Source organism: Hemitrygon akajei, unplaced genomic scaffold (genome assembly GCF_048418815.1).
Source record: "Hemitrygon akajei unplaced genomic scaffold, sHemAka1.3 Scf000066, whole genome shotgun sequence".
Taxonomy (NCBI): domain Eukaryota; kingdom Metazoa; phylum Chordata; class Chondrichthyes; order Myliobatiformes; family Dasyatidae; genus Hemitrygon; species Hemitrygon akajei.
This window is the reverse complement of record NW_027331952.1, coordinates 3745266-3817354: the sequence shown is the minus strand read 5'-3', so window position 1 is coordinate 3817354 and position 72089 is coordinate 3745266. Positions and strand designations below refer to the sequence as shown.

Genomic DNA, 72089 nt, shown 5'->3' with positions numbered 1-72089 from the left:
TGATGCTTTTTGAAATCTCGTTAGCTTTAAATTGTATTTCTGTCTTTTTCAAATCCTCAGGCCTTTATTTAATTATTCACAAATTGTCTTTCCTCTTAAAGGTTGTACTCAGTTTATATTTGATAATATTCCAGTAAAAGACAAAGTCACATATTTGGGGATAACTACTATTAAAATGAGTACATAAGGTGTTTGGATAATTTTCAACCTCTTATAGACAAAACTAAAAAATGATTAAACCAGTGGCTTCAAAGGGACTTATATTTGAAAGGCCGGTGTTTGCTTTGTAAAGCAGAAATTCTTTCCAGGCTTTATATATATATATATAACTCCCCCCTTATACGTTGATTAAAAAATCTGTAAATTGATAGACGCCATATTGTTTAATTTTTTTATGAAAAAAACAAACTTCATTATATTAAAAAAAATCTGTTGACATTAATAGTTATGCAAATGTGGGGGGGTCCTACATTTTCTTGATTTTGATGGTTTTAATAATACTAAGATTAATTGGGTTAAACAATGTTTACGTAATCCTACTTCTATATGGAATTGTATTCCTTCTTTTGTCTTTTCCCAGGTTGGTGGATTGTTGTTTTTTTTTCTTTTATGTAATTACAAAATAGACAAAGTTCTCCGTTTATCTCAGTCTTTGATTTACAAACACAATTTTTCTTCTAATAGTTATTTTATCTGGAATAACCACAACATACCTTAGAAGTATATATATATTTTTTGTTTTATAAGGGTTGGTTTGATAATATTTTGTTAAACAGTTATTTAATTCAAGCTGTACTTTATTGAGTTATACTGAATCTTTATTTGAGTCCAAAAGAATTTGCTGTTGTTCTGTATGCAATTCCTTCTGGTGTAATTATGTTGTTCAGAAATACATCATATTCAGTAGTTGAATTAGTTGGATCCATCCAGTACAGCTGTTGGAAAGAGATATTTCCCTCCGTCTTTAAAACAAAATAACAGAGGTATTAGAAGTTTGTTTCAAAAAGATGTTACCTCTATTCCTATGGCTGTTAGTCTTTGTGATAGTTGCTTTGGGAATCTGAGGTGGAGGATTATTTCTCTGTGTGTGTACACATACACAGAAATGAAATACACACACACACACACACACACACACACACACACACACACACACACACACACACACACACACACACACACACACACACACACACACACACACACACACACACACACACACACACACACACACACACACACACACTCACACTCACGCTCACAATGATATCTGTCAAAGATGGAGTTGTCCTTCATGAATAAAAGCTTCTGGTTCCAGAGGAAGGAAGAAAACAGATGACCCGTTGTTACCAGAATGCATGGGGACCCCAGAAAAGATCAAGAAAGTGGGCTGGTGGCCTAAGAAGAAGGATGATGTTGATATTTTGTGAAAGCTTGCTTGATTTGTGCACAATTTAATCCTCACAGAAATGTAAGGAAAAGAGGCCTTCAACACATCAGACCGGTAGAAGGACCTTGGACTACTTCACAATTAAATTATTTTTCTTACCGCCCCCCAGGAGGATACAGATATACCGTGCTAATAATAGATAGCTTTATGACGTGAGTAAATAAATATTCACTTGCTGGGTCTAGCTCGGAGTATCCAAAGGGATTAAGGCACACATTTCATTGCCCAGGTAATGGAAGATGTCATGGCATTTTTAGGGATCAAATGGTGATTTCCTAATCTCCGTACACCGCAATCAGGAGGAAGTATGGAAAGGAAATGGTGCAACAACATGGGACAGCATTATGATTTGATGATAATATGGAATTCATTAAAATTTTCAACAGGTTACTCCCATTATAAATTAATCTCTGGAAGGGACATGAAAGGTTTAGAGGAGTTGTTTGGATGAAATTTGTCAGAACACAAAATCAAAGGGATTGTGTCAGAAATGTGGGTACAACAATGATACAGTCCATGAAAGAGGCCAGTTATGTGGCAGCCCACCAAAAGGGTAAGACGAAACAACAGAGGAAAACCTACTTTGACCTAGAGGTCAGTCTGGTTTCTGAATTGTTCAGGGCAAAGCGTGATGATTAGAATACAGAAACGTTCATTATTAAATTGAAGCTTTTGCAGGGCTGTTTGAAATTAGAGGCAAACCAGGACCATCAGTGTACAAACTACTGACTTCCACAGATAAAATGTGGGTGGTACTGTATTAACCATCTGAAATTGGTGGAGGAGAAACGGAAAGGTTATCACCATCTGTACCGGATGTACATGACTGCCCTGACTTGGATGACTGGAGAGTGGAACAACTGTTCCAACAAGATTGGGACAGGTTCTATCAATGGGGTGATTGTCAGTTCCCTTATCCTGATAAAAAGGGCAGTTTTGTTAAAACATCAAAAAGCAAGGAAAATATCCGTGTGCTTGTCCTCCACTTTTTCGAAACAAAATTGGGTGAGGAAAAATGGACGCCTTGAGTCCAAAGACAACTGAGAATCCGGACTGGACGGCCTAGAAAAAAAATAGAAAATATGGACTTAAAATAACAAGATTTTCACTGGAAATAAGAGCAGATATTCCCCCTTGTGTTACAGGTTTCATTCAACATGAAGAGAATATTGTATTTCGTTGCGATGACGTTAACCATGACTGAGACAGAGTAAGTTTGCTCCAGAGCCAGTACGGCGGACCAATGTGTCAACAGTGATATCACTGCTTAGAAAACACTCAGTGAAAGACAAAAAATATTAAGTATTTTCTCAACGGGCACGGGTGATACGATCTGACAAAGGAGAAGTAGAGGACTGAAATTTATATTATGCACAGTAATGAGGGAGAATTTCCAGATCCAATGCACCGGTACAGATGAATATCTGTGGGAATATGATGTTACTCAGTTGCCCTCAATCCCTCACTTGACTGCAGCCTGGACATGTGTTGTGTAGGAAGCAAGGGAGATAATCCATCACTGGACAGAACACACTGAACCAATTAACACACACGCCGGTAAGGCAAATGAACTATTCAGCTACCCAGGCTTTTGGAGTAAGTTTTGAATTGGGGGATAAACGTTCAAATATATCCGTGGATAAGAATAGTAACACATGCTGCTGTAATACCAATTTAATATACCCTCATAATTGATTGCTCAGTGTATATCAACCGCGATGATGGAAAAAAAATCGGGGATAATTCTTTCATGAAATAGCAGAGAGTGCGGTCAGCATAAATTCGGCAAACTTAGTTAGTGAGCGTTAGTATTTTATATAGAATGCAATTGTTCAATGTGGCTCCATAGGAGTCCTCTGGGCAGCCAACTGAATGAGAAGCAACCTGTAATCTCGTTAGATTCTGTCTGGTGTCGTCTCCTAACTGGCCTGGACCAGTCAGAGTTAAAACAAGCACAAGTAAGCAAGGTAGGGGGAGGCAGAGCCATGATATTATGTTGTTGTATTCCTGTACAATGACTAGTGAGAAGGTGACCCAGATAGCTCAGGTGACGGAGAGCCAATGGGATGGAGATCCAAAAGTTCAAATAATGAGAAACACTGTAAGTATCAGGAGCTCCCAATACGCCGGGATGATAGCACTTCAGCAACGAGAGACCAGCCATAGCAGATAAGGAGGAGCCCACAGATACGTGGTGATCGGGAGTGCGAGGAATGTCAGGCCAGCGTAGAGTGCATTTTCCTGTAGGGAAAACTGTTGGGGACTCGGTCAGATCGCTGTGTAACCCCACCGGTCACCACTTTCAACATCGAAAACAGCCCATTTATTACGTTTCTCTGCCTTTAACCTGCTGATTTTTTTTTTGAGTCCACAGAAGTACATTAACCGCAATCCCAAGAGTTTATCAGAAACATTCTCACATTCCACCCACACCACATTATTCAGTCCACAATTTTCCATCTCTTTATCATTTTCTAAACACACGCTGACTCTGCCAACGCTATTGTTGCTGTCCATCCAACCCCGTGGGTGGGGATGTGGGTACTGGGTCAGTGTGTCCCTGCCTGTAGGACACTGTGTACAGAATACAATAGAAAGATTGACTGTATGTGGTTCACTTTAACAGTTGCATTGGAAACGTGTGTACGAATCTTAGGCTTATTGTGGGACTGAATATCTCTACTGTCTGAGACTGTGGAACTGATGAGCTGCCGGTCTCTCGGTCCTCTGTAACACACCATATGTGAGAGAGAGGTGCGTCTGTTCCGTACCTTGTCCCCGGACAGGAGGTAACATCTGATTCGAATGAAGTCTTTCCCTGTGGGTAGGAGAAGGAAACTGTCAGTGAAGGAGAGCTAGAAGTCAGACGGCTGTGTGGAGCGGCCCGTGGAGACAATGCAGTATGAATCTGTCAATCTGTCTGTCAGTCCCTCTCTCTCTCTCTCTCTCTCTCTCTCTCTCTCTCTCTCTCTCTCTCTCTCTCTCTCTCTCTCTCTCTCTCTCTCTCTCTCTCTCTCTCTCTCTCTCTCTCTCTCTCACTCTCACTCTCCTCCCTCCCCCCCTCCTTCCCTCCAATAGGTCGACGATCTCCCATCGGCACAGTACAGTACCACAATAGTCACAGAATATGTTCTGCGCAGACTCAGATTGGTGAGGAAAATGAGAAGACACTGGGGATATTGAAAACAAGACAGTCATGAACTGATAGATTATATCAGAGAAATAGTTTCTTCCGCCCATCCAGACCATCCCGCTGTGACCTTGCACCTCGTCCCATTTATCTGCACCCTCTGTCTGTCTCTCATCCTCGTACCTACGAAACCTTCACTGAAATGATATCTTTGAATCTGCAACCACCACATTCGCTCACAGTTCCTTCCACACACGCTCGACCCTCTCAGTGAATAGGATTTACCACAATCCCCTATTGCATATTTCACCTTTCATCCCATACCTATGAACTCCAGTTGTAGATTCATTCAGAGGATGGGGAAGATCTCCGGGCATTCACCCAGTCTGTAACTCTCACAATTTTATATACTTCTGTAAGAACTCCATTCATTTTCCTGCTCTCAGTTAAATAAATTCTTACCCTATTCAGCCTATCCCTCTAACTCTTGTCCTCAGTCTCTTCCTTTCAATTTATCGCTGCACACTTTGAAACTTATTGACCTTTCAAAACTGCAGGTAGCGGATCGGAACAAACCTGAATATTCTATCTACAAACTCGCCAACGTGTTGTACAGCTACAACATAACGTCTCAACTCCTGTGCTCAGTGATCTGATTGAGAAGGCCACCGTGATTGGAGTTCAATTACAGCACAGTGAGCTGCCCGTGACGCCGCTGTCCTGGAATTATCGCTCTGTAGCCCCGCGTCTCTTTTGAAATACCGCACACTAAATCCACCTATTCAATACCTGCTTGTTAACCTGTTGTATCTTTCCTCAGAGACCACCCCATACATGTCTGTATTAAATTCCATCTGCCATTTGTCAACCCATTTTTCAGCCAGTCAACATCAAGCTGCTCGCTTGGATAGAGTTCCTGCCTGTAAAACGCTCCCAATCTAGGGTTCATCTTTAATTCTACTGATAGTGTTTTCTATATCGACATCTAAATCATTAAAATACATGATAACTACCAATGGACCCAGCATGAATCCTATAGTACCCTTGTCACAGTCAATCAATCATCCACTCTCTGCTAATCCAGAAACGAACGTTCACCTATCTGTCCACAAACCGCAGTTAAAGTAGTGTGGGCGCGAAAACTTTTATTATCAAAGGTCCCAGGAATATTGTAGTCAATCTCTTTTATATGCTTAGAAGAACGTACATGTAGCGTGTTTTATTTTGATACATGTCATCAGTTGTTATTTGTGCCTTTCGAAATGACTAGAACAAGCGAAGGAAATAAATGATGCTATCTCCCCGTTCAATAAGGTGTACTCCATTTCACCTGCCGAGCTAAAGTCCCGCCCCCAATGTCACAGGTGAATGTGCTCGGCTGAATGTGAAAAAATAAATCTGTTTGAAGTTGATTGTCGATGGTAATTATTCATTTGGTAGCCTATGTTAAAAATAAAACTGATCAGAAAATGTTGCATTTCAGAAGCTGAACCCACGTGCCTTGGAAATCAAATGGGCAATGGTGATATTAATTTCAGCTTTAACTTGAAGCATCCCTTGAGGAGACAAATTCATGGCACAGTGACAGTGTGAGGAAAAAAAAACATTAATGTCAGGTTCTGTGTGGTAGGACGTCCCTGATGTGACTGACGTGGTAACCACACTAATTGCCTCAGTGAAATTGCTCTCAATTGCATATAAATGCGTCACACCGATTAACGATCCATACGAGCAGTTAGCGTACATCTGAACGCTGCTTCTGCCGTAATATGGAATATCCAGCAATTTACTACATCGCGGCCGTTTTCTATCCTGTAATTGTAGCGATAGGTGTCCCTGGTAAGATATTGGATCTGGTCACTCTCTGTGTAGGCATCGTCTTGCTTTTGTTTCGTTGCACAGCTAGGACATTCTGCCAGCCCAAATTCTTCCCTCGTCTGATTTTTTTCTCTCTCTAGATTGGAGGGTTCAAGCAACTAATAGCTTTGTTTTCATCTTCCATATTTTTTCCGTGTGATTTTTTTCCTGTCAATAACGTTGGTGCCGATATTGGAACAGTATCATAATTTCACCTTGCTCGGACTTCTGAATCGATACTGTTCCATGGTTCTCTACATCTATGTCTTTGTCAATACGGATACATTGACCTTACAAAAACAATACGATAGCTTTTTCAAATGATGCACCAATCTATTTTCGACACGCAGGTCTGTTCTTCAATCTGTCAGGTAAAGAGAACGTGTGCTTTCTATCTGATTGATTCCACTTTGTTCCCACTACATATAATCCCTTCAGATGCTTCACCTCAAGTAATGGGAATGCTGTTGTTTATGGAGCGGTTGATCGTTCACGTGTGTTGTGGAAATCAGACGCCGCTCTGAACTGTCGGAAGGTCGCCAGCCCACTGTCTCTCCAGTCCATTATAGTCAACTCGCTGTAGTGCACCGACGAAGCCCAGACAGACTGGATTCCTGCTCCCCACTTCCTACAAAATGTATACCCTGCAGAGCATCGAAAAAATATTGGGAATTCAAACAGTTGCACCTAACGATGTTTCTGCTTTTTTTTTTCACCCCTCCCTCCAAATTTCTTGTAGTTAATTTAGCCGCTATTGTGATCCTATCCCGGGGAAAATGCGGACTTTCCAAATGCATCACCCGTTACCTGGTTGGAATGGCAACAGCGGATCTGATGGTGGTTATACTTGTTGCTTTAGTGCAACACACCAACAACATCTACATGTATTCCAGATTCCTGCTCAGCACTCCTGTATGCGCTCTGATATATGTCTTTGTTGTTGCAACAATAGACTGTTCTGTTTGGTTTACAGTCAGTTTTACCTTCGATCGTTTCATCGCAATATGTTCTCGAAAGCTGCTGGAAAGATATTGCACTGAGAGAACAGCAACGGTGGTGATCTTGATGATGGTTATAGTGATCTGCGGGAAATGTGTTCCCTTGTACTTTGCCATAGAGCCTTACATGATTATTGACAACATACCGTGGCGTTGCGCCTTCACACACGAATACGCTACTTCACCCCTGTGGAAAACATACGAAACACTGGATAGCATTTTTAGACCCTTGTTACCGATCGGTTTAATTCTAGTGTTCAATGGGTTAACAGTAAGACATATCAATAGAATTCGCAGAGGGCTTCGGAATATCAATGATAATCTGAACGATAACGAGGTGGAAAAACGCAGAAAATCGATGATTTTTTGTTTGCTATATCAGCTAATTTCATATTATTGTGGATACCCTTTGTAGTTCGTTCCCTGAAATGGCAACCACAAAACTATTTTTATCAGGACAAATATTTGAGTTCTCCTGTATATATACTACAGCAATCTGGGTTCATGTTACAATCACTCAGTGTGTGCACCAATACTTGTATCTATACACTGGCACTGAAGAAATTCAGAAACGAGCTAAAGAATGGAGTGAAGTATGTATTTACATTAAATGGCCATCTGTACAGATAACGTCCATCTCCAATTGCAATTCAGCACAGTCTCCGAATAAAACTGGTTTAGCAAATATGTCAAAAATTCAATCAACCGTGTGCCTGGCCATTCTTCAATCGCAAAATCCACGGAAGATTGCACCCGTCAAACATTTAAGGGAGGCCACTGAGCATTGATTGTTACATTGGTTGATTTACTCTGCACTATCGCAGAGTCTTGACAATCACAAGGGGAGGAATGGCTTGTGGACAATCCCGGGTTCAGATGTTTCAAAATGGACAGAGTCGAGTAAAAGAGAGTAAAGGTAGTGCCATTGAAAACGAGAGAGAGCACGATAATAACACAGCAGCAGAAAGCGAAGAACCCGTGGAGAGTTCGTCTATCGATGGACTGTGAGTAGAACTCAGAGCAGAAAGGGAGCAATCAGTAGTTTGAGAGAGTTCTGGACAGACCTCAGACCCCACACCCCTATCATCAAAAAAATACTTAGACCTCGAGGAATTGTTCTGGAGATAAATTTTGGACAGGTGCCATATGAAGACGGTATTCTCGTGGGCAACTTAAACATCACTAAAATACATTGACATTTCCTCGCGTTAAAAGTTTTAGATATTCAAACTGTCACTCGGTGTCGCCGGTCAGTTAATTGTGTGTGACTGTGAGTGAGTTGGGTGCACTTTATTTATTCCCGCTCGTTATCAGCTCACAAGGTTCCACACGGTAGGCTTATTCAGAAAGTCAGAAGGCAGGAGATCCAGCGAAGTTTGGCCAGGTATATACTGAATTGGCTCGCCTGCAGAAAGCAGAAGGTCGTATTGGAGGGAGTACATTTGCATTGGAGGGTTGTGACTAGTGGTGCCCCACAAGGATCGTTTCTGTGATTTCTGCTTTTCGTGATTTTTTATTAACGACCTGAATGTGGGGGCAGAAGGGTAACAGCAGCATAGATGGATATACTCCCACATACGAATCACTGATGTAGACCATGAACAGCTTCGGTCTCGGAGCAAACCCTGTGTCACGCTACTGATCACAACTTCCCAGTTTGAGCATGATCTATTAATTCATTCTCTGCCTTCGAACTGCTGACTAATTCTCGGTCCACACGAGTACATTATCCACAATCCCAGATCCTTATCAGTACCTTTCTGAAATTCCACTATCATCACATTCTTTATTTGCCAAATGTCCGGTCTGTTTACCGTTTCCCTGCTGTTGCTGTCCTCTCAGTCCCGTGCGGTAGGACTTGGGGTCTGAGTGTGTACCTCTACCTGGAGGACAGCGGTACAGCATACAATGGAAATATTGACCATCTGTAATTCAGTGTAGCAGCTCTATAGGAAATGTATACCTGGGACTTGGTCTCAGCGCGAACCGAATGTTTCAGCTGTCTGAAATTGTGGAACTGACGGGCTGTCAGTGTCTCTGTGCTCCGCAATACACCTTGTATGCGAGAGAGGAAAGGCTGCCCTGTTGCTTGTGTCTCGACAGGCAGCGATATCGGATTTGAATGAAGTCTTTCCCTGTGAGTAGGAGAAGGAAACTGGGTCAGTGAGGTAGAGGTAAAAGTCAGCTGGTTGTGTGAAGAGGCCTGAGCACCCAGAGCCTCTGTCAATCTGACTATCTGACTTCCTCTCTCTCTCTCTCTCTCTCTCTCCTCTCTCTCTCTCTCTCTCTCTCTCTCTCCCTCTCTCTCTCTCCCTCTCTCTCTCTCCCCTCTCTCTCTCTCTCTCTCTCTCTCTCTCTCTCTCTCTCTCTCTCTCTCTCTCTCTCTCATCTCTCTCTCTCTCTCTCTCTCCCTCTCTCTCTCTCTCGCTCGCTCGCTCGCGCTCTCTTACATATCTAACGTTGTATCTGACGCTTCTCATTCTTTTATTCACAAAGAGTCATGCTAAATCTATTCAACTGCCAATTTAAGTGTAGATTTTATTATTTGCCTGGTCTCCCCATTCATTTGGAGAGTGAACATTTCTTCTCAAATTTCGTTTGCGCTCCAGCAAATTAGAGAAGTTCATAAAAGTCTATTACATTCTTACACTTATGACTGAATGGTTTATGTTCAAGAGTCTCAAAGATTTGTAAACCTCAAGTTAGGGTGCATCTGGACTGTTGCATTCAGTTTCAGTCAACCTATTATAGGAAGGGTGCCGAAGATTTGGACAATGTATAGAAGACATTTGAAAGAGGAGTTTGAAGAGGAGATATAGAAACGGGAATTGCACAAACTGGTTGTTTTTTCCCAGAGTGCCAGAAGCCAAAGAGCAGACAGCCAGTATCTATCTCAGAGCATCAAAATACCGAAAACCAGAGGGCATGTGGATAGGGTGAGAGGGGAAAACTTTCAGAGGACATGGTCGGGAAGAAATTAAAAGAAAAAAAACAAAGACTGGTGGGTGTTTGAATGCATATCTGGGGTGGTGTCGCTGGCATTTCTGAGGCTCTTACACAGGCAACCAAACGCACAGAAAATGGAGTGATGCAGACAACGTGTAGACAAGTGGATTAGTTTAATTAGCCATCACTGGCTCAAAGAGGCACATGAGAACATCGGCCAAAGTCAGCATCAGAAATATCCTGCCAGACTATCCTTCTGCAATGTTCTGAGGGAATTACAAGCAGGGTAGACAAGGAAGATGCAGCAGGTGTGGTGTACTTGGATTTTCAGAAGGCATTTAACATGACGCAGCTTAGCAAAGTAAGAGCCCATGGAATTAAAGGAGAGGTACTAGCATGGGTGTAGCATTGGCTGATATGCAGACAACAAAGAGTGGGAATAAAGGAATGCTATTCTGGCTGTCTGCCGGTTACCAGTGCAGTTCCACAGGGTTCTGTGTTGGAACCGCTGCTTTTTATGATGTATGCCAATGATTTGGACTATGGGATCAATTGGATTGGATTTACGTTTATTGTCATTTAGAAATGCATGCATTTAGAAATGATACAATGTTCCCTCCTGAGTGATATCACAAAATAAAAAAAGGACAAACCAAGACTCACACTGACAAAACCATCATTAATAACATATAGTTACAGCAGTGCAAACAATACGTAAAGTCGATAGACTCAGACATGGGCGTGGTTAAGTCTCAAGTCCCGATCGACTCCAATCGTCCCGATATCAGGAGCAAACGGGAGAAAATCTCCCTGCCATAAACTTCCAGGCACTGACAATTAGATTTATAGCTAAATTCGCCGATGGTACCGAGATAGGTGGAGGAGCAGGCAGTGTTGAGGAATAAGACAGCCTGCAGAGAGACTTAGATAGTTTAGGGGAATGGGCAAAGAAGTGGAGTTCCACGGGGCTCGGTGTTTTTTCCGATGATTTGGACTATGGGATTAATAGATTTGTAGCTCAATATGCCGATGATACAACGAAAGGTGAAGGGGCAGGTACTGTTGGGAAACATCAAACATGGGATGATCCATTATTTGGAATGTTTATACAAGATGCCTCTCCCCTTCAGTGAGATTCCCCCCCCCCCCAACCCTTTCTCCTGAACTCCAGAGAATTCAGCCCAAGAGCTGCCAGACTTTCCTCAAACGGTAACCCTCCCCATTACTGGAATCATTTTCCTGAATCTTCTCCGAACCCTCTCCAATGTCAGTATTTCGAGAGCCTGCCAGAGAAACTTAGATAGTTTAGGGGAATGGGTAAATAAGTCGCAATGAAATAAAATATTGGAAAGTGAATGGTATTGCACTGTGGTGAAAAGAAATAACTGGGCAGGACTATTATTTAGATGGGGAGAGAATTCCAAATGCAGAAATACACAACCACTTGGGAGTCCTAGTGCAGGATACCCTAAGGGTTAAAATCCAGGTGAAGTCAGTGGTGAGAAGGCGAATGCAATGTTGACATTCATTTATAGAGGTGTAGAATAAAAGAGCAGGGATGTGATGTTGAGCGCGATAAGGCACTTGTGAGACCACACTTGCAGTGATTTGTGCAGTACTCCTTATCTTAGAAGGGACACACTGACATTGCAGAAGGTTCAGAGAGGATTCAGGAGAATGATTACACGAATGAGAGGGTTACCGTATGCGGAACGTCAGGCAGCTCTTGGGCTGTATATCTGGAATTCAGGAGGAAGTGTGGAAGTGTGGGGTGGGGGGTGGAATCTCATATAACATTCCAAATAATATTGGATCAGCCTATGTTTCATTGGCGAATGGCCTACTTCTGCTCCTATATCTTATCGCCTTATGGTCAATTATGTCAGCAAAACCGCACAGAGCAGAGGGACTCTTATTGTTCTGCACTGGCAGATGTTCTACCTCGACAAATAATCACTGACTAAGGAAATTTATTTGACTCTCATCCTGAATAGCTGTTCCTTCTTTCTGTGGCTGTGATCCATAATAATAGAATTCTTATTCATTGAAGACACATATATGTCAAACTCAAGGCCCGCGGGCCAAATCCGGCCCGCGGTGGAATTATCTTTGGCTCGCGAGATAATATCTAATTACTATTAAAGCTGGCCCCAGTAATCGAAGCGCCTATGGCGTATGATATGGCTAATGCTGAGTTTATTCAGGTACCAGGTTTTCAGGGTTTTTAGTGTTTATTCGGCCAGTCTGCTCGGCAGTCCTTCTTCATAAGAAATGGAATTTGTAAAGTGAAACACTTTGTAGTTATAGCAGAGACTGAGACACATGAGAGCAGGCTGAAAAAACGGAGGCAACGAAAGCTGCGTTCGCACGCGTCCGACTGATCCGGCCCGCATGAAGCTGCATTTTGCTCAATCCGCCCCGTGACCTAAAATGCGTTTGACACCCCTGGTTGAAGACATCCCTGCAATTGTTCTGAATACGCTGAAATAATCCATCAGTTCTCCTCTAAATTCCACCCAATGCATTCATTCTCCCACACACAGGGAGCCTGCCATCGCTGGAACCAGTCCAGTCAGTGTGAGGATTGTTTCTGCGCTCCCACTGCTGGTGGGATAACATGCCTGAGGAAGTGTGACGAGGCCTGTAAGTAAGATTCAATCTGCATTCTCATCTGAGCTCATAACACATTTCCCAGTACGACACCTCTATACCTCTTCTCCAATCCTCCTGCATCACGGCACAGAATTCTCTTTATTCCCTTTATTACATGATGTATCTTCACGGTAACGCTCAGAGATTTGTTCACCAGCTCCTCAGGTCCCTCTGGACAGTCATGTCTGTCGCCATGTAAAAATGTCTTTTTCCAGGTTGTCTCTCTCGGAATGGATGGCGCCACATTTCCCCACACTCTGACCATCTGCCACATCCTCACTCATCCACTTCAGTCTGCATCCCAAAACACTCTCTGCAAAGTTCCAACTACTGGTTTTGCGAGCTGAGCTCTACAATAGTGAGGAGCGGCTGGTCTGAACCTTCTGCCTTGACAGGAGTTGATGGACGTGTGGGTGGAAGGAAACTCCATGGTCACTGAAGGGGAGGGATCTGCCTGCCTGATTCGCTCCTTCTCTCTCTTTCACACTTTTCAACACTCTAGCTGACGCTTGTTATTCATTTCCAGACAACCTGTATCTATTCCTCTCACATTTTAGACTATTGTTTTCTATTATTTAACTGGTCTGCCCATTCCTTTGCAGATTGACATAATTCCTCGCAATGTCTACATTTCTCTCTGTGTGTGAGTGTATAGTGTCAAGGGGCTGAGGGACTGAAGGACAGTTCAGAATGGGAACCACACTGACAGAAGTTAGGGGTCGGACGCTATTGATGAACTCTGTTTACAGATGAACAATTAGCCAATAGTAACGTTAGTAAATCATTAGTGTGACTAATCAGTGACAAAGTTCAGTCTTTGTCATTAGAGCTCTAGCATTATTTCCACCAGATGAGTCACTGTTGAGGTATTGACTCAAGAATTTTGATGTGTTTATCTTTAATCAGCCCAATATTTACATCAGAGTCGATGGTGTATAACTGAACTGTTTGTTCAATCTACTGTAAGTAAGAACGTTAGTCAGGGGTACAACCGTATCTCCAGCGACGGATCCTCTGTATAAATCATGGCTGTTTGGAATGCATGAACTCAGTGTCTGCCAGAACTGTGAACACAGGGTCGACAAAAGTCACAGATCTTCTGACATGGAGAATCCTGCCTTCTCGCAGCTAGAAAAAGTGTTCTATCCTCTTATTTCAGCCTTTGGAATTCCCGGTAAGCCCCAATGTCAGCTGCCGTCGGTGGGATACGAAGCTTAATTCCAGTACTGTCATTTGTTTATCGCTGGTCTGCACTGCCACATGTCCGTTTCCAGAATTCCGATCTTCAGGAACGGAATGGAAATTCAGGTACGGAGGATTTTGGGAACTGGATCTGAAGACAGAACGTGCAGAATTGCAGGGATTTAAACAACACTATGGAATTCAAAACGTTAGGCAGCGCTTTTGCAGTCGTTTGCGTTCAATAAACTGATGTTCGGGGTCTCTGTGCTTTTGGTTTGCAGCAGCTGTTCTGCATTTGCAAATATTATGTGAATACAACCCGCGGAGGTTATACCATTGGTCGTCTGCATTTGTATGTGAGCGATTGTCTGAGGTAGGTGTAACAATCAAACCACCACACTTTAACAAATGTGAGGAGTTCCATGTGTAGCTTGAAACGTGAGGTTTTTTTAATAACTGTGTGCGCTGTGACTGAACGTGAAGCCGTTGATGGACAACACAATGAAGCCGTTGCTGCGCCAAATATCACAGCAGACGTGTTGTTTCATAGTTGTGCGAAATTGTGTTGTATTACATCAACATCTGACACGGTTACAGACATGTAACTACGGTAACGAGCTTGCTGCTGGCCGGAGAATTCCTCTTCTCTGCTTCCATGTAATGCACTCAGCGGGAGGCGTCATGTCTGTCTATGGGGTTGTTACTGATTGCGCAGTATCTGTTGGAATCAGACTATGTCTGTTGTTAAGTCAGTGAGGTGGCAACTGCAGGATTAGGAACCATACACGGCGAATGCCATATCCCAAGAAACTTGAACAGAAGCACAACAGTTCTGAGACGAGACTCGTTATATGCTTTTCCAGTTATTCTGTATTCCAGCATTTCCTGTTTCTGTTCCGTGTTCCGGTGTTCTATCGCTGGCGGGGAGCGCCACGGAAGCTGATGACTGTAGCACCCCGCGGGTAGAAAATGACGTATTGAATCCGAGGAGGCAGCTATCCGGTTTTAGATTTCCGCCCCCACTTCACGTTTCAGTCATCAGGATATTAATCTGTATTCAGACCACATGGACAAGTTTAGGGGATACTTTGTTTTTTTTTCTCTCTACGACGTCGGTGCACCTTCTCTCGACTCTTCCACCGCTAAATGCAACAATAATGTGCAAGTATTGCAGGATCTCCAGCAACAACTGTATTGAATTGTGCTCTGTATTTTCTCAGCTTGCTGTTCCCTGTCCTCTCTTCCAGCGAACTTGGTGGCGATTGTGATCCTGTCCCGGGGGAAATGCGGTCTCTCCAAATGTGTTACTCGCTACATGGTGGGAATGGCCGCGGCTGATCTCCTGGTCGTTACCTTCGATCCGCTGCTGACGTGGACTGCTAGGTTTTATTTTCTCCAATCATTCCTTTTCCTTACTCCCTTGTGCATACTCTGTCGATGGTTAACTTTTGCAAGCACTGCGACCTCTGTCTGGGCTGACTGTCAAAGCGATCGATTTATGGCTATTTGCTGTGAGAAGCTGAAAACAAAATATTGCACCGAGAGAACGGCGGCTGTGGTCATCGGGACAGTGAGTGTGCTGGCCTGTTTGGAGAGTGTCCCCTGGGGGCTTTATATACGAGCCCAAAGTAATAACTGATGGTGTTCCCTGGGATTGTGCCCTTACACAGAGCTTCCTAAACTCATCATCATGGGCGGCATTCGAGATTTTTCACCGCATTTTAACCCCTTGTGTCCCGTTCTTTCTGATTTTGCTATTCAATATTCTGACTGTCCGGCGGATTCTAGAGGCCAGTCGAGCCCGCAGGGGGCTCCGGGGACAAAAGAATGGAGAGAATGACAAGGACCGGGAAATGGAGAACCGACGCAAATCCATCGTTTTGCTCTTCAGCATAACGGGTAGTTTCATATTGTGTTGGGTAACACAGGTGGTATTTTATATCTATGAACGGATTTCAATGAGGTTTGTTTATTCTGTCACGGATCCTGGTTACATCGCGTTACTGACATCGTCTATGCTGCAGGTTGTCAGTTCCTGCACCAACACGTGTATTTACGCCCTGACTCAGAGCAAATTCCGGGAGGAACTCAAGGATATGATCAAGTATCCAGTGAAGCAGATTTGGAAACTCATTAAAAGTTAGAAATAAATGTTGTTTGTATTACAATTCAGCTGCCGTCATGCTCCCTACTCCGTGGCCTCACTTGTCAGTAAATGGGAGCAATGTGATGAATAGAGTTACAAATCAAACACGTTAAAATCTGAAGTTGCTACAAAACAACTCACAGTAATTCAGAGTCCAATGAACGGGGTCGGAACCATAATTCGCAAGTTTACTCTTTTTCACAGAAATGTGCTTTGTACCTCACCACACCTAAAAGTGAAGTTTCAGGCGGACGTGTTACCCCAAGCTTCCCGGTATTGTCTACGCTGCGTGATCCGGGAGTATATATTTGTTTGTATCAAACACTCCTACTCCCATCAAAATCGGTCTTTTCGTTCCCGCGTTTATTCTCATCCTTGTCTACCTGTGGGTTCTCCTTATCTGTACCACCGTCAACTATCTTCCAGCAGGAGGATTGTAACTGATATTTAGCCCAGCTGGCACCGTACTGTAAGAATGTCCATCTTTGCTGCAGCCGCTGTCACACGGGAAGGTGCAGGGTTTGACAACATCTCGGATGATACCGTAAGGGTACAGATCTTTATAACTATCGCCAGTCTGCTATAAGGAGACAGACCTTTACAGCAGATTAAAACGCAATTCTAGAATTTTAAACTGTGCTACAAATTAACAAAAACACAATTATTTTGAGCGAGCGAGAGAGAGTAAATGACACATCGGGGATTGATGGCGAGGGAGGGAACATGAGCGAGAGTGGAATCTCGAGGGGATATGTTGACACCAAGGACGAGATGAATTTAGTTCAAAGAGCATTAAGGTGGTTGAATCCTTCAGGGGGAGGACACCGATGCATGCAGGGAAACATACAGTTAAAAGTTTCATTATGGTCAACGCACATATCGTGAGCTGGGGGGACTTTCTCTGTGTTGTGCGTTCACAGTTTATTGGTCAATGACTTGAAGCCCAGTGGGCAAAGGACCAAAAGGGCACATGTGATGAAATTCTTAGTTCTACGCTGCATGCGGTTCTGATCTGGAAAACTGCCTATACGTGTGGTGGGAACAAACAATCAGGGTGTTCAAAGTGGAACACGACAGTTCATTCGGGAGAATTCAACTGCTGAGCTGTTTGAAGAGTGTGGAGAACAGGGCAATTGGAACGTTGTACCAAGAGCTAGTATAGACTTTCTGGGTTGAATGGTGTGCCATCCCACAATGATACCTTGTTCACTAATGATATCAAAATCTCAGTATGGTCTCCTGGAGACAACACATCTACCGGGGTGTAGAAGGCAAGTTTGTGTAATAAGGTCACTCTGCTGTCAAAATGCTGGCATTGTATTCCACGCACACTGAGCTGCCAGAGCGCAACACTGGCCAGGAAAGACTCTAATACAAGGAGGGACATCTAACTAAACATTACACTGTTGACTTAGACCAAGAGAATCCCAGTGTGTATATATATATATTTTTTTTTAATTTTTTGCTGTAGCTCTGACCTTTATAACAACCAGTTATAACTGATTCTTACAGCCGTTTGCTCAATACTCTAAGGATAAAGATCTTTGCTATAACGGCTGTCATACTGGAAGGTTGCATGCATTGACAACAGCTAGCACTGTACGGTAAGGGCACAGACCTTTGCAAATATCGTTCGCATTCTTAATGGGGTCAGGTGTACAATCAAACAGATGCACAACCATGAACCGGTACTGGAACGGCTGAGAATCTTACTATATACCAACATTTAACTGTCTTTATCCGGTGTCATAGAAGACTGGTAGCATCCCTGTAATGACCACAAATTTCACAATAATACAACCCTCACTCTGTTCTGCAGTCTATGACAACCCTGAGGCTCTCAAAAATAGAACCAAAATGATGTATCACAGGTCCCAGCAAACCCATCTCTGCTCTTTGGGACCACAGATTGTCAGCACCATTTATATTCTGTACAGAAAAAGGCGTGAGGAATACCTCATTATACACAACCCAACAGAGATCCCGCTGAGTACACGAGCCACCAACACTGGCAGAACAAAGACCTGCAAACAGCTCCGGACTGCATGGACACTGCCAGGTACAGCTACACAACTGCCCAGTGCTGCACATCAGGGAAGCGGACAAGCAGAAACCAAACACAGTCCTGCAGGGTCAAACCCTGATGCAACTCAACATGTTGAGGAAGAGGAGGGTGTAACTATGGTACAAACATTACCTGATTACGAACCTGTACAAGAATAGTCAGCAGTTAATTTACCAAGACAGTGAACTTTACAACACCTAGACCTTCACTTCTCGGGCACAGTCGTATAGAACTCTGAATCCTGTGTAGTGATCGCACTGACATTTGTACACCCAGCACGGTACTCCACCGGGAAACACTGGTGCAACCCAAGAACTTCAAGAACAGAGGTCTGTTCAACCCTGACACTGGACTGCAATTCATGGCATCACAGGCACAGCTCTTCCCACCACTGAGAACCTCTACAAGGAGAGGGGTCGCAGGAACACAGCATTTACCATCAAGGACCCCCATTTTCCGGTTGATGCCCCATCTCGACAGCGCCAGCAAGAACAAATTACAGGAGCGCCCGGTCTCCCGGCAACGGGTTATGGAATAGCTACTCCTCCTGAATGATCAGGCTCTCGAGGCAAAGGGGATAAGTCCAGTTGGTTTATAAAGAACCTACATCAAGTGTTCTACCACTGCAGTTATGGACATCTATTTCATATTTACTGTCATGTATGCTTTTTATTTGTACAATTCATTGCCATTGTCGTGTTTTGTGCTTTGACGTTTTGTCCGCCTTTGTTGTGAAGTTTTTCATTGATTCCATTGTGTTTCTTTGTATTTACTGTGTATGCCTGCAAGACAACAAATATGAGGTTGGTAAATGTTGGCACATATGAACTTCGACAACAAATTTACTTTAAACATGTCCAGTGAGGGTAATTTGAATAACATAGGGATCTTCTCTTTGCAGGGAAGCAGGATGAGAAGTGCCTGAAAGAGGTATACAACATTATAGCAGATAAATCGAGTGAACAGCCAGAGTTATTTCCCAGGGAGGGAGGTGGCTGAAGCAAGGGAGATAATTTCAAAGTGGTTGGAAGAAAGTATTGAATTCAAGTTATATGTCGCGAAACATGTGGAATTTTATCTTGGGGTTGAGGTAGAAGCAGATGAATTCGGGACACTTAAGAGACCTTGCACTGGGGCACAAGCCTTATAATTGATGAATTTCGGTGGGAGAACAGTTTTGATCACAGTCATCCCCAAAGAAGGACGTAATCTTAGGGGATTCTGCTAAAATCAGGACAAACTAATGAACATCTTGCGCCTTGTACTCCTTCCTCACGTCCCTGCACCCTATTTGCTCCAGTGCCGATAGCATCTTCTCAGCCCGAAACTAGGACTGTTGACTCTTTTCAAACGATGCTTGCTGAGTTCCTTCAGACTGGTGTCTGCGTTGCAGGCTAGTGAGCCTTACTTTAGGCAGTATCTGGGGAGAGTACAAATCGGGTGCAAACTGTGACGGGGTAAGCACACAACATATCTCTGAGAGTTATTTGAAGCCAATTGGTTTTGAATTCAAACTGTCTCTGGGGGGAGTGAAAACAAGGTTGCAAGATCTGGGAACATTGGGTAATGAGAGATGTGCACCTGTAGACGGCAATGAAAAAGAATGCATAAGGAACTTTTGATGTCGTTGACTGCTATCCAGTCGAGATCGACATGACAAACCGATGGATAGTGCAGATGTCCATGGGGTTTCCGTAGCAAGATAGGGAGTAGATTATCAGGCTTTTCTTCCACGCAAATATTGCTGCATCCCAGGTGGGGGCACTGGGACGAATTCGAAGACTGGAGCATCCGCCAAAATATATTCAGTCACTAATCCCTTGTTCACATTATTCAGTATTACAACCAGGGAGTCTGATCAATTTAACTCAGAGTTTTTATTCGTGAATTTTATGGTCGTTTGTTTGTTTTTTACATAGTGGACACCCCCTCCCTGCCCCCGGAAAACAAACAGGGAAAATTGTAAAGCATGATAAACTGAAAATTCAAAACCGGAAATGTTAGCAGTTCAAAAGTGTCCATGGCCCCTTACTCATACCTAGTTGAATCATCTCTCACAGCCGGTGTACTTTTTGGAAAAGTCTGTTTCAGCTTTACACAACTCCTTGCAACATTGCCGAGGATGTGCCAGGTGAGCTGCGCAGCGCAAGTGGACAGCAATCCTCAGTTCTTGCCAGAGATTTTGGATTGGGGGAAGGTCGGGACTCTGGCTGAGGCACTCAATGACAGGCTAACACCTACCATTTCCTTTCTTATGCCTCCCTCCTATCGGAGGGCCATTTATCATTCTCAGTCTACTCGAACAAAGCCAGATTATTTTTTTGGTTATTGTTATCTCTTCAGCAGTTTGAATGGGGTACGACTGCACAAGCGTGTGGAGGTCGGCCAGTGAGAACAGCGGGAGGAGTTTAAAAGCGAGACAAAGCAGGCGTCGGAGGAGCAGGCGACAGAGTAGGGCGGCTTTGGCTCAATGGGGCTTAGGGCGGCTTTGGCTCAATGGGGCTTCGGTGACAAAGGGTCGAGGTCAAACCGGTTATCTGCTTGAAATAAACTCAAGAGAGTATGTGTGTGAGGCCGGTTTTCTGTGCTCGGTGTCGGATGTGGGAGGTCCTACAGTCTCCCAGCCTCCCGGACGGCCACATCTGCACCCGGCGCGTCGAGCTGCAGCTCCTTAGACACCGCCTTAGGGAACCGGACCCGCAGCTCGATGACCTTCGTCTGGTCAGGTGATGATGGAGAGGAGCTCTCGACAGGTAGTCACCCCGGGACCACAGGGGAGAAAAAATTGGGTAACAGTCAGGAGAGGGAAAAGAAAGAACCAGGTTCAAGAGAGTAACACGGTGGCTGTCCCCTTGACGATAATTATTGCTGCTGGAGTACTGTTGGTGGGGGTGGGGACAGCCTACCTAGGGGAAGCAACAGTGGCCGTACCTCTGGCACAGAGTCAGGCCCTGTGGCTCAGATAGGCAGGGAAAGGAAGAGGATGGCAGCAGTGATAGGGGACGCTATAGTTAGCAGTCGGATAGGCTATTCTGTGGACCCAGGAAAGAAACGCGGATGGTAATTTGCCTCCCAGGTGCCAAGGTCCGGGATGTTTCTGATCGTGTCCACGATACCTTGAAGTGGGAAGGAGAACAGCCAGATGTCGTGGTACATATTGGTACCAACGACATAGGCAGAAAAAGGGGGAAGGGTGTCCTGAAAGAAAACTACAGGGAGTTAGAAAAGAAATTGAGAAGCAGGACCTTAAAGGTAGTAATCTCGGGATTACTGCCTGAGCCACGCTACAGTGAGTATAGGAATAGAATTAGGTGGATAAATGCGTGGCAGGTTTCGAGCAGGGGGTAGGGTTTCAGATTTCTTGATCATTGGAACCTCTTCTGGCGCAGGTGTGACATGTATAAAACGGACGGGTTGCACGGGGATCAAAAGGGGACCAATATCCTGGCAGGAAGGTTTGCTAAAGCTATTGAGGAGACTTTAAACTAGAATTGCTGGGGGGGGGGGGGGAACCGAACTGAACTGACAGAGAAAAAGGAAGTTGGCTCACAAATGGAGCAAGTTTGGAGATAATGCGAAATTGGAGATAGGAAGGTGATAGAGAAGTGATGCGCAAAGTCTGATGGTTTGAGATGCGTCTATTTTAATGCGAGGAGTATCATGAATAAAGCGGGTGAGCTTAGAGTGTGGATCAGCACTTAGAGTATGATGTGGCCATTACAGACAATTGGATGGTGGAGGGGCAGGAATGGCGTATTAAAGTGCATAGCTTTAGATGTTTCAGAAAGGATAGGGAGGGAGGCAAACGAGGTAGGGGCGTGGCACTGTTGATCACAGATAGAGGCACGGCTGCAGAAAAGGAGGAAGACATGGAGAGGTTGTCTACAGAGTCTCTGTGGGTGAATGTTACGAACAGAAAGGGGTCAATAACTCTACTGGGTGTTTTTATAGACCACCCAATAGTAACAGGGACATATAGGGAGGCAGATTCTGGAAAGGATTAATAATAACAAGGTTGTTCTGGTGGGAGATTTAAATTTCCCAAATATTGATTAGCATCTCCTAGAGTGAGGGGTTTTAGATGGGGTGGAGTCCGTTAGGTATGTTCAGGAACGTTTCTTGACACAGTATGTAGACAAGACTACAAGACGAGAGACTATACTTGATCTGGTATTGGGAAATGAACCTGGTCAAGTGTCGGGTCTTTGAGTGGGAGAGCAGTTTGGAAATAGTGATCACAATTCTATCTCCTTTACCATGGCATTGGTGAGGGATAAGAACAGACACGTTAGGAAAACGTTTAGTTGGAGCGAGGAGAACTATGAGGACATCCGGCAGCAACTTTTTTCTCAGGGAAAAGTACGGAAGAAGTGAGGCATATGTTACAACCATATAGCAATGAAAGCACGGAAACAGACCATCTCGGCCCTTCTAGACCGTGCAGAATGCTTACGCTCACCTATTCCACCGACCTGCACTCAGCCCATAACCCTGATACCTTTCCTGTCCATATACCTAACCAAATTTACTTTAAATGACAAAGTTGAACCTGCCTATACCACTTTTACTGGAAGCTCGTTCCACACAGCTACCACTCTCTGAGTAAAGAAGTTCCCCCTCATGTTACCCCTAAACTTCTGCTCCTTAACTCTCAACTCACCTCCTCTTGTTTAATCCTCCCTTACTCTCAATGGAAAATAGCCTATCTACGTCAACCCTATCTATCCCCCTTAAAATTTTAAATACCTCTATCAAGTCCCCTGTCATCCTTCTACTCTCCGAAGAATAACGACATAACTTGTTCAACATTTCTCTGTAACTTAGGTGCTGAAACACAGGTAACATTCTAGTAAATCTTTGATTTGTTGACATCGTTCCTATAATTCTGTGATTAGAACTGTACATAATACTACAAATTTGGCCTTACCAATGCCTTGTACAGTTTTAACATGACATCCCACCTCCTAAACTCAATGTTCTGATTTATAAAGGCCAGCATACCAGAAGCTTTCTTCACCACCCTATCCACATGAGATTCCACCTTCAGGGAACTATGCACCATTATTCCTTGATCACTCTGTTCTACTGCATTCTTCAATGCCGTACCATTTACCATGCATGTCCTATATTAGTCCTCCAAAATGAGGCACCTCACACTTATCAGCATTAAACTCCATCTGCCATCTTTCAGCCCACTCTTCTAACTGGCCTAAATCTCTCTGCAAGCTTTGAAAACCTACTTCATTATCCACATCGCCACATATCTTGGTATCATCTGCATACTTACTAATCCGATTTACCACCCCATCATCCAGATCATTAATGTATATGACAAACAACATTGGACCCTGTACAGATCCCTGAGGCACACCACTAGTCACCGGCCTCCAACCTGACAAACAGTTATCCACCACTACTCTCTGGCATCTCCCATCCAGCCACTGTTCAATGCATTTTATTACTTCAATATTAATACATTACGAGTAAACATTACTAACTACGCTTCTGTGTGGAACCTTGTCAAAGGCCTTACTGAAGTCCATATAGACACATCCACTGTTTTACCCTCGTCAACTTTCCTCGTAACCTCTTCAAAAAATTCAATAAGTTTTGTAAAACATGAACCTCCACGCACAAATCCATGTTGGCTGTTACTAATCAGACCCTGTCTATCCAGATAATTATATATACCATCTCTAAAAAAATACTTTCCATTAATTTACCCACCACTGACGATAATTGCAAGGTTTACTCTTCGAACCCTTTTTAAACAATGGAGGAACATAAACAGTTCACCAATCCTCTGACACCCCGTCATAGACCGAGTGCAGAGGAGATTTACAAGAATGTTGTCTGAATTGGGGAGCACCCTCTATGAGAATAGGTTGAGTGAATTCGGCTTTTCTTCTTGGAACAACGGAGGATGAGAGGAGACTTGATAGAGGTGTACAAGATAGTGAGAGGATAGTCAGAGATTTTTCTCCAGGGCTGAAATGGCTAGCATGAGAGGGGGTAGTTTTAAGGTGTTTGGAAGTAGGTACAGTGGAAATTTCAGGGGTAAGTATTTTTTTATATATTAACGCAGAGAGTGGTGAGTGGAGTGGAGGCGGCCACGATTGGATCTTTAAAGAGACTGGATGGCTGCATGGAGCTTGGAAAAATAGAGGGTTATGAGTAAATTCAAGATAGTTGTAAGGTAGGGACATGTTTGGCACAGCTTTGTGGGCTGAAAGGCCTATATTGTGCTGTATGTTTTCTATGAAATTTCCATTCTATGGAATTTAATTTTATGATTGTTGAGCGATCATTACTAATGCCTCCAGAATCGCCTCAGCTACCTCCTTCAGAGTTCTGGTGAGTAATCCATCTTGAGCGGATGACTTATCTACCCTGAAAACATTCCGTATCCCAAGCACCTTCTCATTAGTAATCGCAATTACACACAATTATACCTCTTGACTCTCAACTCTTAAACATACTGTTGCTGTCTTTCAAAGGGAACATAGACGCAAATAGTCACTGAGTTGGTCTGCCATTTCTTTGACCGGCATTATTCCTCCAGAAGCACCATTGTAAGGCGGTCTGCTATCCGTTCTTGCCTCTCCTATACTGGATATTTTATAAGTTTAGTTTCGTGTTTTATGTTTCTGGCTAGCTTACCCTGATATTTCCTATTTTCTATCCTAACTGAGTTTTCCTTTGTTACATTGTGGATTCAGATGGCTGAGATCAAAGCGGCAGGGTCCAGGACCGAAGGTGAGAATTGACCGGGGAGTTGGACAATTTATGTGCCATGCCAGGGTTAAATGTTCATGTCATCGGAGCTGAAGGCGAGGGACAGACTGTTTCTGCACAGGGCTCCATGAGGTTGACCGTCTTTGCGCTGGTCTGAAGCTAGTGGACTGGTGAATCTGCTGCAGTGATAAGGGACTTAGTGGCTGTCGACTCACTTTCAGGAACTTCAATTCTGAATTTTATTTGCTTACTTTCTTTGTCAGCACAATATCCTTGTTTTCGCGGTTGACGATTTGCTTTGTTAATGGGTTATATGGAGTTTCTTTGCATTGTTGCTGCCTGTGAGGAGACAAATCACAAGGTTATTTATAGGAAAAAATGTTTTAATAATAAATGTAATTTGAACCTTTGAAGTTTTCTTCTGTCGGTTTTTTAACAGCTTCCCAATCCTCTCACCACCCAGTATTTTTTGCAAAATTAAATGCCCCTCCTATGTTTTGCCTCATCCCTCTGTTAAATACTTCTACTTTGAGATGTATCCATCCTGTGCCTGTTGAATATCTTCCAGAAGTTCAAGCATTGATGTAGGGGCACAGATATCCCAGAAGGTGGAGGAACAGGTACATGCAATGAGGACTCTCAATAGGATATCTACCTTTGTTTAGCCGGGCACGGAACAGAATTTTTTGAAGGACTTAATAAAATATTACTAGTGCCACCTGGTAAGAAGATTCACAAGGATGTTGTCGAAAGGCCTGGACTACAAGGACAGACTTCATTGGCTGGAACATTTCCTCCATCTGAAGCAAACAAAATTAAAGGGTAAAAAACATTAAAGGGATAGCTCAGGAAATTATAGGCCAGTGAGTCTTACTTCAGTGGTTGGTAAGTTGATGTAGAAAATCCCAAGGGGCAGGATTTATGAACATTTGAAGAAGCATAATATGATTAGGAATAGTCAATATGGCTTTGGCAAAGACCCATCTTGCCTTACGAGCCTGATTGAATATTTTGAGGTTGTGACTAAGCACGTTAATGAAGGTAGAACCATAGATGTAGTGTATATGGATTTCAGCAAGGCCTTTCATATGGTACCCCATGCAAGGCTTATTGAGAAAGTATGGATTACGGATTAAAAGGATTACAGGTTTCCTTGCTGCATAAACATCTGAATATGCTGTGGATACCTGGAAACCAATTTTCAGGTCACACTGACAAGAAACATCAGAACCAGAAGAATAGATTTCTCTTGAGCAATGCTATTAGCTGTAAAATTATGAAATATCTCCCTCCCTTTTAGATAGGAAATTGGTGAACCATGGTGGGTGATATTAGGAGAAAGGGCTGACAGTTTGCCCATTGGAAGAGACCAAGAGTTGTACAGCATAGAAACAGGCCTTTCGTCCCCTCACATCTATGAGCACCGTAATGCCCGTGTACAGTGATCCTGCTTTCCTGCATTAGTTACAAATATCTTTCGCAAGAAATATCAGAAAGTACCTGAAATGCGATAGAGTCATAGAATATATAAACATATAAACAGGCATTGCAGACAACCTAGATTTTCTTATTCTGCCAAGCCCTATCAACTGGTGCTGCATTAGCGCCCTCCATAACCCTCTCACCCATGAATGTATCCAAATTGCCCTTAAATGTTGAAATCATGCCTGAATTCACCTATTCCACTGACAGTTTTCTTCACAATTTCACCACCTTCTGATTGAAGAAGAACTCCCTCATGCTCCCTTTACACATTGCAACTTTCACTCTTAATTTCCAGTTCTATCACACCCAACCTCAGTGGAAAAGTCTGCTTGCATTTACTCGAAGTCTGTGCTTCACAATATTGTGCACCTCAATCAATCTGCCATTTTTCCCCTATGCTCTGGGGAATACCGTACTAATTCATTCAATTTTCCCTATAGATCAGGTCCTCAGATTCTGGCATTCTACTTATAATTCTGTCTGCATTCTTGTAAACTCATTGATATCTCTCCTGTAGTAATGTATTGCGAACTGAACACAATACCTAAAATTAAGCCTCAACAATTTCTTGGGCAACCTACAGACTCCTGCATTCAATACTTTAATTCATGAATGCTTATGTGTCAAAAGATCTCTTAAAATCCTTTTGTATCTCTGATGGTATTATGGATCTGTATTCCCAGATCTGTCTGTTTTCCCACAATTCTTGTGCCTTACCGCACTCTCTACGAGTTCTACTAAAGTTTCTCTTCCCAAGCAGCTCACAATCATCAGCATTAAATTCCATCTGCCATGATTACCACCAGGACAACTCCCTTTGCGAGCTTTGATAACATTTCCCGCTGTCCACTATGTACCGAATCTTGGTGTGATCCACAAATTTGTTTTGACTATCTTAACACATTATCATCCAGATTATTTGTACAGATCAGAAACAACAGCAGACCCAGCTCCAAATACCATACTACATTAAAAGCCACAAGCCTCCAGTGAGAGGAGCAAAATCTACCCCAGTGTCTGGCTTTTCCAGCAAAGCCAATCTCTAAACCAATTTACTACCTCATCCTGAATGCTAAGTGATTCAACATTTTTGATCAACCTACCATACGGAACGCTGTCAAAGAACTTACTAAAGTGCACATAGACACTATCAACTGCCTTTCCTTCATCATGCTTCCTAGTAAAGTCATTGAAGAAATTTATAATCAGGTGGCCCCTCTACTTCCATGAGCAGAAAATTCCACAACTTCACATTTCTCTGGGAGAGGTAGATCCTCCTCTTCGCCACCCAAAATCAATTCCTCTGAATCTTGATTCTATGGCCCCAAGTAGTAATCCTACATACCAGTACAACAACATTCCTGTCTCTATCTCATCTACCCATTTCACAATTTTGTATGCTTCCATAACACACCCTCTCATTCTTCCTGGTTTTAGCATGTATCAAATAGCACAGTAGGCCAGGAATACATCTACAGTGTGATGTCCTGCATCTATACATTGCGCTATTATGGACCAGGGTTGCTTATAAGGAGTGCAGTAGAAACATAGAAACAATGAAAACCTACAGCACAATGCAGGCCCTTCAGACCATAATGCTGTGCCGAACATTACCTATTTAGAAATTACCTGGGGTTACATATAGCCCCCTAGTTTTTGAAGCTCCAGGTACCTATCCAGGAGTCTCTTAAAAGACCCTATCACAACTGTTGCTGGTAGCCCATTCCGTGCACTCAGCACTCTCTGCGTTAAAAAAAAAACCTTTACATCTCCTCTGTACCTACTTCCATGCACCTTAAAACTGCGCCATATCAGCCCTAAGAAAAAGCCTCTGACTATCTACATGATCAATGCCTATCATCATCTTATACACCTCTATCAGGTCACCTCTCATCCTCTGCCGCTTTAAGGCTGAATTCACTCAACCTGTTCCCATAAGGCATGCTCCCCAATCCAGGCATCATCCTTGTAAATTTCTTCTCCACATTTTCAATAGTTTCCACATCCTTCCTGCAGTGAGGTGACCAGAACTGAGTATAATACTCCGTGGGGTCTTACCAGTGCCCTATATAACTGTAACACTACCTCTCTCCCATTGAACTGAATCAGATGGCTGATTAATGGTAATGCACCCTATGCCTTCAACAGAGTCAACCTTTCAATGGACTAAGATTGGAACCACAAGATCCATCTGATACTCCACACTGTCTAGATTCTTATCATTACTATATTCTGCTGTCAGATTAGACCTACGAAATTGAACCACCTTACATTTATCTGTGTTAAAATCCGTCTGCCACTTCTCAGCCCAGTTTGTACCCCATCGATATTCGTTTTAACAACCCTCCACACTATCCACAACATTCTCAACCATTGTTTCATCAGCAATTTACTAAGCTATCCCATCAGTTCTTCATTCAGGTCATTTATAAAAATCACGAAGAGAAGGTGTCCCTGGTTACCGAACTCCATGCATGATTGACATCCAGGTAAACAGTTTAGATGTAAATCGAGTTGCAAAGGGGAATGCATATTCTGCAAATGTTTGGAAGGTACAAAATTAGAAGGTACAGTGATATGGATCACCTGGTAAATTAGGTAAGTAAACGCCAGGTAGCATTTAATTCTGTGTGAGGTGATGAATTATGAAAAGTTGAAACGATAATAGACAGTGAGGAAAGCCTATGCAAAATTTGCCCTTCTTAACTGTGGCACAGAACACAAACTTGGAGGAACTTTTAGGAACATTAGATAGACCCTAGCTAGCATTGTGGGCACACTTCTGATGGTACACTTCATTATGGGTATGATTACATTGGAGACAGTCGCAAGGGTGATGCAGGGATCGATGGCTAGAACTTTCCCATTAACATTGAACATTCAGGCATGACATTTAAGATTAATGTAAAATACTGAGAGATGTAGGTACAGCCACGGCCTTCTATTAGCCACAGAGTAGGGGTCAGAGGTTTTAAGAAGAGAGAGGAAGTGACATGTGAGGGACACTTCTTTCACCCAAATATAGGTGAAAAGGGCTGCCAAGGAAGTAGTGGAAATTTGGACAAATAGAAAATATATCGTTCCTCTGGATGAAGAACAAATTCTTGCTCACACCCGTTCATAAACTCTTGCTGCTCTCCTGAGAACTCTCCCCTCTTTTTCGGCACATTTCTATATACCGTTATGTGTGATGAGAAAACCAGATGGATATGGGGTCCAGTGTAGACCGCCCCCCCCCACCCTGGGAACTATGGAGAGAGGGAGAGAGAGAGGGAGAGGGGGGGAGAGGGAGGGGGAGAGGGAGGGGGAGAGGGAGGGGGAGAGGGAGGGGGAGAGGGAGGGGGAGAGGGAGGGGGAGAGGGAGGGGGGAGAGGGAGGGGGAGAGGGAGGGGGAGAGGGAGGGGGAGAGGGAGGGGGAGAGGGAGGGGGAGAGGGAGGGGGAGAGGGAGAGGGAGAGGGAGAGGGAGAGGGAGAGGGAGAGGGAGAGGGAGAGGGAGAGGGAGAGGGAGAGGGAGAGGGAGAGGGAGAGGGAGAGGGAGAGGGAGAGGGAGAGGGAGAGGGAGAGGGAGAGGGAGAGGGAGAGGGAGAGGGAGAGGGAGAGGGAGAGGGAGAGGGAGAGGGAGAGGGAGAGGGAGAGGGAGAGGGAGAGGGAGAGGGAGAGGGAGAGGGAGAGAGAGAGAGAGAGAGAGAGAGACATGATTTATGTATTATGGTTTCTTCACTGATTATTTACCTTTTGCTGCAAGGACACTTCTTTGCTAGTTAACATTGCTGCTGAGACAGCAGGGATTGGCCAGTTTGATGGATGGCTGATACCCCGTCAGGGGAGATAAAAGACGGGTCTGATGAGACACCGGGAGACACGCCACGAGACACTGTAAGAGCGTTGTGCACCCACAGGAAGGTGGGGGCTTGGAGGACTGAATCAGGAGATCGGTCACAAAGCTCGCAGTGTGATGGCAGGACCGGTGGGGGCTTGTGTGTGTGTCCACTCATGCCAGAGTGATGAGTCCACCACAGAAGAACGGTTTAGCTGAGAACAGAGGGGTCATAACCGAATGACCACGTCAGTGCAACGGAACAAGAAGACAACGGAAGGTTTGCCTGCTGCAGCTGTCTCTCTCTCTCTCTCTCTCACGTCACAACAGCAGCTACCTCGACTTAAACTGAACTGAACTGAACTCTGCATTATCTTAAAACTGTTCATTTACCCCTAGACTTTGATAGAGCTTGGTTTTGATTCTTCTTTTTACACTTCTGTATTTATTTCTGCTAACCTGTTTTATATGTATATTTGTATTACTTAGTTTACTAATAAACACCTTTAGTTACAGTACCACCAGACTCCAACATATCATTCCATTTCTGCTGGTTTGGTAACCCGGTTATTCTGGCATTACAGCATTTTGAGGTTCGCATTTGTCTGGCACAGAAGCCATTGATAGTTTATACTGATCACAACCCATTGGTATTTTTGACTAACATGAAGAATAAAAATAGGTGGTTATTAAGTTGCAGTCTGTTGTTAGAAGAATTCAATATTAAAATACAACATGTAAAGGGGACTGACAATGTAATTGCTGATTGTTTATCCAGGAGTTAGATTTGAAAGTATATCTGTGTTACTCTTACCTTGACCAGCATCCAGAGCCCCAAACTCTGCATTGTGCAGACCCGCCTCTGGTTTCTGACCCTGTTCTGTTGAACATCCAACTAATGGTTTCCCATTCTGCTTTCAGTCTTTAGAGGACAGTGGTGTTTTCCAGCAACCCTTTAGAAGCAGGCAAAATGACTCATAATGTGGAAATGAGCCATGAATAAGGAGGTTAAATCCCAATGCCATTCTTCCACAGTGCAGAGATTTGAGGGCTAAAGAACACCTCAGACAGAACTGCAGCCAGCTCGACTGCTTCAGTCTGCAGAAAATTCAAGGGAATCCTCTTCACCCACAGAGTGGTGACTGTTTGAAAAACTTCTCACAGGAAGAGCAAGCAGTGAACAACAGGGGAGGAATTAAAAGGCCTGTTGAGGAACTGAATCACTTACAGGATCCAGCCAGCCTGAGTAGACTGTCTACTGTACACTAGTTGTGTTATAAATTTACTAAGTACCAGAGACAGAGTTTAAAATACATCTGATTTATTTGTCTCAGATCCAGAATATTAAACACCAGTCCCATTAAAGGTGAATGTACAGCAGAAGGAACTCCTCCCATGCCCAGTGACAAGGGTGCAGAACTGGGTGTGGTGAGCAGCAGCAATAATTGCAGAGTTCAGCACCGACAGTCACTCTCGAAATTGCATTCAGCAACGGTGATGGACAAATATCCAGCATGCAGCTTATTGAAACTTTCTCCCCAGTGTGAACCTAGTAGTGTGTCACAAGGTTAGATTACTGAGTGAATCCCTTCCCACATTCACAGCAGGTGAACGGCCTCTCCACAGTGTGAACTCAATGATGCACATTTGGTTGAATTGGCTGAGAGAATCTCTTCCTGAAGTCTGAGCAGGAAATCGGTCTCTACCTAGTGTGAACTCGCTGGTGTTTCAGTAGATAGGATGATCGAGCGAATCCCTTTCCACACACTGAGCAAGTGAATGGCCTCTCCCCAGTATGAACTGACTGGTGTGCAAGTAGTTCGGATGACCGAGTGAATCCTTTCCCACACTCTGAGCAGGTGAACGGCTTCTCCCCAGTGTGAAGTCGCTGGTGTCTCCGTAGGTGGGATGACTGAGTGAATCCTTTCCCACAGTCTGAGCAGGTGAATGGCCTCTCCCTGGTGTGAACTGGCTGATGTGCCTTCAGTTGAGATGAGTGAGTGAATCCCTTCCCACAGTCTGAGCAGGTGAACGGCCATTTCCCTGTGTGGGTTGACTGGTGTGTCTGTAGGTGAGATGACCGACTGAATCTCTTTCCACAGTCTGAGCAGGTAAACCGCTTCTCCCCAGTGTGAACTTGATGGTGTCTCTGTAGTTGGGATGATCCAGTGAATCCTTTGCCACACTGTGAGCAGGTGAACGGCCTTTCCCCAGTGTGAACTCTCTGATGTACCTTCAGATGGGATAAGCAAGTGAATCGCTTCCCACAGTCCGAGCAGGTGAATGGCCTCTCTCCAGTGTGAATTCGCTGATGTACCTTCAGTTGGGATGAGCAAGTGAATCCCTTCCCACAGTCCGAGCAGGTGAATGGTCTCTCCCCAGTGTGAACTCGCTGATGTACCTTCAGTTGGGATGAGCAAGTGAATCCCTTCCCACAGTCCGAGCAGGAGAACGGCCGCTTCCCAGTGTGAACTCGCTGGTGTGCCTTATGTGTGGATGACTGCGTGAATCCTTTCCCACAGTCTGAGCAGGTGAATGGCCACTCCCCAGTATGAACTGACTGGTGTGCAATTAGGTCAGATGACCGACTGAATGCCTTCCCGCAGTCTGAGCAGATAAATGGCCTCTCGTCAGTGTGAATTTTCTGATGTACCTTCAGTTGTGATGACCGAGTGAATCCCTTCCCACAGTCGGAGCATGTGAACGGCCTCTCTCCGGTGTGAACTGACTGGTGTGCCTTCAGTTCAGATGAGCGAGTGAATCCCTTCCCACAGTCTGAGCAAGTGAACGGACTCTCTCCAGTGTGAACTGACTGGTGTGCAAGTAGGTCGGATGACCGAATGAATCCCTTCCCACAGTCTGAGCAGGTGAACAGCCTCTCCCCAGTGTGAACTCGCTGATGTACCTTTAGGGTCGATGACCGAATGAATCCCTTCCCACACTCTGAGCAGGTGAATGTCCTCTCCCTGGTGTGAACTTGCTGATGTGCCTTTAAGGTGGATGACCAAATGAATCCCTTCCCACAGTCTGAGCAGGTGAACGGCCATTTCCCTGTGTGGGCTGACTGGTGTCTCAGTAGGTGAGATGACCGATTGAATCCCTTCCCACAGTCTGAGCAGGTGAACGGCCATTTCCCTGTGTGGGCTGACTGGTGTGCCTGAAGGTGAGATGACCGATTGAATCCCTTCCCACAGTCTGAACAGCTGAACCGCCACTTCCCAGTGTGAACTGACTGGTGTCTCTGGAGGGAGGATGATTCAATGAATCCCTTCCCACAGTCTGAGCAGATAAATGGCCTCTCTCTGGTGTGAACTGATTGGTGTCTCAGTAGCTGAGATGACAAAGTGAATCCCTTCCCACAGACTGAGCAGGTGAATGGCCTCACCCCCGAGTGAAATTTCTGATGTAGCTTCAGTTCAGATGAACAAGTGAATCCCTTCCCACAGTCTGAGCAGGTGAACGGCCTCTCCCCAGTGTGAACTGACTGGTGTCTCTGCAGGTGAAATGACTGAGTGAATCGCTTCCCACACTCTGAGCAGGTAAATGGCCTCTCTCCAGTGTGAACTCGCTGATGTAACTTCAGTTTAGATGAGCAAGTGAATCCCTTCCCACAGTTTGAGCAGGTGAACGGCCACTCCCCGGTGCAAACTCGCTGGTGAGCCATTTGGTCAGATGATCGGGTGCATCCTCCCCCACAAAATCAGCAGATGATCAGCCTGTGCCCAGTGTGAATTGACTGGTGTGTCCACAAGTGGGAAGATCAACTGAATCCCTTCTCACAAACAGAACAGGTGAATGGCCTTGTCCAGTGTGAACTCGCTGATGTACCTTCAGTTGAAATGACCAACTGAATCCAGTCCCACTGTCTAAGCAGATGAAGGGGTTCCCCCTTTGTAAAATGATGGGCGTGCCAGTCAGTCAGATGATTGAGTGAACCAGTTGAATGGCCTCTCGTCAGTGTGAATTCTCTGATGTACCTTCAGTTGTGATGACTGAGTGAATCCCTTGCTCCACTTCTTAAGTATCTGGGCAGAGACAGCAAAACTGGTGTGTCGTGTTTGAGATTCCCATAGACAAATTTCTTGTCATTTTTAACCTGTAAAAAGATTTACAAAATCCATCAGTGGGTGAAGGTCAACATTTCAGATGAGATCACTTGAGTTGCCAAGGTGTGATCTGGCATCACACTGTGACAGTGATGTTCAACACATGTTGGAGAAGTCATCTTCTAACTGGGCACAGTGCTGGTATCTGGAATGACCATCAAATTCTCTGATGCTCCTCCTGTCTCTATAAGAATGGGGCTTTTCTGCCATCTCCAATCTGTGACCTGGCTCAGTTTGACTCTCTAACTTGGTATTATTCCCAATTCCCACTGAGCTGCATGGGTGCCTGGCCCCACAGTAACTGAAACACTCTCATGCAAATAGCCGGCAGTGCATTCCACGCACCCACCACTCTCTGTGTAAAAAACCAACCCCTGACATCCTCTTGGTATCTATTTCCAAGCAGCTTAAAACTACGCCCTCTCGTTTTAGCTGTTTCAACACTGGGAAAAACCTCTGGCTATCCACACGCTTAATGCCCCTCATCATCTTATACTTCTAAAACATGCTCTAAACATTAACAAGGAAATTATGCATTGCTTTGAGGATTTGCTGGAATTATATGGGTATAGATAGGGTAAAGGCAAGCAGCTTTTTCCACTGAGATTATGTGGGTTGGTCATGGGTAAGTAGGGAAGGTGAAAATTTAATGGAAACATTTGGAAAAGCTCTTTACTGAAATGGTCGTGAGTGTGTGGAATGAGATGCCAGCACAAGTGGTGAACATGAGCACGGTTTCACCATTTCAAAGAAGTTTGGATGGGAGCCTGGATGGTAGGGGTATGGAGGGTAATAGTCACAGTGGCAGGCAGTTGCATTAGACAGCTTAAATGTTTTTTCAGCAAATAGCCAAATAGCCTGTTTCCATACTGAACTTCTCCATGCTTCTATGACAGAGAAGCTAGACAAACTTGTTTGGAAGTGAAAAGGTAGGAGTGAGAATGGAGCAGCAATTGACTGGAGTTTCTGGGAGCAATTCGGGAGCTGAGTGATAGATACATCCCAAAGAAGTGGAAGCATTTGAAAGGCAGAAGGACACAATTGTGGCTAAAATGAGAAGCCAAAGCCTACATAAAAGCCAAAGAGAGGGCAAACAAAAGAGCAAAAACTATTGAGAAGCATTTAGAAACCAACAGAAGATGACTAAATAACAAGTCAGATGAGCTCAGTGCGTGGAATCATGATATTGTAGTCATTAATGACTCTTGGTAGCATCCAACAGTCTGAGGCATTCAGAGGAACAAAATATCCGGGGCCTCAGTATATCTTGAAAACCAAGGTTCCCTGCACCAGTCACCTTTCAGCTTTTATTTTGGCAGGCACATACAAACTCCACACCCTCAAAATTTCACTTCTGATGGCCTCCCACTTACCAAGTACTCCTTTGCCAGAAAACAGCCTGTCCCAAACCACACTTGTCAGATCCTTTTTGATATCATCAAAATTGACCTTTCTCCAATTTAGAATCTCAACCCGTGGTCCAGACTTCTCTTTTTCCATCTTTATTTTCAATTTCATGGCAATATGATCACTAATTTCTGTCACCAGCCCTGGATCATTTCCTAATAGCTTGTTGCACACTTCTAATTTGGGAATTCTATGTATTGATTAAGGGCACATTTGACAAACTCTATCCCATCTGGTCCTTTTACAGTATGGGAGTCCCAGTCAATATACGGAAGTTAAAATTTACTGGATCAACCTTTGTCTCTTGGCATGGTCATATTTCATAATCATAATTTCAATATCATAATTTTCTGTCCTGAGCACATCTGGCTTTCCTACCATGCTTCTTGCATTGTGATATACACAGCTCAGCACATTCATTGCACCATGCTCAACCATTTGATTGCTGACTCTATCTGTGGTCTGAACAACATCTGACTGGTGTCAAGAAAACAACCTCTCCCTCATTGTCACAAAAAAAAGGGAACTGATTGTGAGGACAGGAGGAATGGATACAGGCTAACCCCTTTTGACATCAATGGATCTGGGGTTAAGAGGGTGAACAGCTTTAAATTCCTCGGCATAAACATCACCAAGGATCTCACATGGTCTGTACATACCAGATGTGTTGTGAAAACAGCGCAGCAGCATTTCTTTCACCTCAGACAGTTGAAGAAGTTTGGGATGGAGCCCCAAATCCTCAGAACTTTCTACAGAAACACAATTGAGAGCATCCTGACTGGCTGCATCACTGCCGGGTATGGGAACTGTACTTCCCTTAATCACAGGAACCTGCAGAGAGTGCTGCGGACACCCCAGCACATCTGTAGATGTGAACTTCCCACTTTTCAGGACATTTACAGAGACAGGTGTGTAAAAAGGGCCCAAAGGATATTGGGGACCCAATTCACCACAACTACAAACTGCCCTGCTGCTCCCATCCAGGGAACAGTACCATAGCAAAATGACCAGCTGACTCTGGGACATCATCTTCCACCAGGCCATCAGACTGATTAATTCATGCTGATACAATGCATTTTTATGTTATATTGACTGTCCTATGTACAAACTATTTATTTTAAATTCCTATAAATTACACAATGCACATTTATTTAATCCCCTCTTGTCCTGTTCCCCTAAGTAATGAATCCCCGATCATCCCTTTGACTGTCCTCTGAAAGGTAATCCTACCAACAGTTTCTAAGGTGGTCCACCTGCTGTTGTGCGAGATAGCAACAAGAGTACTCTGCAATGTTTATTTAACCTCATTTCCCTTACTGACTCTCAGCCAGTTTCCTGTGTCCTGCACCTTGGGTGTAACTCACCCTTCTTCATGTCATATCTATCACCACCTCCAACTCCTGGATGATCTGGAATTCATCCATTTCCAGTTCCAACACCTTAAAGTGCAGGTTTACAAACTGCAGCAGGATGCACATCTTGTAGACGAGGGCACCAGGGACACTGGAGGTCTCCCCACCTTCCCACCAATGTACCTTCTAATTTGCAATGACCAGTGTGCACATAAATCTTGTACAGTGCTTTTTTTTTTAACCCAGTGACAACATGTGCACGGTGAATTTTATATAGAGAGGTATTCATTTTAACAGCTAGCAAATCACTGTTGATAAGAACTTCGATCTCCAAATGGTTCGATCCAGTTCATCTGCACTCTGACACAACCTCTGTAGCAGGCCTGTAATGGGCAATAAAGGATTTTATCACCAGAGCTTTTGGACATTGTCCATCTGTGGTTTCCTTGCTAAATTACACTTTAAAAGTCAGATTTCCAAATATCAGTCCACTTCTTCCCACTTGTAAATTCTCCAGCAATATTTGCATTGCCACAATATACGCAGGTAACACCAGTTTCTGTATTGGACATAAATGTTTCTGCTGAGCCCTCATGAGGAATTGAGAATATAAAGAAAAAGAAAATCATTTTGAACCTATGTAACCTCTGGCTAAGAGAATAATTGAGACTGAAAAGGAATTTTTGAACTGTCTTCAACAGTTAGCTAAGACAGGCTCATTATCGGTTCTCTGCAACTTGCAGAGAGACTCACTGAGAGCTGATAACATTATACATTGTACCCTCATTAGTTGATAACATTATACATTGTACCCTCATTTGAGTAAAGGGAGGAGGGCTTGACGATAAGGACAGGGATCAACATCTGTCTGTAATTAAGTCAGGGCCTTGCAAAGGGAATAACTGATGACTGGACAGTACATCCATCTGTAATTAAAACCTTAATTTAGAGAACGCTCTTATCTGCGTAATAAAGTTTTGCACCAACAGACTTAGTGGGCGTACCAGTTCAAATAACATCCTGCAATAGTAATGTCTGGGGTTTACTATGTATAAATACATGGCTGTAACCTGACTGAGTCAGTCCACTTGTCAGAAGGTGGCAGTGCTTACGTGCCTTCCCTTTGACAACTGGGTCTCAAACTCCTACAGGAGAATGCACAATAAACTGTGGTGATGATAGCTGGTCTCTCGGTGACGATAAGAAGCTGGTCTCCCAAGTTTTATTCAGATTCAACTTTAACATTTAGCGTCACCAACAGGATCCCAATATAGGGAGTGCCAAGCAGACGGGCTGAGTAAGCAGCTGGACCACTTTGGGGACTGCGGAGACTGACTGGGCGCCCAATAGATATTTTATCTTTTGTCGTTTTCCGTTAGTTCCTTTGGAGGTACGGTCCCTCGCCCAAGGCTGTTCGCATACCTTGATGAGATCGAGAAAGAATCTGTCGGGAGACTTGTATAAGGTAGGCAAAATTTTACTAAGTGGGCTGGAGGCAGATGTGCTGGGTAAATTTATTATGTGGGCAGGGGGTACCAGCAGGGTATATTACTTGGAGAACATGGGTCAATTGCCGTCGATTGCTTTGAATGGGCCAGGAGCAGCCCTACACAATATGAGTGAGAGTTTTCCAGACAAGGAAAAAGATTTGTGAATGTTGAGTGCAGCGCTGAATAAGAAATTGGGGAACAAAATGTGGCCACTGGGGAGGAACCAGGGATATTACCTCATGAAAACAAGCAGTAAATTTGATATGGAGAAAGAAATGTGGAAAGAAGTGGAAATTGTTGAAAAGGGATTTGAAGAAAAAGGCAGAAGTAAAGTGGAACAATATATTATTAGCAAGTTGGAGGAATAATGCATGTGAGAAAGGGATACAATTATGTACCGCAGAAGGAACGCCAAAGGTTGGGAGACGCTAACAGTGGAACGTGAATGGCTGGATGGGAGCCACAAACGAGAGCAGGGAAAACAACGTAATCAAACCAAGGCCGGCCTAGATAGGAGAGAAGGGCAGGAACTTCACTCTGAAGTTCGAACTGATAGGGAAACAAGGGATCCCAAACCTATGTCTGGCATACCAACCCTGTTTGAGGACAGTAACCGTGATGAGGAATGGGCACCCACCGTATCCCCCCCCCCACCCACCTCAGAGACAGAGACGGCTCGCGTAAGACAGCGGTGGCAGGGAATGGGAGGTCCCTATACCCTGAGATCCAGAAAGGGAATACCGAGAATTATTCTGAGACAGGGAGGGAAGAATCCAATAAAACCCCAGTTAATGGCTCCACAAAGACAATTGCCCACCCGAATGCTGCCCAATCCATGAGCAGGAGGAGGGACAGCCCTCAGTGATTCCTGTGTATGCACCCTGGAAGCCTCCAGAACTGATAATGATCATGAATCAGGTCCCAGATAGAAAAGAAAAACCAGCACAGTTTGCTCAGTGTGTCCGCAGTACTATACAAATGTTTAATGTCACCCCACAAGATTTATTCGGTCTCTGCTGCACAATTCTCTCAGCTGCTGAGGAGTGGAAATGGAAAGCAGAATTGAGATACCAAACCTGTCAGGAGTTACAGGCGGGAAACCATAATGAGAATGAACAGACAGACCAGATTATTCAAGCCTTGGAAAGGGCTCTCCAGCAACCTGTAAACATCACTAAAGTACTTGAATGCAAACCAAAGCCTGGGAAATTGAGACCAGACTATTGGGAGAGATTTGAGGCCTGCTGTAGCCCTTCTGTAGGAGACCATGCCTTTAAAGATGGGAATCTGTACCCCAGGTTTAATGACTTACTCCTCCAATGCTTACCAACTAGGTTAGCCAACATGATTAAAACAAATTATATGGATTGGCCTGACAATGACCAAAATCGAATGTGACGAGCTTTGACATATTATTGTGACCGGGCTTTCGAATCCCGATCAACCCTGAAGGGAACTAATACTAAAAGTGAATATGTTCAGCAGGAAGAAAGACGCGGGTTATATCTGGGGATCAGAAATGGGAACAAAAACCTACCAAGGGACAGGTGGGGACAATGACCTGTTTAGAAATTGACGAGCAAGGATGCTTCCTACCGTGAGTACCACCTCTCAGGAAGAGCTTAATGTAATATTGCAGGTTGCTGGAATTCCAATTCTGTTTCTGATTGATGTGGGGGCAATCCCAAACACTCTCAATCAGGAAATAATAGTAGAAAAGGTATTTCAGCCATCAGACGCCACAATCAGTCCGTCTGGGTTCTGCAGATGGAATTCCGGGGGAACCAGTGTGACGTTTCATTTCAGTCACCACCAGACATCTTCCCCAGTTTCTGACCACCCAATGGTGGCACTTAATCTGGACTCCACTGCTTTTGAACCCCTTCTGGCAGCGGCCAACTATCATGTGACTCTGTGCTACGTCCCTATGGGGTGCTCAACTAAGTTAAGCCAATACTATGCACCCCTCGAGGTCCATTAGTTCCCAGTCACGGTGATTGGAGAGGCTAAAGCAAGAGAGGGCAGTGAAGTTCTGGCCAAAGTTCCGGATTTCCTTTGGCGACAGAGAGGACTGGTGGTTCCCCATACCACTGTGAGGGTTTGCCTTGGGTTCAAGCCAAAGAGCCTAGGGTTCCTCGCTTACACCTTGACGAAACAGGGATTCCAGTCAAGCAACCTTCCGTGACTAAAGCAGAACGGGTTTGCCAGACATGTGGGAGGTACGTACTTTTCAGGGGGACGCCTCTGAGGAGGAGTGCAAGCTGTAGTTCCAGGTGGGGTGCCAGAAAGACCCCGACCGAGGTCTCTGGATCACCCCAGTGGGACAGGTTTGTGTTCCTACACAGTTTTCACCAATACTGATTTGTAATATACATTACTGTACGCATCTGGGAAAGGAGGGAATGGTTGGTAAACTGTACCCTGCACACCGGGTATGACTCCCTTGACAGGTGGACCTTTTTCGTGTCTACAAGTTGATTTTATTGAATTGTCTAGAGTAAATTGCTATAGATACTGCTTAGTTATTATAGATGTGTTCAGTAGATGGATTGAAGCTATTCCAACTACCAGTAATACTGCTATGACTGTTGATAAGGTATTATTACGGGAAATAACTCCCAGGTATGGCCTGCCACAGATGCTGAGCTCTGACAATGGCCCACGCTTTGTGGCGAAAATAAATGAAGAGATATGTAACAACCTAGCTATCAAGCAACATTTCCACTGTGTCCACCACCCATGGGCCGCTGGCTTAGTGGAAAGAGTCAATGGCACTTTGAAGAGTAAATTAGCCAAACCAACAGCGGAGACTGGACTCACTCGGTTGAAGGTCGTATTGCTAGCCTATTCTACATGAGGGTTACCCCACAGGGGAAAAGAGGGCTGTCACCAGCTGAAATCATGTATGGATGGCCCATGAGGACACCCTGGGGACTTGTGTACCATTGCTCCCAGAAAGTCTACCAGCAAAATTGGATTTGCATACCCTAGGGGAAGTGATGGGGAAATATATATGCCAACCAACCAAAATTCTCCAAGCATTACATTCACAGGTACAACAGGCTTACAAGGAAGAGAACTACCCCGCACAGAGGAGTGACTATCCCACCATTGGACCTGGGAATATTGTCCTGATCAAGAACTGGGATTGTGGGAAACTCGGATCTCGGTGGAGCAACCATATCAGGTGTTACTGACCACTCCACGAAGAGCAATCTCAGTGGATACATCAAACAGACTACAAATGTGCTACTGAAGGAATTGAGTAGAAGGACTCTCTCGGACTAAAGGAAAATGTATTGGTTGATTGTGGTGTTTGTGTTTGTCTTTGAGAGGGCTCACCCCAGCATCCAGGGGCCCCCACATTAACATTTTTCTGTCACTCTGCCCCACCTATGCCAAAAATGTAGAACCTGCTGGGTTTGTGTCAAAATTCCACAGCATGGAAAAACTATGATTCCAATGACAGTAATCCCACTCAACCACAGTGAGGAACTCTCAGCCTGGGCTTTCTCAAATAACACCCGGGGAAGTGAGATGAGGAACTGCGGTCCAGTCAGAGATGACTGTGGCTGTCAGCGTTCTGAGGGATGGTACCTCAGGCCTCCACCAAACAGAACTTCCTAGACTGGGAAACATGCATCCTGGCCATACTTGCAGGTGCCCAGCAGCGGAGAGGAACAACTGAGACTGAGCGATTTTGGATGATTACTTTTCTCTCCTAAAGAGTAGCCAGGAATTCACCAGAGATAATCAATTTGGCTACAGCACTTGAGTAGCCGGACACAATACTGCAGAGGCTCTGACAGAAACACAGACCCAAGTAACAGAAATATCCACTGAAATGAATGCAATCCAGCAAACAGTCGTACAGAATCATTTGGCTTTAGATCTTATCTTCACTGAGAAAGGGGGAACCTGTGATATTAGTGACATAGAATGCTGCACTTATATCCCTGATGAGTCCATTAACATTACATCCCTCTCCGAGCACACTGCCAAGGAGATTGACAGCATCAAGAAAGTAGGGTAGGATCGAAGGGTTGAAGACCTGTTAGGTAATATGTCGGGCATGATATTGCATTATGGCCCAATAGTTGTACATAATGATCAAAAGGAAGGAATGATAATGTATGTAAAAGGGTTAACACTTTGTTAAACAAGAGCAGCCTGTTTTTCTGAAAGAAACTGCTGATATTCAACAGATGTGCTAAGCCATGCTGAGCCGTATTTCTTCTTGAGGGAAGATAGATAGGGCTTCAAGATGCTTATCTCCTTGTGCACTCATGCGTACAGATAGGACAGCTGCAGTCTGGTCTGTGTGTGTAAGCCATTATGACTATTTTGTAAATTGTCTTCAGGGGCTGTCATGTAGTAAATAACTTTGGCTCCAGCCTGTCTTGTGTGGGGAGTACCTGGATGGATATATCTGTGCTGTAAGGGGTATTGTTAGTCAGTTAGTGGATTGGGCAGCAATAGTCATAGACTGTTCCTGTTTGAGCGACTAACTGAGTAAGGCCTGGGTGCTTGGAGTAAAGAGTTTGTATTTATACGGTCTCTGAGTGACTTTTTCCAGATTCGACTTCCACAGAATGGGAGTGGCTTTAAAGGACTGAGCTGCTGGAAGCACATTACCAGACCTGGAGTGATTGCAACTGTGTCTGACAGAGGCATAACTGGTTCTGCTGGGCACATTCAGTCTCACTCCAACTATTCCCTACCTTCCCTTGTACAGGTATGTACTGTCTAAATGACCAGTGATTGAGTAAATGAGACTCACCAAACTTTCTCCTGAATGAATCACTGGAATCTCTGAGTCAGATGGGTTCTCTCCAGTTGATGCTCTCAATCCTCGGGCTGGTTCACTTCTTGCTGGTCCCTCGTCTTCAGTCGTGGTTTCCTTCCAGTTGGGGTTTTTCTTCCAATAAATCTCTCACCCCAGGTCTAACTTTAACATGAAAGATAATGAAGCACATTAACAATAAAAAGAACCAAACATTTCTGCTTAATGTTACTAAGAGCAAAACTCACTGAAATGTAAACATTGACGGCAGATATAATGATCTCAGTGAACAATCTTTTATTGTCCCTCAAACATCACAAAACGATATGGGATAAGAAGGAGCCATCATTCAGTCATGGTAAGACATAAGACACAGGAACAGAATTAGTTGATTCAATCCATCTGGTCTGCCCCACCACTCAACCATGGCTGATTTTTATTCAAACACCATATTCCTGCCTTCCCACTGTGACCCTAAAGTGACTTAGCAATCATCAATATATTAATCTCTCTCATAAACATACCCAAATGGCAGCCTCAACCATCATCTGCGGCAACAAATTCCACAGATCAGACATCCTTTGGGCAAATATTTTTTCACATCTCAGTTTTAAAGAGAAACATCTTTTTTCCGAGACTGTGCTGTCAGATCACAGATTCTCTGTCTAATGGAAACATCCTCTCCATGTCCACTGTATCCAGGCTTTTCAGCATTCGGTAGGTTTACTTAACCATACATCCCTCCACCACCCCCACCGTCCCTCTGAACTCTATTGAACACAAGTCCAGAACCATCAAGTGCTCCTCATACATAAAGTCAATCATTGCCGATATTATTCTTGCAAACCTTGTTAGCAACAACTGTACTGCACACATTTCCAGGAATAAGAGACAAATTGGTACCAGGGTAATTTGCAGGCAAAGTTGTGCTTTCTTCACTCTTCTACCATCACAGAACGAGCCATTTCTGTTTCCAGGTTCAAAGAGGTCCATTTCAGGAAATATAAACCATTCCAGGGTGAATGTAATAAAAAGCTGGAATTACCAGAAACACTCAGCAGGTAAGGAACAGCTGTAGGGAGAGGAACAATCCTTGCAATTCAGGTTAATAACGTTTCATGAGAATGGCTTCAAACATTTTCAGTTTTTAGTACAGATGCCCAGTATCTTGAGTTTCTGTTTGATTCCCACTGCCTGACAGCTTGATCCCCAAGGGCATTTTACTTGGATCTAAAACTGTGATATCCAACCTCACAGAGTCACACAGCTGAACCTGCCACTTACCCACCCTGAGAGTCTCACACATCGTCAGCACATCTCAGACTGGGTAGTGCAATCCGGGATTTCCCCACAACCAATGTCCAGCTTCTCGAGATATCTTCTTCATTGCAGAAGGACGAGCATCCAGCCCCATCTGTAGAAGCACTAACCAAAGTCAAAGCCAAAACACCAACAGTTCCATATGCCTGGAATGCCGATCGCAGGATTATAGCCCAAGCACCAACTCTCCCAGTACTCCTTGCTGCCAGTAAAACGCTATAGTGTGTCAGCCAGTCATTCAAAAACTAGCACCTCCACACCAATGCACAACAGAACTGGTACCTGATGACCCTCTGGCATTCCAGCTAACAAAAACCGATTCTGGAAATAACTCAGCGAGGCCAAAGGTGCAAAAGAACACTTCACAATGAAGACACAGGTTAAAAGAAAGATTGCTGATATATAACATTGCGGAGGTGGGATACAGGGTGGACCGAGGTTGACCCAGATGGTTGATGTATATCACTGAAGCAGGAGTGAGGAGACTGGACAGAGGTTGAACAAGATAGGCAGGGAATGAGCAGATGGAACCAGGTGGGAGAAGGGATCAAGGACAATCAGTGATCAATACACAGATACTGAATTAACAGCATACACTACTGTATGAAAGATTCTAAAATGACAAAGTTAGAACAAACAACAAGAACTCTGCCACATATACTTTGACCCTCACCACATTTTTATCAACACACCATAGAAACTTTCCCATCTGGACAGTTCAGGTTTTGCATGGTAACTGCTCTGCCCGTGACTGCGAGGAACTACAGAGACCTTTGGATCAGCACATCACAGAAACCATTCTCCCCCCTAGGCCTCCCAGTCCCTCGGTAAAGCAGGCAGTGAAATCAAAGATCCCCACAACCTGGGAAGTTCTTCTTTCTCACCCACCACAATTGGGGAGAAACAACAGCCATAAAGCTGAAGGAAGCGAGGCCAGTTGAGGGAAGTTAACGGATCTCAGTGGCCAACATCAGATGTCCCAACACAACACAGAGGAAGCATCACCACCCATCCGGGGACTGTATGAACACACCACGTGATCTTGCATCACAAAACAGAGGGCAGGCCAGATCTGCGGTAAAAAGCCTCAAGTGACCTGCTGGCGGGACTTCCTTTTCAATTCTGCGGAAATAGACAGCCCGGACTCCTGGTTTGGATCATTGAATGCAAATGAAGAGAAGTCTACACATTTTTGACGAGCCCGGGTAACTGGAGAAAACAACACAAGTTTGTCCAACCTCTCGTTATAGCTCATGTACTCTAATCTAGACATTATCCTGTAAACCTCTTTTACACCCTCTACTATTATTATGACATTTCACATTCTTAAAATAGTGATCCTAACTGACCTAATACAGGGAATGTTTTCTAGGATTAAATGTCAGGAATTGTGAAAAACTGAGTTTAAATGTAATTGGCTACAATGCGTGCAAACTTCTGCATTTTAACTGTGGCCATTAACATGAAAAAGAAAATTTGCCAGTATATCAAGCAGATAAATGTCAAATTTTCTGTTCTCATGGATGAATCAACAAGCATTAAGACCACCCTAATCGATTATTTGAACTGTGAAAGTGATAAGGCAGGTGGTCCCCATTTTATGTTTTTAGATCTAATCGAACTGCCTGATCAGAAAGCTGCAACTATTGCTAAGCATCTATTGAACTGTCTCAATAACCATGCGTTTGATGACTCTTACCTGAAACAGAACCTTGTAGCTTTTGCTAGTGACAGAGTGAGTGTAATGCATAGTGCCAAATCTGGTGTTGCTACAATTCTCAAGGAACATTACCCTGATGTGACAATTTGGCACTATCTTAATCACAGATTAGAACTTGCAGTAGGTGATTCGGTGAGAGAAGTGCACAAAAAAAAAACCATTTTCAAACATTTACGGACAAATTGTACTCTGTTTACAGTAGATTACCTCTGAACTGTCTGAATGTGCCTCTCAGAATCAGAATCAGGTTTATTATCACCGGCATGTGTCATGAAATATGTTAAATTTGCAGCAGCAGTTCAATGCAATGCATAATACAGAAGAGAACAGAAAATGAAACAATAAAAAAATAAATAACTAGATCAGTTACAGTATCAGGGGTGTCAAACTCATTTTAGGTCACGGGCCGGATTGAGCAAAATGCAGCTTCATGCGGGCCGGATCAGTCAGACGCGTGCGAACGCAGCTTTCGTTGCCTCCGTTTTTTCAGCCTGCTCTCATGTGTCTCAGTCTCTGCTATAACTACAAAGTGTTTCACTTTACGAACTCCATTTCTTATGAAGAAGACTGCCGAGGAAGACTGCCGAATAAACACTAAAAACCCTGATAACCTGGTACCTGAATAAACTCAGCATTAGCCATATCATACGCCATTGGCGCTTCGATTACTGGGGCCAGCTTTAATAGTAATTAGATATTATCTTGCGGGCCAAAGATAATTCCACCGCGGGCCGGATTTGGCCCGTGGGCCTTGAGTTTGACATATATGCAGTATATGTATATCTGGGACACTTGCTCATCGTGATGTTTATAAATGACCTAAATGAGGAAGTGAGGGATGGTTAGTAAATCTGCTGATGACACAATGGTTGGGGGTGTTGTGGATAGTGTTGAGGGCTGTCAGAGGTTACAGCTGGGCTGAGAACTGGCAAATAGAGTTCAACCCAGTTAAGTGTAAAGTGATTAATTTTGTTAAGTCAAACATGATGGCAGAATATAGCATTAATGGTAAGACATGGCAGTGCGGAGGATCAGAGGGATCTTGGGGTCTGAGTCCATAGGATACTCAAAGCTGCTATGCAGGTTGACACTGTGGTTAAGGCGGTCTACAGTGTATTGACCTTCATCAATCATGGGATTGAATTCAGGAGATGAGAGGTAAAGTCACAGCTATATAGGACCCTTGATACACCCCACTCTGCTCAGTTCTGGTCGCCTCACTACAGGAATGATGTGGAAGCCTTAGAAAGGGTGCAGAGGAGATTTATAAGGATGTTACCTGGATTGGGGAGCATGCCTGATGGAAAAAGGTTGAGTGAACTTGACCTTTTCTCCTTGGAGCGACAGAGGATGAGAGGTGACCTGACAGAAGTGCATAAAGTAATTGATCATGTGGATAGCCAGGGGCTTTTACCTGAAATTGTTGCCACAAGAGGGCACAGAGTGCTGGGGAATAGGTACAGAGGGATGTCAGGGACAAGTCTTTTACTCAGAGAGTGGTGAGTGTGTGGAATGGGCTGCTGGCAACAGTGGTGGAGGCGGATACGATAGGGTCTTTTAAGAGACTTTTGGATAGGTACCTGGAGACATCAGAGAAAAAAAGAGAAAAACTAGCTTAGAAAACTAGAGGGCTATGGGTAACTTTAGAAATGTCCAAGGTCGGGACATGTCGGCACAACTTTGTGGGCCAAAGGGCCTGTATTGTGCTGTAGGTTTTCTATGTTTCTGTGAATAGATTAAAAATCATGCAAGAAACAGAAAAACTATATATTTTAAAAGTGAGGTAGTGTTTAGGGGTTCAACGTCCATTTAGCAATCGGATGGCAGAGAAGAAACTGTTCCTGAATCACTGAGTGTGTGCCTTCAAGCTTCTGTACCTCTCTATCTGATACTAACATTGAGAAAAGGGCAAACCCTGGGTGCTGGAGGTCCTTAATAATGGACGCTGCCTTTCTAATCCTCTGGTAATCTTATAAACGTCTATCCAGTCTCACTCCAGCCAGCACAGCTCCAGCGAAAACAACACAATTTTGTCCAACCTCTTATTATAGCTCATGCCCTCTAATCCATGGAATATCCTGGTAAACCTCTTCTGCACCTTCTCCAAAGCCCTGACATCCTTCCGAAAATGAGGGCACTCTAGGTGTGTTCTAACTAGTTTTATAAAACTGCAACACAACTTCCCGACTTTTGAACTCAATGCTTCAACTAATAAAGACAGCCACGCCATTTGCCTTCTTAACCACCCGATCAATCTGTGCAGTCTCTTTCAGGGAGCGATGAACTTGGAGTCTGAGATCCCTCTGACCATCAACACTGCTCAGGGTTTTGCATTTAACAGTGTACTGTCTCATACATTCGACCTACCGAGCTGCCAAGATGATCATCACTGATCAAATCTCACTGAGATTTCTCAGGTCCTGCTGAATTGGATGTCAAGTGCACAAGTACGGAGAAACACTGACTTGTAGTAGCATCACAGGCAAGTACATTCAGATAACACAGAACATAAGTTATACAATGCTCCGTCAGTAAAGAGATAGAAATACGTTTAACGTCATCCTGCTAACAGGACCAGAGCAACAGGCGCTGAGCGGCGGCTCATCTCAGACGGGTCGGTGTGAAGGTCTCACAACCCGGACCGACCCCGGCAGATTCTGTTAAGGAAGCGAGGCGAGGCCGCCAGTTCGGGGAAGTTCATCCCCTCCCCCTTCAGGTTTCACCGATCCCCTTGTGCTTCTCTCCGCCCCCCACCCACCATCTTTTATTCTCCAGTCCCGCCGAAGGATTGCGGCCGGTAACGTTGACTGTACTCTTTTCCTAGCTGTTACCTGGCCTGCTGAGTTCCCCCAGCATTTTGTGCGCGTTGCTCGCATTTCCAGAATCTGCAGATTTTCTCTTGTTTGAGTTTAACTCACTGCCCGACGTCAGACCTCCCCTCTCGGGACCAGATTCAGTACTCACCGAAGGGAAATTGTTGGTGTTGTCCCGCAGAGAATAATCCATTCCTGGCTCCCCGTCCTAGCGGTGGAGGACCCCTCCCGATCCCGATCCCTAAGCCGACCCGCTTCCACAAAGAACGAAAAAACAACGGAGCATGCGCGATCTGTAATAGCGTCATCAGGCAGTGGGCGGGGCCTCAGAAACAAACCCACAGGTGCTGCGGATCCGCGGTGAAACATGGTCACGTGACTTTGGGTCTCCCACGTGACTCGGAGTCTCTGCTCCCCTGCTCACACGCTGCCCAATCCACCGCCACATTTCCCACATCATTTCAGTATTTCCCTATCCTATTTTTATACGTACACCGGATACGTATTTAGCTTTTCCCCTCCATATCTTCCCCGATCCCTTTCCCTCCACTGCCAGGTCACAGAGTTCTCGGAGTTAGAGTTTCGATTTCCATCCCGGTCAAACACAAAATTTAGACCACACAGGGAATGTGCAGGTTTCATTTAAATCAGTCTATGTTTATAAACACTAATTTCTATTCACATTCCTCTGGCCTCACTGGACAGGAACACTGAAACATCAAGTGAGAAACAGGTGGGACTTTCAGCCCCTCTAACCATCAACAAGATGACGGCTGCTCTCCCATCTCAGCCACACGTTCCTCCCCGATCCTCATTTCCTCGATCCCTTCGGTCTCCACACATCTGCCAGCCTCTGTTTTATGTGAGGACAGTCACCAAGTCTTCACCGCCCTCTGTGGTGGGGATTTACAGACATTCACAACCCGCGGAGTGGAGACATTTCCCCTCATCTCAGTCCCAGACAGTCCACCCACTTTTCTAGAGACTGGGATCCCTGGTGCAACCGGTAATGATGTTGTTCATTTCAATGTGTTCACCTCTCAGTCCTCGATTCTCTAAATGAAAGGGTTATCACATTTGATCTTTCTCCATATGATGACCCACCACTCCAGGGATCAGTCTGGTGAATCTTCATTGCACTCTCTGTAACAAATACTCTCTAACCTCTTTGTTAATCCTCTGTGGAATTAATTTCCACCTTCTGTAGCCCTGTGTTTCGCCAAACACTCAACACCCACCCCTGTCACTATTTCCAACCCCACCTCCCCCCTCAGCTGGATCCACCTCTCACTCCCCAGTTCTTGCCCCATCCCCACCCCTCAGCTCTTTTCTCTGACTATTTCCCGTCCACTCTCAGTCCAGAGGGAGGGTCTCGGCCCGAAATGTTGACGGTCCATTTCCCTCCACAGATGCTGCCCGACCCACTGAGTTCCTCCGGCAGTTTGTTCTTTGGTCTGTATAACCTGTGTTAGTATGGGGAGCGGGATTTTACACCATATTCCAGGTACAGTCTCAACAAAGACAAATAATTGTCACTTTGCCCAGGCCATTGGCCCTCTTGCAGGGCAACACGTTTGCCGGTGTTTACCCCCCAATGTGGTGAATCCCTCTGTTCGTTACCACAGATGAGCCCCTCCTGTCCCCACCGGTACAAACATCCTGTCCGCCCCCTCCCACACCATTTTCATCCTTTCAATAAAATCCCGCCTCTCCTCACTTTTTATGTCGTGATCCCTCCACGGAGAAGCGGCATCGAGCGATGGATCGTGTGGTCTCCTACTACCTCCTCAGACTCCGGCTGTCGGAGACGCTTCAGAAACGCCCCCAACTTTCCTCGGATGGAAATAGATATAAATCAAAAAGCGGGACATTTTCTTTGAAATTCGTTCCGCTTTAACGTGCAGTTCCAGCTGCAGCCGGAGACGGCTCAACGCCCGCTGGGCTGGTCCGCCTTCACTACTGGGTGTAACCAGTGATTGACATCACTTCGCACCAATGGGAATAGCGCAGCTCTGCAATCAATTCAATTCCTCTGTTGACTGTTCGGGGAGGGGGGCGTTGGCTCGTGCTTAATTGCTCAGCCGTTAAACCGAAAAAGCTCGAGCACAGCAGCGTGTGTGTGACGTCAGGCACCGTGCTCGTGACAGCAGATGCAGGTATGAGGAGACCGTGGGTGACGTCAGGCGCGTGGGGGCTCCTGTGTGACGTCACGTCAGGGGGAGCGCTTAAATTTTAAAACACCTTTCGTTTCGTACGATGTGGAACAACAAAATTAAATTGGGGTTTCAGCACTGAATCCGGTGCTGTGTGACGTAAAGTCCTGTGTCCAGTTGTTGACTGAGTGGGCAGCGCGGTTTTGTCTCGACTGGAGGCTCCAGGCTCTCCTCAGCCCCGGTTTTAACTTTGCGACCGAGCCCCGGCTGTGGGATCAGTCCCTTGTGGTTCTCCGAGGGGTTTGGGGTGAAGGGACGGCTCTGTCTGTGTGTGGGTAGAGATTATGAATGGAGTGTGGGTCCGGGTCCGGGTCCCGAGACGAATTAAGCTGTAAACAAGGGGGGATCTGGTGAATTGGATCAAACAGCTTAGCTCGCGTGTCCTTTCAGGAAACAACAATCATTTTAATGACTGTCCAATCTCGCTGCTAACAAGATTACGTGTTACAAAATTGTGTGTTACAGAGCCCCAGAATCTAGGACAGCCGTCATGGGCTGCGAGTGCAGATGGGGAACGAGGTCACTGAATTGTACATCAGAGAAGGTCACCGGTTTGTACAGCCTCCTATGAGATCTGCTGGCACATCGGGAGTCTGAATGGGAAAGGTAATAGGGAAGGGGCTGAGGAGAGAGTTTAAACATGTTCAGGGGTGGAGGGGTACAGGAGCTGTCTCATAGATCGTTTTGATTGTTTTTTGTGTGTAATCTCACAGGTGGTGCCTGAGGAAGAAGCTTGTTGACGGAGGATACCCAGAGGCGAGTAGGTCAGACACAGAATCAGGAATTGAATTGAATTGACTTTATTTCTTACATCCATGAAGAGTAAAAATCTTTACGTTATGTCTCCATCCAAATGTGCAACGTGCAATCATAGTAATTTATAATAGTTTATAATAAATAAAACCGACAATGTAATATAGAGTACACTCAAATCAGCATGTGTTCATCAGTCTGATGTCCTGGTGAAGAAGCTGTCCCAGAGCCTGTCGGTCCGGCCTTTTATGTTGCGGTACCACTTCCTGGATGGTGGCAGCTGGAATAGTGACAGTGATGTGATTTCCTGTGGCACGGGTACAGACTGTCGACTCAAGTGAGGAGTTTGTGTGGAGATGCAGCTTCCCCGGAGGTGGAGGAAAGAGGACACACCAACAGGTGGGACCAGCTGTGGGAAGACATGGTTTGTCAGGTCTGATGATGAGCTGAATGTACCATCACCTTCAGACTGAATCAGTAAACCATTCTGAGGGTATTTAAAATGTCAGAAGCAGGGGCAGGCGTTGTGTCTCCATCAGACCCTCCGTGAGATGGTTCAAGTTACAATGTGCAGGGATGAAAGCACAGTGTTTGGGGGCAGATTTCGTCACTGATTCTGTCACAGTGAGAGGGTTAGTTTTGCTGTGAGGAAGCAATATTAATGGAAGAAGACACAGGAACTTCATCAATTGCCAGTTGTTCAGCAGAAGTGACCAATCTATGTTACCTTGAGAGAAACAGATACTTGCAGTGGCGACAAAGGGGTGCAGTCTGGTTTATTTCAGGTTGGACAGGGGTGTGGAGTTTTGAGATCAATCCCTTGTGGTGCCACCATCGTTAATTTAGTGTGTCCAGAGTAGAGGGTCACACAGTACGGAAACAGGCTTTTGGCCGGCCATACCTGTTCTGACCATCCACTCACTGTCTACACTGGTCCCATTGATCAGCACTTGGTTCATACCCGACTGTATCTCAGCAGTTTCAATGCTCATCCACTTTGTAAATGTTGTGAAGGGACCTGCCTCCACCACCACCTCGGGCAGTGTGTTCCAGATTTCAACTACCCTCTGAGTGAAAAATCTCTTCCTCAGATCCCTCTAAACCTCTTCATCCTCTGCTTAAATCTGTGCCCTCTGATCTGTGACACCTCTGTCCCAGGATCGAGGCCGATATGGGCATCAATGAGGCCTCTGCTAAGGTTCAGCATGGGAAGTTGCTGTGGAAAGTTAGATCACACGGGATCCAGGGAGATCTGGCTCACTGAATGCACAGTTGTCTTGATGGTAGGAAGCAGAGAGTGATGGTGGGAGGCTGTTTATTTGACTCAAGGCCCGGGCCTAGTGAGGTTCCCCAGGGTTACACCCCGTTGCTCTCATTATTCATTGATATTTAAATATATTGGCATTTGCACAGTTTGTTGAATTCTATGCTCTACTTGATCTTTCATTGTGTCATCCTGTTACTATTCTATAGATTTGCCAAGTGTTCCTGTAGGAAAAAAAGTCTCAGGGTCGTATGTGGTGACAAATGTGTACACTGATAATAAAATGTAATTTGAACTTTGAACATTGCTACTTGTCATCTAGATCAAAAATTAGGTTGAGAACGTACAGGACATGGATAGTAGGGTTACAGCCAGTAAGTTCAAACAATTAGTTTTTCTGGAAGATATTAAGTATAAATTCTCCGCTCTGTTTCCCTCTCCGCACTTGACCAACCCCTGCCCTTACTGTCTGCCCTCTCACCCTGACATTGGACATCAGTTCAGGGTGAAAGTGAATTATTTTCGGGGAACCTGAAGGGGAATTCTTCACTCACAGTTTGGTCAGAGTGGAATGAGCTGCCAGTGGAAGTGTTGGATGTGGGTTCGATTTAGACACGAAAGAGAAATTTGAGTGAGGACATGGATGGGAGGTGTATGTAGGCTCTGGGGCAGATAGTTGGAACCAGGCATTAACAACAAAAAACAGGTCAGCATTGACTAGAAGGGCCGAAGGGCCTGTTTTGGTACTGCTGGGCTCTGTGACTCTTATAATATTTTGATCTGTAATTTCTGCTGTCAGTGTTTTGCTGCTAATAACTGAACCCAGAAATTCACACAAACGAATTGAAAGACACTTAGCTGGCTACAGAAAGCACTTACACGCTATAAAACTCGCTAAAGTGGGTGTTACTAAGTACTGACCATGAGGGTTCCCAAACATTTGCTTCTGGCCCTTTTCCTTTTTTTGTTATTTTGAAACTGTAAAAGATGGAAATAAGAAAAGCAATCTTGCTTAAACCATTAAAGAGATGTGTCATCTTTAACTTTATGTCTTCTGGAAATCAGGTCATCTTTTACTCACTTAACTATTCACAGTAACAGAAACTTTGACCAGGGGTGCCCAAACTTCAGCATGCCACTGTGTATATCCTGTGCCTTCCGAATTACTTCCAGAAATTCCAGCCGTTGCTGCTCTGTTTTCATCCTTGCCTGCGTTCTTCTCAAATCAATGTTGACCATTTTTTCTCTCAAGCCTCTCTAATTCTCTGAATACCACATCTGACTTTAACTTCTCCTTCTCTTATGTCAGGGGAAATTTGATCACATTAAGATCACTTGCCCCTAAGTGTTCTTTGAACTTAAGTGCCCTGAGAATTTCCAGATCATTACAACACCCAATCCAGAATAGCTGATCCCCAAGTAGGCTCAACCACGAGCTGCTCTAAAAAGCATCCTGTGGGCACTCTAGGAATTCCTCCTCTTGAAACCAACACCATCCTAATTTTCCTAATCAGCTGGATGACAGTCCCCCATGACTATTGTATCATTGCCCTTTTGGCACGCATTTTCTATCTCCCATTGTAATTTGTGGACCACATACTTGCTACTGTTCGGAGGTCTCTATACAATTCCCATTAGGGACTTTTTTTTACATTTGCAGTTCCTTTATTCTACCCACAGATTCTACACCTGCCAACACTATGCCACCTCTTTCTAATGATTTTATTTAATATTTTACCAACACAGCCACTACCAGCTTGTTCTTTCAAGAAACATATAATTATCTGTGAAACAAGAGGACCCGCAGATGCTGGAAATCTAGAGAACTACACACAAAGTGCTGGAGGAGCTCAGCATGTCAGGCAACATCTATGGATGGGAATCGACATTTCGGGCCAAGACCCTTTATCGAGACTCTTGATACCCAAATATCTGGAATACCAACAAGCAAAGACAATAGAAAGTAGTGCGAAATAGGGAAAGCTTTTGACAGAATGTAGTTCAAGACTTAAAAATTCTGCCAAACAGAGCTCAATAGTTAACAAATACAACAAAGGCAATAAACACTTTCATCAATACCGACATTGACATTTTTTAATAAAAATATCTTGGTCCCATTTCAATCAGTAGAATTTACAAAGATAAATAAGAACTTTAGAAAAGTCTATTCACACTCAGATACGGGTGAATCTGCAGATGCTGGAAATAAATAAAAACACAAAATGCTGGCAGAACTCAGCAGGCCAGACAGCATCTATGGGAGGAGGTAGTGACGATGTTTCGGGCTGAAACCCTTCATCAGGAGTGACACATTTAGATTAACACTACCTTGGATACAAGGAGGAAGAGGAACAACAGACATGAAAAAAATCAGACAACAGTCAGATAAAACTTCTAAACATATATTTTCATCAAAAATGAACAGGATTCAGCACACCATGTGTGTATATGCAAATCTGATTTGAAATACAGACCAGAAAACTTAAATGAGAGGCCAAATCAGAAAAATAAATCACCACTCTGGAAGAAAACATTAACCAGTGGAATGAGTATGACCCTCCATGGGAGACATCCCAACAATCTGAGCAAATGAGATGGTGACAAGGAAGCACCATGCACCTGACTGAGTGTTGGAGACCTCGTCCCAGAAACAGAGGGGTTCCTTTCAGAAATACAGGACAAGGTGTTCAACAAAAGGGGAAAAAAACAAAAAAATACATGAAATACAAACAAACAAGGCAGTAAGTGCAGAAAATGCCAAGAGAAACCCGACACAATCCAACACATTCCAGGATCCTACAGCAGTTTAACTCAATCTGGTTACTTACAAAGTTACAATCAAGTGGCAAATATCATTCAACAAAACATTGTTTAAAAATAAAAAACTCATGAATGCCCTCCATAACTGAATAAAGGCACCATAAATTCAAGCCTGACCCAGTTTTAGAGTCAAGATCTTACAAATTATATGATAATCAATACATTATTTCAAATAGGACAGTCCATAATAACCATCCGGATATCATATTGCAGGATAACAAGCAGGAACAACTCCCTCAACAGACAAAACCATTCCCAACACACGCATGTTCCTCAACCTGTGGAGAACCTCACCACAGGCATTGTTTCTTTCATCAGTCAGACAATCAACTGATTGTCTCTGTCAATCAGCTTCCAAATGTTGTTACTCTGACATTTGTTGCCATGCCCCACTGCTGATACCCTTCGCCTCATCATACATTTACCCCGACCATCGTCCAAGAGCCCCAAACTCTGCCCTGTGCAGACCCACCTCTGGTGTCTGACCCTACTCCGTTGAACATCCAACTGCTGGTTTCCCATTCTGCCTTCAGTCTTTAGAGGACAGTGATGTTCTCTAACAACCCTTTAGAAGCAGGGAAAATGACCCATCATGTGGAAATTAGTCATGAATAAGGAGGTTAACTACCAATGGTATTCTTCCTCAGCCCAGAGATTTGAGGGGCGAAGAACATTTCAGACAGAACTGCAATCAGCTCGACTTCTTCAGTCTGCAGAAAATTCAAGGGAAACCTCGTCACCCACAGAGTGGTGACTGTTTGGAACCCATCACCAGAGGGAGAGTGAGAGATGAACAAAAGGGGAGGATTGAAATAGACTGTCATGGGACTGAATCACTGGCAGGTTCCAGCTGGGCTGAGTTGACTCTCTACTGTACACTAGGTGTGATATAAATGCACTAAGTACCAGAGACAGAGTTTAAAATAGAACTGATTTATTTGTCACAGATCCAGTCCCATTAAAGGTGAATGTACAGCAGAAGAAACTCCTCCCATGCCCAGTGACCAGGGTGCAGAACTGGGTGTGGTGAGCAGCAGCAATAATTGTAGAGTTCAGCACCGACAGTAACTCTCGAAATTGCATTCAGCAACGGTGATGGACAAATCTCCAGCATGCAGCTTATTGAAACTTTCTCCCCAGTGTGAACCCGGTAGTGTGTCACAAGGTTAGATAACTGAGTGAATCCCTTCCCACATTCACAGCAGGTGAGTGGCCTCTCCCCAGTGTGAACTCTCTGGTGACTCTGTAGGTGGGATGATTGAGTGAATGTCTTCCCACATTCACAGCAGGTAAACAGCCTCTCCCCAGTGTGAACCCAATGATGCACATTTGATGGAGATGGCTGAGAAAAACTCTTCCCAATGTCTCAGCAGGAGATCGGCCTTTACCCAAAGTGAACTTGCTGGTGTCTTTGTAGATTGGATGACTGAGTGAATCCCTTCCCACGTTCTGAGCAGGTGAACGGTCTCTACCCACTGTGAACTCGCTGGTGTGCCAGCAGATGAGATGACCGAGTGAATCCCTTCCCACATTCACAGCAGGTGAACGGCCTCTCCCCAGTGTGAACTTGCTGGTGTGCCAATAGTGAGGATGACCGAGTGAATCCCTTTCCACAGTCTGAGCAAGTGAACGGCTTCACCCCAGTGTGAACTCGCTGGTGTCTATGAAGGTTGGATGATTGATGGAATCCCTTCCCACAGATTGAGCAGGTGAATGGTCTCTCCCCAGTGTGAACTCGCTGGTGTATCTGTAGATCAGATAACCGAGCAAATCCCTTCCCACATTCACAGCACGTGAACGGCTTCTCCCCAGTGTGAACTGACTGGTGTCTCTGTAGGTTGGATGACTGAGTGAATCCCTTCCCACATTCTGAGCAGGTGAATGGCCACACCCCAGTGTGAACTGACTGGTGTGCCAATAGGGAGGATGACCGACTGAATCCCTTCCCACAGACTGAGCAGGTGAACTGCTTCACCCCAGTGTGAAATTGCTGGTGTCTATGGAGGTTGGAAGATTGATGGAATCCCTTCCCACAGACTGAGCAGGTAAATGGCCTCTCCCCAGTGTGAACTCGCTGGTGTATCTGCAGATCAGATGACCGAGCAAATCCCTTCCCACATTCACAGCAGGTGAATGGCCTCTCCCCGGTGTGAACTCGCTCATGTGTCAGCAGATCAGATGACCGAGTGAATCCCTTCCCACAGTCTGAGCAGGTGAATGGCCACTCCCCACTGTGAACTGACTGGTGTGCCAGTAGTTTGGATAACTGTGTGAATCCCTTCCCACATTCTGAGCAGGTGAACCGCCACTCCCCAGTGTGAACTGACTGGTGTCTCTGTAGGGTGGATGACTGTGTGAATCTCTTCCCACAGTTTGAGCAGGTGAAAGGCTTCTCCCCAGTGTGAACTTGCTGGTGTCTCTGTAGGTGGGATGACTGAGTGAATCTCTTCCCACAGACTGAGCAGGTGAACGGCCTCTCCCTGGTGTGAACTGACTGGTGTCTCTGTAGGGTGGAAGAGTGAGTGAATCTCTTCCCACAATCTGAGCAGGTGAAATCCCTCTCTGCAGTGTGAACTAACTGATGTAGCAGTAGGTGAGATGACCGAGTGAATCCCTTCCCACAGTCTGAGCAGGTGAATGGCCTCTCCCCAGTATGAACTCGTTGATGTACCTTCAATTTAGATGATTCAGTGAATCCCTTCCCACAGTCCGAGCAGGTGAACGGCCGCTCCCCGGTGTGAACTCGCTGGTGAGCCATTAGGTTAGATGACCGAGAGAATCCTTCCCCACAAATTCAGCAGATGTCCAGCGTCTGCCCAGTGTGAACTGACTGGTGTGTCCACAGGTGGGAAAACCAACTGAATTCCTTCTCACCCACAGAACAGGTGAATGGCCTTGCCCAGTGTGAACTTGCTGATGTACCTTCATTTGAGATGACCAACTGAATCCATTCCCATTGTCTGCGCAGGTGAATGGCCTCTCCCCTTGTAAAATAACAGGTGTGCCAGTCGTTCAGATGACTGAGTGAATCCCTCCCCACAGTCTGAGCAGGAAGGATGATCGAGTGAATCCCTTGCTCCACTTCTTAAATATCTGGACAGAGACAGCAAAACTGGTGTGTTTTGTTTAAATTTCCATAGACAATTTCCTTGTCATATTTAACCTGTAAAAAGATTTACAAAATCCATCAGTGGGGGAAAGACAACATTTCAGATGAGATCACTTGAGTTGCCAAGGTGTGATCTGATAATCACACTGTTACAATGAGGGTCAACCCAAGTTGGAGAGAGAAATCATCTCCTGACTGTGCACAGTGCTGGTATCTGGAATGACCATCAAAGTCTCTGATGCTCTTCCTGTCTCTACAAGAATGGGGCAATTCTGCCATCTCCAATCTGTGCCCTGGCTCAGTTTGACTCTCTCCATTGGTATTATTCCCTGTTCCCACTGAGCTGCATGGGTGCCTGGCCCCACAGTAACTGAAATACTCTCACGCAAATAGCCTTTGTTGCCGTGCAGCTGGGATTTTCTTTTATGTACTGTTAATTTAAAGAGCCACAGTTTTAACGCCATGTAAATATCTCCTACTCAGATGTATGGTTGGTCTGCACAGCTGCTAGAAGGAGTTAGAGCAAGTATTAGTATTATTTCAGGTTCTTGTCACAGTCAAAGAGAAATACAACACAGAAACAGACCTTTTGGCCCATCTGATTTGTGTTGAACTGTCTAAACTGCCCACTCCCATACACCTGCCATCCAAACCTCTTAAATGTTGAAATTGAGCTTGCACGCACCAGTTGGGCTGTCTGCTCATTCCACACACGGATGAACCATTGCGTGAAGAAGTTTCCCCTCGTGTTCCCCTTAACATTTCACCTTTCACCCTTAACACATGGCCTCTGGTTGTAGTCCCACCCCATCTCAGTGGTAAAAGCCAGCTTGCATTTACCCTATCTATACCCCTCATAATTTTGGTATACCTCCATCAAATCTCCCCTCACTCTTCTGTGTTCCAAGGAATAACGTCCTGACCTGTTCAATTGTAAAACCCAAGTCCTCTAGACCTGGCAACATCGTTCTGAATTTTCTCTGAACTCTTTCAACCTCTTTTAAATTTTTCCTGTAGGTTGGTGACCAAAATTGCACACAATACTCCAAATTAGGCCTCACCAATGTCTTGTACAAAGTCAACATATCATCCATATCCTGTACTCACCACTTTGGTTCATGAAGGCCAATGTGCCAAAATCTTTCTTTCCATCCCTATTGAACTGTGACACCACTTTCAGTGAAATATTGACTTGTATTCCCAGATCCCATTCCTTTACAACACTCCTCCATGCCCGACCAGTCACTGTGTAAAACCTACACTGGTAGGTCCTACCAAAGTGCAACACCTCACACTTGTCTGCATTAAATTCCATTTTCCATTTCTGAACCCATTTTTCCAGCTGGTCCAGTTCACACTGCAAGCCATGGTAGTCTTCCTCGCTGTCCACTACACACCCAATCTTAGTGTCATCCACAAATTTGCTGATCCAGCTAACCATGTTCACATCCAGATTACTGATATAGATGACAAACAACAACAGATCCAGCACTGATCCCTGTGGCAACCACTAGTCACAGGCCTCTGGTCAGAGAGGCAACCATCTGCTATCACACTCTGGCTTCTCCCAAAGACAGTGTCTTGTCCAATTTACTATCTCATCTTGAATGCTGAGTGACTGAACCTTCTTGACCAACCTCCCATATGAGACATTGTCAAGTGCCTTGCTGAAGTCCATGTAGACAACATCCACTGCCTTGCCTTCATCCACTTTCCTGATAACTTCCTCCAGAGACTCTATAAGATTGGTTAGACATGACCTACTATGCACAAAGCCATGCTGCCTGTCTGCCAATCCTCCAGTACCTCACCTGTCACTAAGGATAATTTAAATATCTGTGCTTGTGCCCCGACAATTTCTACACGTCTTCCCCACGGTCCCAGGGAACAACCTGTCAAGCCCTGGGGATTTATCCACGCTAATTTGCCTCAGGACAACAAACACCTCCACCTCTGTAACGTGTACAGTGTCCATGAAGTTGATGCTGCTTTGCCTCACTTCTATAGACTCTGTGTCCACCTCCTGTGTAAATATGGATGCAAAAAAATAATCTCCCTCATCTATTTTGTTACCTCATATGTATTACCATTCTGATCTTTCACAGGATTAATTTTTTCCCCTTGGAATCTTTTTTGCTCTTAACATATCTGCAGAATCCCTGAGGATTCTCCTTCACCTTGTCTGCTGGGGCAACCTCATGCCTTCTTTTATTTCTTTCATAAGTGTTCACTTGAATTTCCTGTACTTCATAAGTACCCCATTTGTTCCTATTTGCCTGAACCTGTTAGGCACCTCCTTTTTATTGATCTGGGAGAAGAAAGCCAAAGGGGTGATAGAGCTGCATGGTGGGAGGTGGGCGTGGGTGGGTGTTAAACTAAAGATGCAAACTAAACTAAATGGGCGCCTGAATAGCATAACAGATAGTGGAGGGGTTTTGGAGACAGATGTTGTCCAGACCTCAGACAAAGTCAGGAATGAAAAAGTTCAGCATGGTGCACAGAATATGTTGAGTCCTGTATATCTCAATGCAAGGAGCAGCGTAGGAAAGGCGGATGTGTTCAGGGAATGGATCAACACCTGGAATTATGACACTAGGATCCGGCAACTGTGGACTGGGACAGGCTGCTTTATGGCAAAGGTTTGCTTGGTAAATGGGAGGCCTTCAAAGCAAAATTTTGAAAGTACAATGTGTCAGAATAAAAGGTAAAGATAGAAACTGTAGGGAACCTTGATTTTCAAGAGATATTGAGACCCTGGTAAAGCACTAACAGGGATACCAGGTAGGTTCTAACAGAGTTTAAGGAATGCAAGAGAACACATAAGAAAGTCCTGACCAAGTGTCTCGGCCCGAAACTTCGACAGTGCTTCTCCCTATAGATGCCACCTGGCCAACTGTGTTCCACCAGCATTTTGTGTGTGTTGTTTGACATAAGAAATAAATCAGGATTGCTAAAAGAAGGCATGAATGAGGTTGCCCTCACAGAAAAGATGAAGGATAATCTTCAGGGATTCTAGAGATAGATTAAGAGCAAAAGAATTGCAAGGCACAAGGTTGGTCCTCTGGAACCAAAGCAGATGGGGGAAGTCTTAAATACTCTCATCATCTCAATTACTCAGGAGATGGACACAGGATCTATGTGAGAGTGGAAAAGCAGCATTAAAATCGTGGACCCTGTACAGATTAAAGAAGCAGAGATGTTTGTTATCCTGAGGCAGATGTGGGTGGGTAAATCTCCAGGGCATGACAAGGTGCTCCCTTGGATACTACGGGAGGCAAGTGCGGAAATTATCGGGGTCCCGAGCAGATAATTAAATCATCCTTGGTGACGGGGAGATACCAAAGGATTGGATGTTTCAATGAATGACACAAGGAAAAGAATGGTTGTAGACGGGTCATATTCTGCATGGAGGTCGGTGACCAGTGGAGTGCCTCAGGGATCTGTTTGGACCCTTACTCTTTGTGATTTTCATAAATGAACTGGATGAAGAAGTGGAGAGAGCAGGCTGAGGGTAGCAGACACCAACAGAATCAACAAACTCATTCATAAGGCCAGTGATGTTGTGGGGGTGGAACTGGACTCTCTGATAGTGGAGTCTGAAAGGAGGATGTTGTCCAAGTTACATGCCATCTTGGACGATGTCTCCCATCCACTCCATAATGTACTGGTTAGGCAGAGGAGTACATTCAGCCAGAGACTCATTCCACCGAGATGCAACGCAAGAGTGTCATAGGAAGTCATTCCTGCCAGTGGCCATCAAACTTTACAACTCCTCCCTCCGAGTGTCAGACACCCTGAGCAAATAGGCTGGTCCTAGACTTATTTTCACTTGGCATAATTTATTTATTATTATTTAATTATTTATGGCTTTATTTTGCTATATTTCTTCACTATACTTGGTTGTTGCAACTGTAATGAAACCCAATTTCCCTTGGGATCAAAAAAGTATGTCTGTCTGTCTGAAAACCAGTGTTCCCTGCACCAGTTAGCTTTCAACTTTTTACTTGACAAGCTCATACAAACTCCACAGATTCAGAATTCCACTGCTGAAGGACGCCCATTTCCCAAGTATTCCTTCGACAGAAAACATCCTGTCCCAGTCCACACATCTCAGATCCTTTCCGATAACATCCAAATTGTCCTGTCTCCAATTTAGAACCTCAGCCTCTGTTCCAGACCTCTCTTTTTCCATATTTACTTAGAATCTCATGGCATTATGATCACTAAATACAAAGTGTTCCCATACACTAATTTCTGTCACTAACCCTGGATCATTTCCTAATAGCATATTGCACACTTCTACTTCAGGAATTCTATGGACTGAATAAGGACACATTTAACAAATTCTACCCCAGCTATTCCTTTTACAGTATGGGAGACGCAGTCAATATTTGGAAAGTTAAAATCGCTTACCATATCAACATTTGTTTCTTGGCACAGTCTGCAATCTCTCCACACATTTGTTACTTTAAATCCCTCAGACTCTTACGTGCATCCAAGTCCCAATAATGGCTACAATATCGTAATTCCCTGCCCTGAGCTCATCTGGCTTTCCTACGATGCTTCTTGCATTGTGATATACACAGCTCAGCACATTCATCACACCATGCTCAACCATTTGATTGCTGACTCTATCTGAGGTCTCAACAACATCTGACTGGTGTCAAGAAAGCAACCTCTCCCTCAATGTCACAAAAACAAGGGAACTGGTTGTGGATGACAGAAGGAATGGAGGCAGGCTAACCCCTATTGACATCAATCGATCTGGGGTTGAGAGGGTGAACAGCTTTAAGTTCCTTGGCATAAACATCACCGAGGGTCTCATGTGGTCTGTACATACTGGCCGTGTGGTATGTGGCTGTGCGCCTCTTTCACCTCAGAGGGTTTGGTATGGAGTCCCAAATCCTAAGAACTTTCTACTGGTGCACAATTGAGAGCATCCTGACTGCCTGGTATGGGAACTGTACTTCCCTCAATCGCAGGACTCTGCAGAGAGTGGTACGGACAGCCCAGCGCATCTGTGGATGTGGATTTCCCACTGTTCAGACATTTACAGAGACAGGTGTGCATAAAGGCCCAAAGGATCACTGGGGTCACAAACTGTTCCAGCTGCCACCATCTGAGAAATGGTACCACAGCATAAAAACCAGGTTCAACAGGCTCCAAGTCAGCTCCTTCCACCAGCTCATCAGACTGATTCATTCATGCTGATACAATTGTATTGACTGTCCTTACTATAATTACTATATATTACATATTGCACATTTAGATGGAGAAGTAATGTAAAGATTTCTACTCCTCATGTATATGAAGGATATAAGTCATATCAATACACCCTCTCCACTATCTGTTCTGGCACTCTGACTCCAATCCCCCTGCAACTTTAGATTAATCACACAACCCACCCCCCCCCACCCCACCACACACTAACACTAGCAAGCCTTACCACGAGGATATTAGACCTCTGCTAGTTTTAATTCCCTAACAAACAAATCCTTTATCAGCCCTTTGACATTCCTCTGCGAGGTAATCCCCCCCCTAACCATTTCTAAAGTGGTCTACCTGTTGTTGTTTGGGATAGCCAGAACAGTTCTCTGTGATGGCTATTTAACCTCATTCACCTTCCTAACTCTCAACCAGTTTCCTGTGTCCTGCACCTTGGGCGCTGTGGTGAACTAGATATACCTGTCTGACTGCTCCTGTGGCTCCTCCCAAGACCCTGCTGACTACCCCTGTGGCTCCTCCCACAGACCCCTGTATAAAGGCGACTGTGGCCTGCTGCTCTCCCTCATTTTCCCCAGGATGTAGTGTTGTTCTTCAGTCAATAAAAGCCGATATCTCACTTCCTAAGTCTCGGCGTGAGTTATTGATGGTGCATCAATTTTATTGACTGAAAGTTACAACATGGAAACCGCTTTACGCCCAGAACGCCTAGACTTGGACCCCCGAGACCCTGGAGCAGCTCTTGCCTTTGACCACTGGCTGGTGTGCTTCCAATCGTACTTAGAGGAGGTTCGTGCCACCGACTCGGCTGTTCGGCTCAAACTTCTCTTCTCGAGGGTCGCTCCAAAAGTTTATTCGTTCATCAGGGACATATCCACCTACGAGGAGGCGCTTGCCGCCCTCCGAAGACAGTACCTGCGGCCAGTAAATCCAGTTTATGCACGGCACCGCTTGGCCACGCGAAAACAGCGGCCTACGGAGTCGACTGCTGAATTTCTTCGGGAGTTACTGATACTCGCGCGGGACTGTGACTGCAAAGCGCTCACAGCGGAACAGCATAAGGAACTCTTGGTCCGAGACGCTTTTGTGACTGGGGTTCGGTCAGTGTGTATCCGCCAGCGGCTGCTGGAAAAAGCTGATCTTACCTTACGCTCCGCGATAGAGTCGGCCGATTCGATAGAGGCTGCGCAACTGTACGCTGAAGAAGTCCAACCGAGCCATTCCCCGGTTCCGAGCGAATTCGCCAACGCTGCAGCCAGTCGCGGTATCTCAAACCCCACGAATTCGCCAGGTATGAAACTCTGTTACTTTTGTGGGCTTCGGAAACATGCCCGGGAACTCTGTCCGGCGCGCGAAGCGACTTGTTCCAGCTGCGGGAAGAAGGGCCATTTCGCCAAGGTCTGTAAATCTAAACCGCGCCCGGGGTCGAGCAGCGCTGCGTCTGAGACCTGGGGGCCGCCATTTTGCATGACCGGATGTGGACAACCATCTTTGCCGGCGCCACCTGGCCCCGCCCCTACCTACCCGTGTGCGACCTGGGAGCCGTCCTCTTGCATGCCCGGATGTGAGCGGCCATCTTTGCCGGCGTCACCAGGCCCCGCCCCCGCCTCGCCATCTTGCATGCCCGGATGTGAGCGGCCATCTTTGCCGGCGTCACCAGGCCCCGCCCCCGACTCGCCCCGTTCAACGCTGGCTTCCGTGACCCTCGATCAAAGCGCCCCGCACCAGCTCGCAAGGTCGATGATGGACATCCTGGTGGAGGGGCACAGGACTCGCTGCCTGTTTGACACGGGCAGCACTGAGAGTTTTATTGACCCGGCCACAGTGAAACGCTGCGGACTCGTGACACGGCCGGTCCGTCAGAAGATCACCTTGGCTTCAGGGTCGCATTCCACAGACATCCGGGTGGGTTGTGTAGCGACATTGGTGGTGCAGGGCACAGAATATCGGAACTTTGCGTTCCTGGTCATGCCTCGGCTGTGCGCACCTGTGCTATTGGGGCTGGACTTCCAGAGCCATCTCGAAAGTGTGACTATGGCATATGACGGGCCCCTCCCACCACTCACTGTCAGGAATCCTCAGTTTGGTGGGACTTCGCCATATACTCCGTTACCACACGCACATACACCCCGAACCCCACATCCCGCCCAGCACCATGCCGATAGCTGTGCTGCTGACACTATTTGCAACCTCTCCACCCTCAAGATCCCTCCCCCATCGCTGTTCACCAACCTGACCCCCGACTGTAAACCTGTGGCAACTAAAAGTAGGAGGTACAGTGCGGGGGACAGGGCCTTTATTCATTCAGAGGTGCAGCGGCTGCTCAGGGAGGGGATCATTGAGCCAAGCACAAGCCCATGGCGGTCCCAGGTGGTCGTTGTTCGGACTGGGCAGAAAAATAGGATGGTTGTGGACTACAGCCAGACCATCAATAGATTCACGCAGCTTGACGCGTACCCCCTACCCCGCATCGCGGATATGGTCAACCAGATAGCTCAGTACAAGGTGTACTCGACAATTGATCTGAAATCCGCTTATCACCAGCTCCCCATCCGCCCAGAGGACCGCCCCTACACCGCCTTCGAGGCGGGTGGCAGGCTCTATCACTTTCTGCGCGTCCCATTTGGTGTCACAAATGGGGTCTCAGTCTTCCAGAGGGAGATGGACCGGATGGTGGACCAGTACAAACTGACGGCCACATTTCCCTATCTAGATAACATCACCATCTGTGGTCGCGACTGGTCGGACCATGACGCCAACCTCCAACGTTTTTTCCAGGTGGCCGATGCTTTGAACCTCACTTATAACAAGGACAAGTGTGTGTTCAGAACCACGCGACTCGCTATCCTTGGGTATGTCGTGGAGAACGGGGTCATTGGCCCCGACCCCGACCGTATGCGCCCCCTGTTAGAACTCCCTCTTCCCACTACTCTCAAGGCCCTCCGGCGGTGCCTGGGTTTTTTTTCCTATTACGCCCAATGGGTTCCCCATTACGCAGACAAGGCCCGCCCCCTGGTCAAGTCTACCACCTTTCCCCTCTCTGCCGAGGCCCGCGCGGCCTTCAGCTGCATTAAAGGGGACATTGCCAAAGCAACGATGCATGCGGTAGACGAGACCATTCCCTTCCAAGTAGAGAGTGACGCCTCTGACGTCGCGCTGGCTGCTACCCTCAATCAAGAAGGCAGGCCAGTGGCGTTTTTTTCTCGTACCCTTCAAGGCTCTGAACTTCGGCACTCCACGGTGGAGAAAGAAGCTCAAGCCATAGTGGAAGCTATTCGGCACTGGAGGCACTATCTCGCCGGCAGAAGGTTCACCTTGCTGACTGACCAGCGCTCGGTTGCGTTCATGTTCAGCAGCCAACAGCGGGGCAAAATCAAAAATGATAAAATTTTGCGATGGAGAATAGAACTCTCCACCTATACTTACGATATCCTGTACCGGCCTGGCAGGCTCAATGAACCGTCTGATGCCCTATCCCGGGGACCGTGTGCTAGTGCCCAGCTCGACCAGCTGTATGCCCTTCATGCCCAACTTTGCCACCCGGGGGTCACCCGGTTTTATCACTTCATTAAAGCCCGGAACCTGCCGTACTCCCTGGAGGACATCAGGACGATGACCAGGGACTGCCAGATCTGCGCTGAGTGCAAACCGCACTTCTACCGTCCTGACACTGCGCAGCTTGTCAAGGCCACCCGCCCTTTTGAGCGACTGAGTATTGACTTTAAGGGCCCCCTTCCCTCCACCGACCGCAATGTCTACTTTCTCAGTATTATTGACGAGTACTCGCGATTCCCCTTTGCCGTTCCCTGCCCCGACACTACTACCACGTCGGTCATCAAAGTCCTGCGCCAGCTCTTCACACTGTTCGGATATCCCTGCTATGTCCACAGTGATAGAGGGTCCTCCTTTATGAGTGACGAGTTGCGCCGGTTCCTGCTTGCTAGGGGCATAGCTACTAGTCGCACCACGAGTTATAATCCCCGGGGGAATGGCCAGGTGGAGAGGGAGAATGCCACAGTGTGGAAGGCCATACTTTTAGCCCTTAAGTCACAAGGGTTGCCGGTCTCCCGATGGCAGGAGGTCCTCCCTGAGGCACTCCACTCTATCCGCTCCCTGTTGTGTACGTCCACTAATGCCACCCCTCACGAACGCTTATTCTCTTTTCCCAGGAAGTCTGTCACTGGGACCACCCTGCCGGTTTGGCTGACGTCCCCAGGGCCAGTGCTGCTGCGTAAACATGCGAGGAGTAATAAGTACTCACCACTGGTCGAGAAGGTTCACCTCCTGCATGCTAATCCCCAGTATGCCTACGTGGTCTTGCCTGATGGGCGGGAGGACACGGTCTCTGTCCGCGACCTGGCGCCCGCCGGGGCAGCAGACCACTACCCCGAGCAGTCCCCGGTAACTATGCACCCTGTACCCGAGGTGGCTCCGCACGCACCGTGCCCCACACAGACTCCGTATGCGTCTGTTCCAGGGCCCTCGCTCACACGCGAGGGGTCCCTGACACCTCCTGTTGGGACAGAATTAACCCACTCTCCGCCTTCGGAGCACACACCACCTCCGGCACCTGTGCCGTCATCACCTCCGGCTCCTGTGCAATTGCAGCCGGAGCTACGTAGATCGCAGCGAACGATTCGACCACCTGATCGACTTAACCTGTAAATATGCTTGGGAATTTTTTTAAACAAAGGGGGGGGTGAATGTGGTGAACTAGATATACCTGTCTGACTGCTCCTGTGGCTCCTCCCAAGACCCTGCTGACTACCCCTGTGGCTCCTCCCACAGACCCCTGTATAAAGGCGACTGTGGCCTGCTGCTCTCCCTCATTTTCCCCAGGATGTAGTGTTGTTCTTCAGTCAATAAAAGCTGATATCTCACTTCCTAAGTCTCGGCGTGAGTTATTGATGGTGCATCAGGCGCAACTCACCTCTCTTCATGTCTTATCTAAAACCCCCTTTGACTTCCAGATGATCTGGAATTCATCCATTTCCAGCTCCAGCTCCCTAATGTGCAGGGCTACAAACTACAGCTGGATGCACATCTTGTAGATGAGGTCATCAGGGACCCTGGTGGTCTCCCCACCTTCCCACCAATGTCCCCTCTAATTTGTAATGACCAGTGTGCCAAAAAATCTTGTGCTGTGCAATTTTTACCCAGTGACGACAACATGTGCACACTGTATTTTAAATAGATAGGTACTTATTTTAACAGCTAGCAAATACTGTCAATAAGAACTTTGATATCCTCTGGGTTTGATCAAATTCATCTGCACTCTCATATAACCTCAGTAGCAGGCCTGTAGCGGATAATGAAGGATTTTCTCACTCCAGCATTTGCACACCATCCATGTCTGATTCGCTTACTAAATGTTGATTTAAAAAGTCAAATTTCCAAATATCACTCCATTTCTTCCCACTTGCAAATTCTCCAGCAACTTTTGCATCACCACAATACACACAGGTAACACCAGTTGCTGTATTGTACATAAATATTACCCCTGAACCCTCCACCTGACGGTGTTGAACTCATTGTTGGCAATGCCAATGTATATAAAGGGAAGGGCAGTACTCTGGCTCATTGGAGTCTGACATATTTGTGATGTGAAAGCTACTTCTTACCCAGGGCAAAGGTGTTTGATATCATTATGTACCCAAACAGAATGGGTCAGAACATGTTCTCACCGGTAGAAAAGTTTAGAACAAGAGGAGGTAGAACAAGCGACACACACAAAATGCTGGAGGAACTCGGCATTGGTACTGTGTTGCATAGATGCTGCCTGGCCTGCTGAGTTCCTCCAGCATTTTGTATGTTTTGCTTGGATTTTCAATTTCTGCACATTTTCTCTTGTTTGTGATTGGAGGTAGAACAAAGGTGATTTTCTCAACTGGTGATGGAAAAGATTTTGTTCCCTTTCTCCGAGTTCCTAATCCTTGCATTCAGATAGCTGGAGCTCAGCTCTGTCTGAAAGATCCATCGGTTCCCATTCCCTCATCAGCCGGAAGCTCCCCGGGGCCCGTGTAGGGATCATGGGGCTGAGAGAGAGGGGGACGAGAGCAGGACGGTCCCGGGATTACGGGCCACGGTGTCCGGAAGTCACAGCAATGGCCCCGAATTCGCTATTGAAAAAATCCAGACCGCGAATCCTCTCTTACCTGGAGCCGGTTTACCGAGGCCTTTGGGTACTGCGCGCATGCGTGAAAAACGGGAGAATCCGCATCCCTGACGCCTGCGCATTCGATCGGTGCTTCAGCGACGGCGAAAATTGGAACGCGGAGCATTCTGGGTAATCACGGTCCCATTAAAAGTTTCTGCAAGCACTGATTCCATGTTCATACCTCAGATATTCTTTTGTGTAGAAAACTCTGCAGCTCTTTCAAAGCAGAAAGCAGCTCCTATAAACAATGCACTTAATATCAGCAACCTTTCCACGTGTCAAATGCCAAAGCAGAACCTACTTACAAATGCAGATTGAAAACACAAGAGATTCTGCTGTTGCTGGAAATACAGAGACGCACACACACAAAATGCTGAAGGAACTCTGTAGTTCGGGCAGCAACTAAGCAGAGGAGTTATCAGTCTAGACATGCCGAAAGGGGTTGGCCTAACCGTCTATTTATTTCTCTCCACATTTGCTGCCTGATCTGTTAATTTCCACCAGTATGTTGCAGAAATTAACCATCTTTTTTTATCGATCAACCCGTTTCCAAATGTTTCTGATCTTCCATTTGTAGCCACATCCTACTGGTCTGATTCCTCTTCTTCCTCCTCCTTGTACACTCCAGACCCCATCTCTGAGCCCCAAAGCCCTGACTCAGGCTGGTAACTCTTTGGATTGTGACTCTGCTCTATCGAAGATTCACTCGCCAGTCTGCTGTCAGACTTTAGAGGTACATTGCAACAACCCAGCTCTCTGAGGCACAGTCCTTTGAAATGAGTGAAAATGATCCAAAACATTGAAAAAAAAAAGCAGGGAACGAGTTTAACCACCTTAGTCCTGAGCCCTGGGGAACGTCAAAACCACGGTGAGCTCATCGTCTTATTCAGCCTGGAGAAAGTCATGCAGTAAATTCATGCAGGTGTATAAGATGATGAGAGGCATTGGTCGTGTGCATAGTGTGGTGAACTACATGTACCTGTCTGGACACGCCCCCCCCCCCCCCCCCGCTGACTGCTCCTGTGGCTCCTCCCACAAACCCCTGTATAAAGGCGATTGGAGGTACTGCTCCTCGTTCAGGCTCCAGGATGTTGT

The 72089-nt window shown here is 45.4% G+C and overlaps 2 protein-coding genes and 2 long non-coding RNA genes across 7 annotated transcripts; 1 reads left to right on the top strand and 3 right to left on the bottom strand.

The window, feature by feature from the left end:
- Positions 1–19004: 19004 nt before the first annotated feature.
- Positions 19005–49733, bottom strand: LOC140721963 (uncharacterized). Of its 4 annotated transcripts, none has more exons than XR_012097513.1 (5): positions 49607–49733; positions 43600–43767; positions 34442–34560; positions 25413–25500; positions 19005–19208 (listed from the first exon to the last, which is right to left on the bottom strand). XR_012097513.1 is itself a non-coding variant. In XM_073036788.1 (5 exons), exon 3 carries the CDS (start codon positions 34126–34128, stop codon positions 32167–32169), a length of 1962 nt encoding a protein of 653 aa, XP_072892889.1. In that variant the 5' UTR covers positions 34129–34560; positions 43600–43767; positions 49607–49733; the 3' UTR covers positions 19005–19208; positions 25413–25500; positions 31279–32166. The 4 variants fall into 4 exon arrangements, 1 of the variants encoding a protein (XP_072892889.1); XR_012097514.1 differs by lacking the exon at positions 34442–34560 and adding an exon at positions 25881–25961; XM_073036788.1 differs by having other exon boundaries at positions 31279–34560.
- Positions 49734–51505: 1772 nt separating this feature from the next.
- Positions 51506–52512, top strand: LOC140721979 (uncharacterized). Its single transcript, XR_012097519.1, has 3 exons — positions 51506–51611; positions 52134–52274; positions 52382–52512. It is a non-coding gene; the product is annotated as an uncharacterized lncRNA (long non-coding RNA).
- A 198-nt stretch (positions 52513–52710) lies between these two features.
- On the bottom strand, positions 52711–71116 carry LOC140721975 (uncharacterized). Its single transcript, XR_012097515.1, has 3 exons — positions 70993–71116; positions 59177–59668; positions 52711–52830 (listed from the first exon to the last, which is right to left on the bottom strand). It is a non-coding gene; the product is annotated as an uncharacterized lncRNA (long non-coding RNA).
- LOC140721980 (uncharacterized) lies at positions 55762–59170 on the bottom strand (the record flags this gene model as incomplete). Its single annotated transcript, XM_073036803.1, has 1 exon — positions 55762–59170. A coding segment is annotated over one exon (1197 nt), but the record flags the coding sequence as incomplete, so codon positions are not given.
- Positions 71117–72089: the final 973 nt, after the last annotated feature.

Coding starts and splice junctions, on each gene's coding strand:
- LOC140721963 (XM_073036788.1), bottom strand. CDS start 34,128: ATGGCTCACCAGCGAGTTTGCACCGGGGAGTGGCCGTTCACCTGCTCA.